The sequence below is a fragment of the Odocoileus virginianus genome, chromosome 13 (genome assembly GCF_023699985.2).
Source record: "Odocoileus virginianus isolate 20LAN1187 ecotype Illinois chromosome 13, Ovbor_1.2, whole genome shotgun sequence".
NCBI lineage: Eukaryota > Metazoa > Chordata > Mammalia > Artiodactyla > Cervidae > Odocoileus > Odocoileus virginianus.
In genome coordinates, this window is record NC_069686.1 from 23,849,799 (window position 1) to 23,921,887 (window position 72,089).

The 72,089-nt window shown below is 38.2% G+C and overlaps 1 protein-coding gene across 2 annotated transcripts; it reads left to right on the forward strand.

Moving 5' to 3' along the window:
- Nucleotides 1–2,703: 2,703 nt before the first annotated feature.
- On the forward strand, nucleotides 2,704–54,980 carry GALNT3 (polypeptide N-acetylgalactosaminyltransferase 3). 2 transcript variants are annotated; one of them, XM_020891725.2, is made up of 12 exons: nucleotides 2,704–2,964; nucleotides 20,846–20,908; nucleotides 30,300–30,923; nucleotides 34,823–34,995; nucleotides 39,716–39,865; nucleotides 41,687–41,921; nucleotides 42,396–42,513; nucleotides 43,924–44,124; nucleotides 46,160–46,291; nucleotides 46,491–46,592; nucleotides 53,005–53,157; nucleotides 53,882–54,980. In XM_020891725.2, exons 3-12 carry the CDS (start codon nucleotides 30,409–30,411, stop codon nucleotides 54,002–54,004), a joined length of 1,902 nt encoding a protein of 633 aa, XP_020747384.2. In that variant the 5' UTR covers nucleotides 2,704–2,964; nucleotides 20,846–20,908; nucleotides 30,300–30,408; the 3' UTR covers nucleotides 54,005–54,980. The 2 variants fall into 2 exon arrangements, with proteins under 2 accessions (XP_020747384.2, XP_020747383.2); XM_020891724.2 differs by lacking the exon at nucleotides 20,846–20,908.
- The last annotated feature ends 17,109 nt before the right edge of the window (nucleotides 54,981–72,089 follow it).

Here is a 72,089-nt window from a genome sequence, read left to right on the forward strand (position 1 = left end):
CCCTAGCTTCTCTTTTGGCTCCCCTGGTGTCTTAGTCAGTAAAGAATCTGCCTGCAATGGAGGAGAATGGTTGGAGTACACGAGACAAGCGTTCGATCCCTGGGTCAGAAAGTTCCACTGGAGTAGGAAATGGCAACCCACTCCAGTATTCTTGCCTGAAAAATCCATGAACAGAGTAGCCTGGCAGTTACTATTTGACTTTTCTAGTATTGCTGTCAAAAAAGTTCAGTCCTTGGATTCCAGGTTGCTTTTCTATATTCATCTGCTCTATACTGTCCTGTTAGTGAAAATTCTTGCTTGTTGCTTGGTGGGATATCAAAAATCTGGTAGTCTTTGGCTTCTGCCTCATTTAGGGATGAGGAGTACAAGACAAGAAACATAGACTCCTTGGTTTAGGATTTCTTAGCTTATTAATTTCTGGGCTCAAATTTCTTGGCTTCATATTTCTCCCAAATTTCCCAAAGGCTAACACTCTAATATCTGCTTAAAAGCAAATAGCAAAGAAAGTAGCAGAATTTTTTAAAAAAGGAGCTAGCTGATGTGAAATTTAGGTAGTGGTTTTAGCCCTGGATCTAACAACAAATATGATCAAATTGATATGGTAATACACATAAGTAGCTCCTGAACTTCTATGGGAAGAGAGGGAGAGTTTAAAAAATTACAGGCAAGTACTGAACTGACTGACTGACTGACTGATATAAAAGGGGCTTTCCAGGTGGTGCTAGTGGTAAAGAACTTGCCTGCCAATTCAGGAGACATAAAGAAACAAGGGTTTGATCCCTGGGCAAGGAAGATTCGCTGAAAGAGGACACGGCCATCCACTCCAGTATTCTTGCCTGGAGAATCCTTTGGAAGGGGAGCCTGGCAGGCTACAGTCCATAGGGTCACTAAGAGTCACACATGGCTGAAGCAACTTAGCACACACACACACACACACACACACTGATATTAAAATGTCACAAACATATAATGGTTTCTTGATGCTTGCAAGGTAACAGTTCAGTTCAGTTGCTCAGTCGTGTCCGACTCTTTGCGATCCCATGGACTGCAGCACGCCAAGCCTCCCTGTCCATCACCAACTCCTGGAGTTTACTCAAACTCACGACCATTGAGTCAGTGATGCCATCCAACCATCTCATCCTCTGTCGTCCCCTTCTCCTCCTGCCTTCAATCTTTCCCAGCATCAGGGTCTTTTCCAATGAGTCAGTTCTTTGCATCAGGTGGCTAAAGTATTGGAGTTTCAACTTCAGGTAACCACAATATACAAAACAAACAACTAACTAAAGTTTTAAACCCGATTTATGAGTGTAATATAAAATAGTACTGTGTATGCTAACACCAATGTTACATTAACCAAGTCCTAAAACTGCACCTGTTGATACTGTACTAACCAGTATGTCTAAGCCTTTACTTTTCAGTTCAGTCACTCAGTCATGTCTGACTTTTTGTGAGTAAACCTTCACTTTAGTAAAGTGAACCTAGTAAAATAAAGTAAACCTTTACTTTAGGTCACACATAACACTAATATACCAATAAATAGGAACCATAAGAGTATGTGCCAAAATGCTGGAGGAAGGCCACAGGTGAACTTAATGGAAAAACCTGCCACCAGGTAATTAAGCATGCCACTAAAACATTTTCAGCTATTTTTCCCTTAATATCCCCATGTACATTCAAGATAGCGCTAAATAAATAAGTTCATAGGAAGGTAGAAAGGTCATTTTAAGTCCTGGTTTCGGGTGTGTCAATGCTTGTCAGAACAGCAGCAGGAAGACGAAACAGAAAGTTGTATCTATCATAGAAGGATTTAAACTTTTTCTTTTCTTTTGGTCTTGGGATGAACAGCAAACCCCACCAGTTCTCTAGTCTGCGTTCTCACTTCCCAGTAGATGTTGGGTTTAAGCAAAACTGCAGGAGCAGCAAGCCCTCTCTAGGAAACCTCAGCGTCTTTGCAAACAAGGACAGCGGGCTGTTCTCTACTCTCCCTGCTTTCCCTCTCATCTGGCAATCGCTTTGCCTTTCGATAGCAACCCAGGAAGGAGTGGCGCGCCCCAAATTCGCGAGGCTCTGCCAAATACCAGAAGCTCTTCTTTGGAAGACAGAGGCTCCTCCTTTGGACGTGAGGCGCCCCTACCAGAGCGCGCGCTTGCAGAAACGGAAACCACTAGCTGCGCTGAAGTGAGTCAAGTGATGAAATCAAGACTGCATGGGAAGGAAGCTCACCCAATAGCTTACGAACCTAAGTGGTGACAGACGTTGCTGAACTCTGCTCGTGGAAAGCCTACGAGCCAACCGTTGCTACTATCATGAGGTGGTCCTCGGAGGCACGGGGTACCCCGATCTCCGGACAGCGCACCCCTTCATTTTGGCAAAACGCAGAGGAAGAGAAGTGTGTCTGAAGGCTATCTAGATTCTCTAGTTCCCTAAGGAGTCAGACTGTGTTCTGGTTACAAGGTGACCCCTGACATCAGGTCAGCGCAGGACTCCCCAGGGTAGACGGGCTGAGACTCGCCCCGAGCGGAGAACCAGCCTCGCCTCTCGCGCGGCCAGAGGAGCCGCGCGGCGGCTGCGCGCGGCCAGGGACTGCGCCCTCGCCCCGCGCGCGGACCTCGGTCCTCACCTGGAGCGCTCAGGTAGGGCTTGGGCGGGGCGGGAGGCTGGCGCGCAGGCGCGGGGCGGGGGCCTCGCCCCTGCCGACGTCGCAGGCTGGAGCTCACCTGGGAGACTCCGAGAGGAAGCGGAGCCTCGGTTCGGCCTCTCCTGGCAACGCCGGAGGCCCAGCGGGAAGGCAGGAGGCGGCGGCGGAGGAGGAGCCGGACTCAGCGGCAACTGTAGCGACAGCAACCGGAGCCGTCGCCGCCGCCGCCGCCACCTGCACCTGGCGCCCGGCCCACGTCCAGCGCCCGCCGGGCCGCCACTTCCCGCCGCCCTGCCCTGCCGTGCCCTGCCCTGCCCACCGGCCAGGTGAGTTGGCGGGCCGGCGCTAGGGTCGCGGCTGGGGACCCGTTGCCCCTGGGCAGCATCGGAGATGGGGGGGGGGGGGGGGTCGGATCGACAGAGAAGCTCACGTGGCGGGGAGACCGGGACGGTCCCGGTGGCCGGTTGGAGATGGTCTCGAGAGCTGTGTTTCAGTTGCCCTTCGGGAGAGTCCGAAAGGGGTGCCCGAGGCCGGGGGAGGTGACGCCCCGGGGGTCACCCTGTCACCCGCGGTGCCCCCTGTAAGGAGGCTCCAGAAGATCGAGCCCCGGGCCGAAGTCCCGGGGGCCCGGAGCCTGTCCCTTTGAGGGTCGCGGACTGGGGGTGGGGTGGGGAGGTGTTAAGGGCAGGGAGCCGGGCGGCCGCGCTTCCTCTCGGGCTAACAGGTTGCAGGTCTCCTCCCGCCCCGTTGCGGGTGCCGGAGCGGCTAGCCCGCGGCGGGAAGAGCCGAACTAGGCAGACAACTTTCCCAGCCCGACCCCAGACAGTCCTAGCTGGAAACCGCGGCCGCCGAGCCATTCGAATGGTTTCCGAGTGGTTTGGAAGGCGCTCTGTGGTCGGGACGCGGACATCCTTCTCTCTCTGTCTGTTTGGTCTCTGCACTTTTCCGGGTGCGCTCCCTAAGCCAGGCTGCGCCCACTTTCCGGTTTGATCGAGAAGTTATTTTCTTCGAGTCAGGAGGAAATCCAACTGCCACTCACCGACCGCACACCATCTCGTTAAAGGACCTGTTGACTTAACAACCTGCATATCGCGGGTTTGGTCTGCCTGTGGCATATGACTCAAAGGTTCAAAAAAACTTTGTTTCAGGAACCTGCCACGTCTGAACCTGGGTGTGCCAGGCCCAAATTCCTTTTCCTGCCTAATTAGGCTTTTCTGAAGCCTAAGAAATGAGGGTAAAACCGGTGCTTACCTTAGATTTTTATTTTCTTTTCTTTCAAAGTCCATCAAAGCACTTCCTTCCCTCTCAAAAACTCATCCAAACACCTCATTTTAAAATTGATCAAATAACTATTTCTGTTTTAAGAACTCCATGGAGTTACCAATTTTTTCTGGTTTTCAAAATACCTTATCAACTGAACAGTGAACATAATTTTCCATAGAAGTTATGCTGCAATATTGAAGACATTTTAATTCAAATTGTATTATTAAAAAATCAAAGTCGCTGCCTTTATTTGAGAATTTCTGGTTGTGGGGAAATCTGTTGCTTTTTTTTACTGTGCAAATTTTTCTTTAAATTTGTGGCTAAACTATGTAAGGTTAAAATCATGCCCTACAAATGAATTTCTTTAAATTTAACTTTTAATGTCTGTAGTCTAGCATATGTATTGGTTGAAACATTCTGAACAGTTTGTACCAAGCATCTTTCTTTTTGCATTGCTTTAACTAGCATTTTTACATAGAAATTTTAATAATAAACTGTCTCACTGTCTAGATTTTTTTAGTTCTATCTTTGCTAATTTTTTAAACATAGTTTAAATTGAACACTTAACATAAAATGCCTTAGGAAACACAAATGGTTTTTTTAAGGCACTTAAAGTTAAAAATTCAATCACAGCACAATAGGAGATTATTATTAATGATAGCTTTAACCAGTGTGTTTTGCTTTTCATAAAAGAGCCTCACCTTCCCTCTTAATCTTCTCACCATACAGAGAAATGTGTGTGCTCAATACTGTTTAAAAATTAGATATGGGTATTGCTCTCTCTGAGGGGCTTCACAGGTGGGTCAGTGGTAAAGAATCTATCTGCCAGTGCAGATGAGAGTTTGATCCCTGGGTGGGAAAGATCCCCTGGAGAAGGAAATGGCAACCCATTCAGGTATTCTTGCCTGGGAATCCCAAGGATAGAGGAGCCTGGCAGACTACAGTCTGCAGGGTCATAGACAGGACTGAGCAACTGAGCACACACACATTGCTCTCTGAGTGTATGTTATTAATTTAATCTTATTGATTATTGGGCCAGATGTTGTTAGATTATCTTTACTCTTAATTCTAGAGAGACATGTAACATATCTGCATTATCTAGAGTAACAGTGTGTCTCATTTAAACTATCTGTAAAATAGAAAAAATAATACCTCCCTAGATTAAGATAATGAGGACTTAAGTCAGGAATCCCTCTAGCCCTACCCTTCTTAGGATCCCCTTCTCACTTTGGATATCCGGCCAACCCAGCCATTTTGTAATGAACTGAAGCTGAGAAGAGATTCTAACTTCAGTTCACCTAGCAAATTAATAGTATACATGGCCTTATTTGAGTGACTTGACTCGAGATCCATGTTATCTTTTCTTTTCACTACCCACCTTCTCATTTATCTTAAGATGTTTATCTTTCTGTCTTTCATATAGTTTGTAAGTCCTTTGTAATTACAGAACAGTCAATTGTTCTTTGTCCAGCTCTGATTTACTCTAATTTCTACTGTCCAGATGATGCCTGACTCCAGGGAGACTGAGTGAGGCTGTCAATCTTTTCTGTCACTGTGAGCACATGTGTATTGATGATGACATTGAGATTTTTTAATCCTTCCTTCGTATTTCAGAGCCACATTTAATTTTTTGAGTCAACTTGGCCAACATAATTTAGTCTTCTGATCTTTTATTATATTGGCTTAAAATGTATTTTACTTTAAGCCAATAAAACATCAGTGTTTTTAAAACTTTTTTTTTTGGACTGCAGTCCTCAGAATTGCATTCTATTCTTCAATACAATAGGCTGAAGTATGTGTGTATATAAATGAAGCAAGGTTTACAAGGCAGTACTTAACCTTACAGCTGGATGTTCTCTATTATTTACTTTAAAAAATATTGGTCTTAAAACATGCGTTGATTTTATGGGCACAGATGGGCTGGAACCTACAATAAAAATAGTGATGTCCTATTGAATTTACCTTTTTTTAAGGCTGATTTTTCTAGCAGTTTGTGTCTCTCTTATGCACACACATTCACGGGGAAGAAAATCAAACTGTACTTTTAAAAATGTATGAAATTATACTGTAATCCTTATGAAACATTTATTGGATGTCTAGAGGCTCTAGGACCTGGTGCTAGACCAAATCTCTCAAACATTAGGAACTGCATGAAACCTTATTGTACATCATTGTATCTTAAATAGGTTCTCAGTATATTGTGGTATGTTTGGGGACAGGAAAAACTGGAAAAGTTTTTCTGAAGGGATTTCGGTGGTAACTATTATCAAATGAAAGTTTGAGAGAGAAAAAGAATTCTGTCCCGCTCTAAGTACTAACATTTATGGCTGAGTTATATGCTGGGTAGAGTCTGAAAAAAATTATTATAGTAAACTGGCAAGTTTATTCTTTGGTTTGTAGTTTGTTAACATATATTTTCCTTTTACTATGAAACAAATATAAGACATATTGTAGAAATCATACCTTTTTCCCACCCCCCGCAAAGACTAGATTGGGAAATTGAGAAATTTGATTGGATCCCTAAAGGACCTGTAGGGATGTAGGCTTGGAAGCTCTAATTGGATGATTAAGCCTTCCATAGAAGCTTTTAATTTTAACCTGCCTTCAGATTCCTCGTAAAAGGAATCTTTCTCCGAAAGCAAATATTACTGTTTTAATATTTTAGAAATGATTAATGCCCAGATCATCTTCAGACATATTTAACTTTTTGGTCCATAGAATATAAAAATACATGTGTTATGCCAGATCTTTTATGACTGTAAAATCTTATTGAGAAAGAAATATTTTTAATCACCTATCTAATTATGCATCTAGTTAGGATCAGAATGATTAGTTTGATATAATTTGAATAATCAAAACACAATATGGGGCCAATAGCAGCAATGAATTCAAATCAGTGCCAGTAAAGACAAAAGACCAACATGCATTAACTTATGGCAAAGCAGAGACAAGTAGGACTCTGAATTCTGGGTCATTAGTGACTACTGGCAATTAGATGAAATCTCCTTCAGTCATTCTCTGGGTTGGCCTCATATTTTTGGCACTAAACAGAGATTATTTTCCCAAGCATACATTTTTCCCCTATAATTGTTTCAGTTTCAAACTGTCCAAACTAGTTTTTTCATCTCATCTATACCATTGCCTGCTGGACATCTTTAAGATGTCATAATTACCTGAGATTATACATGTGTAAACCAGAACCTTCATCCCATCAAAACAGCAGCAGCAACAACAAAAAAACAACCTCTTTTACTTCCTGTATCTTCTTTATGAGCACTTGTACATTTACTGTATCTTATCCACAATTCCAAAACCAAAAGAATCTCTGTTAAAAAATTTTTTTGGTTAACTCAATTCAATGCATTTGCCGTGAAACCTGAGTGAATTGTCAGGACGCCGTTTATCATCACTCTGCTTGGTGGATGTGTCTGGCTGAAGAAATAGTTTTATGCTTGATTGTGTGTGTGCTAAGTCACTTCAGTCCTGTCCGACTCTGTGCGACCCTGTGGACTGTAGCTCTCCAGGCTCCTCTGTCCATGGGATTCTCCAGGAAAGAATACTGGAGGGGGTTGACAGGCCCTTTTCCAGGGGATCTTCCTGACCCAGGGATTAAGCCCTGCTCTCTTACGTCTCCTGCTTTGGCAGGCAGATTCTTTACCACTCGCTCCACCTGGGAAGCCCCTCTGTATTTGACTACATGGTACCATTCCAAGTGCTGCTGGGGGGCACTCTGTTATATTGGGTATGTAAACCACATCTCCTTTCTAACATCCAAAATGTCTCAATTTTTGAAACATATTAGGCTCCTGGGATTTTGGCGAAGGGGTTATTGATCTGTATCACCATCCAGGTGTCATGCCAGAAATCCAAAGGACACTTTTTACTCTCATTTTAGCTTCTAGAACTATCAGAATACTGAATCTCTTTAAGGTTTTCCACCTTCTTTTTCACAAATTCCTCTCCTTCTTCTATTGCTCTAGTTCAGGGTCTCATCATCTTTTGTCTTGGGTACCACAGTCACCTGCCACCTGATATCTCAATGGATAGTGTTAAGCTCAAATCCATCCTCAGAAGAACCCTGAGGTGCTAATCTCTTTAAAATTATAAACCTGAACTTCTCTGTCCTCTGCTTCAAGGCAGGTAATGACTTTTCATAGCTCATAGAGAATCTATGGCCCTTAAAATGGCCCCACCAAACATGACCCTCATTTAACTTTGGATTTTACTCAGAATTGTTTATTTCAGCAACAGATGTCATCGGCTTTGTTTGTTTTTGTTGTTCTCTGCACTGCTCAGAGCACCTTCCCTCTAATGTTTGCCTCTATAACTTTTTATGATTCTTAGGAGTCAGCTGAGGTCTCACCTCATTTAGGGTACTGCACACCCTGACCAACATATCTCCACATACACCTGAGCTGGGTGACTTTTATCATGTGACTTACATATGTGACATAATACAGTCTGCTGGCTCACCTGTGAACTCACACACACAGTTTTTATTAATAAATTATTTGCAAAACATGTAAAATTTCTCTTTCCACTTAAACTATTATGGAATAATAATCTTGGAGTAAAAATGGCACAGAAAGGAGAGAGAGGCATTGGGCAGGAAGTATATTTGCTTTTTTAAATAGACATTGCAGATTGGGAAGTAGGAAATATACTTAATTAGGCTATTTAATTTATTTTGCTATTATTTCCATCTGATTTCATTGAATTCAATGTTATTTTTGTGCGTTTTGGTTCTGTCCCAAGATCTGGGTTTTACCATTTAGAAGTGATAAGTTAATTTTGTGATTGAAATGCCTTGCAGCTTTTGTTTGCAAACATTCTACAAGTGAGTACATTTGTATTGGTGAGAAGTTTACGAGATCAGCTTTCACATAAAGAATATAATGTAATTAGACTAGACCAGCCATGAAATTAAAAGGAGTAAGCACTCCTTGGAAGGAAAGTTATGACCAACCTAGATAGCATATTAAAAAGCAGAGACATCACTTTGTCAACAAAGGTCCGTCTAGTCAAGGCTATGGTTTTTCCAGTGGTCATGTATGGATGTGAGAGTTGGACTATAAAGAAAGCTGAGTGCAGAAGAATTGATGCTTTTGAACTGTGGTGTTGGAGAAGACTCTTGAGAGTCCCTTGGACTGCAAGGAGATCCAGCCAGTCCATCCTAAAGGAGATCAGTCCTGTGTGTTCACTGGAAGGACTGATGTTGAAGCTGAAACTCCAATACTTTGGCCACCTGATGCGAAGAGCTGACTCATTGGAAAAGACCCTGATTTGGGCAAAGATTGAAGGCAGGAGGGGAAGGAGATGACAGAGGATGAGATGATTGGATGGCATCACCGACTGGATGGACATGGGTTTGGGTGGACTCCGCGAGTTGGTGACGGACAGGGAGGCCTGGCGTGCTACAGTTCATGGGGTTGCAAAGAGTCGGACACGACTGAGAGACTGAGCCGAACTGAGGAAAAAAAAAAAAAGATGAAAGATTCCTTCCTGGAAGTCTCCCTTCACCAAGTTCTGTCAGTTTTACCTCTTAAATAAATATTTCTCAAATCCATCTGCTTTTCTCTATCCCCAGCACTAGCATCTCTTGCCTGAACTTTTGCAGTGTCTTCCCTGTTGCCTCTCTGAACTTCTTTCTAGTTGCTCCTTCTCAGGGCACCTAGAGGGATCTTCCCAGAATATTGGTCTTCTTACCCTGCTGCTTAAAGCCTTTCATTGCCTCAGGATAAGTCAATCTCCTTAAGATGGCCTAAAGGCCTGGCTTGCTTTAGTTCCTGCCCAGAGCACATCTCTGTCATCATCACTCTCTGCTCAGGCTCTCATTTCGGTTTAGTCACTCAGTCATGTCTGACTCTTTGTGACCCCATGGACTGCAACACGTCAGGCCTCCCTGTTCATCAACAACTCCCAGAGCTTGCTCAAACTCATGTCCATTGAGTCGGTGATGCCGTCCAACCATCTCATCCTCTGTCATCCTCTTCTCCCATATTCTCCCATGCTTTCTGTCATAAGGGTGGTGTCATCTGCATATCTGAGGTTATTGATATTTCTCCCAGAAAACTTGATTCCAACTTTAGCTTTATCCAGCCCAGCATTTCGCATGATGTACTCTGCATATAAGTTAAATAAACAGGGTGACGATATGCAGCCTTGACATACTCCTTTCCCAATTTTGAACCAGTCCATTGTTCTTTGTCTGGTTCTAACTGTTGCTTCTTGACCTGCATACAGGTTTCTTAGGAGGCAGGTAAGGTGGTCTGGTATTTCCAATTCTTTAAGAATTTTCCACAGATTGTTGTGATCCACACAGTCAAAGGCTTTGGCTTAGCCAATAACGCAGAAGTAGATGTGTTTCTGGAACTCTCTTGTTTTTTTGATGATCCAAAGGATGTTGACAATTTGATCTCTGGTTCGTCTGCCTTTTCTAAATCCAGCTTGAAAATCTGGAAGTTCGTGGTTGATGTACTGTTGAAGCCTGGCTTGGAGAATTTTGAGCGTTACTTTGCTAGCATGTGAGATGAGTGCAATTGTGCGGTAGTTTGAGCATTCTTTGGGATTTGAACTGACCTTTTCCAGTCCTGTGGCCACTGCTGAGTTTTCCAAATTTGCTGGCATATTGAGTGCAGCATTTTAACAGCATCATCTTTGAGGATCTGAAATAGCTCAACTGGAATTCCTTCATTGCCACTAGCTTTTTTTCTTAGTGATGCTTCCTAAGGCCCACTTGACTTCACATTCCAGGATGTCTGGCTCTAGGTGAGTGATCACATCACCATGATTATCTGGGTCGTGAAGATCTTTTTTGTATAGTTCTTCTGTGTATTCTTGCCACCTCTTCTTAATATCTTCTTCTTCTGCTAGATCCATACCATTTCTGTCCTTTATTGTGTGTGTCCTTTATTGTTCTAGCTCTACTAGCCTTTTTTCTTTTTCTTTTTTGCCAGGTTCCTCCTGCCTTTAGGTCTTTGTGTCATTCTTTCTGCCTGGAACTCTCCTTCCCCTTTCAGCCTATCTAGCTAAAACTTACCTTCCGATTCCAATTTAAGCTCTTACTGTAACTGGAATTTTTCATGGGTCTTTTTCCCCACCTCCAGCTATGGATTAAAGTGAAGACTGAAGCCCAAAGAGGTAAAGTCCTACTTAATACCTCGGAATATTACCTTAAATAAAATTAGTTTCCTCACAATAGGAGCAGACTTTAGTATGTGACTCGTATGTTTAAAAAATAGATTTTAGTTATTACTGCCTTTATATTTTTACCAAATAACAGTAGTTAATATTTATTGTCTTAATAAGTTTTAGTCCTCAGTTTAGTCCTCAGTTACTATTTTATTTTATTTTAAAATAGTTATTTTACGTAACTATTGAACAGTTATGTGCCGGGCATATTTTAGGAACTTACATGAATTAATTGTTTAATTTTCAAAGCTGCTCTATGAAGTGCATGTTTTTCCCCCCCTAATTTAGAGAGAGGAAAATTGAAGAGTAAATAATTTGCCTCTATCTACAAGGCTAGTGAAATGTCAGAGCCAAGATTCAAATCTAAGTAGTCTCATTCCAAATCCTATACTTCCCCTCACTTATATGTAAATAAGACTAAGTAGGATTATTAAAAATTCTGCAATAGCAACAGAAATCCTCTCAACCCTCATCTCCCCCAATCCTGCTACGAAAAGGCAATCACACTTTCACCTCTTATAGATGTTTCTTCCCATTTTTACCTTTTGAAATGATATGCTTATACTGCTATTTCTTAATGTATTATTTGACATTACCTACTGACTGCCCATATGGTAGATACATATTAAGCTTTTTCACACACATACTCATTGTGCTCCCTACCTTGATTTCCCAATAGATGTCACAATATAGTCTCACATTTTGTTGGCATTTTAGTATGTACTTGTTATTGTGAAATCTTGCTCACCACTGAGCCAAGCAAGTCTATTATGAACATGCTTCCTTACTTGTAGAATTTTTAAAAATCTTTTGAGTTAATCATAAACTCACTTAAGAAAAAAGAATGTGCTTAGTTTTTCCATATATGATTTTCTGTATAATCCAACACTGTCTCAGTAATTTTTTTTTCACCTAATCAAATCTATCAAATTCATGGGTCCCTTCCTAGAGCTCTCTGTCGTCTTGTTTCTGTTTGGACTGTTGCTTTCTAGTCCTGTTCCATAGCAATTGTTTGGGATTTTTCTTTGCTGACAATTCTGACAGAGTTTGTATTTATTAGATACCATGACTTCTGTTGTTTTTGTGCCCCCTAATTTGGATGGAACATCCCCAACATCCAGTAGCCCTTTTCCTTTCACTGTGTCCTCTAATACCCAGTTTTCCTCTCTGGAGGCAACTAATACTTTTCCTTTTTTAAAAAAAAAAAATAAAAACAATATGTGTATATTTTCTCTGTTTTTGAAATGCAAATAAATTTAGCTTTTTTTTTTTTCCCATTTAACTATATTGTGGAACTAACATCATATCAGCATATAAAGTTGCTTCTTTGTTTTTAACTTTGCTTACTATTCCATCATATGACTCTATCATTGTTTATTTATCTAGTTCCCTTTTGGTAGAGTTGTAGGCTGTTTGAACCTTTTGATATTAAAAAGAATGCTTTACCCTGGAGAAGAAAATGGCGACCCACTCCAGTATTCTTGCCTGGAAAATCCAATGGACAGAGGAGCCTGGTGGGCTACAGTTCATGGGGTCGCAAAGAGTCAGACATGACTTAGCAACTAAACAACAACAACAAACATGGAAGCTGTTCTCTCTTCTTTTTACTTTTATATGTTTTAGAATTTTCCATAATAGAAACTTTAATAGGAATTAAAAAAAAGAATGCTTTAATGTAAAAGCTTTACAGGTTGTCATTTCACTTGAGTACTAACTAATGCGTGGGATAAATTTCTAGAAGTTATTCTCATACTTGGTTGATACTTTGATGGAGACGGGTAGTATGAGACCTTACATGTTTGATGATTCTGCATCAAATGGGATAAGAATAAAGGGTAAAAGAATAAGTGGGTAATACTGGTAATAAGTGGGCCCTTCTGGAGAACAATTAATAGGGCAGAGAGGGTTTCTAATGCAAATTGTTTTCTTTGAGCTTTTGACCATGACATTTGTTTTTTCAGCTATGACCCATCTTTCTGAACTTTGTCGTCACTTCCTTTAGTGTTCATGTCTTCTTGCTCCATTATTTTAGCTCCAGGTCTATCCCTGAAGTAATCCAGAGCAGAGATTATGTTGTTATTTTTCAGTCACTTAGTCGTGTCCAACTTTTTTGTGACCCCCATGGACTGTAGCCTGCCGGTTCCTCTGTCCATGGGATTTCCCAGGCAAGAATACTGGAGTGGATTGTCATTTCCTTCCCCAGAGGATCTTCCTGACCCAGGGATTGAATCTGCATCTCCTGCATTGCAGGCAGATTCTTTACCACTGAACCACCAGGGAAGCCTAAGCATGTCATTAAGTGGTCTTTTTCAGCGAGTCAAGAAGCTATCTTGAACACACTTCACAGCTTAACAGCCTTCCCAGCCTCCATGCTGATTTATTTGTTGAGTTCAGCTAACTCTTATTTCCAAATCATATCCTGAGCTTCCACACCTCTTCTGCTGTCACCAGAATTACTTTTACTCGTCTCCTAATTGCCTTCAGCCTCCTTCTCTGGCTTTCCCAACCATCTCCCCTCAGGGGGGGAAAAAGTCTGTATTCATCACAGCTTCAAGAGCAATCATTTTAAATTTCAGTTCTAATTCGTTCATCACCCTGCTTACACCTCTTCCCTTTGCCTGAAGGTTTACATGTTAATACAGATCGCACAGAATTAGGTACCCATCCCTTCTTTACACGGACTTCCCTGGCGGCTCAGACGGTAAAAGCATCTGCCTACAATGCGGGAGACCCGGGTTCGATCCCCGAGTCGGGAAGATCCCCTGGAGAAGGAAATGGCAGTCGTTCTCTACATGGAGCTTGGCATTCCACTTGTGTTTCATAGGCCTCAGTGTGTGATACCGTCCTGACAAAAATTACCCTACTTGAGGTCATCTGTTGAAAGAAGAATTAACGTTTAGGCTGACATTGTTTTATTTCCAACTGAAACGTACATTAAAAGGGTTTTTTTCATACTTTAACCATAGGATGCAGAAATTTCAAATGGTAACTGAATCAGTGGAGGGATATCGTGTGCTTCAAATTAGGCACGTGTCTGGCCTAATCTTAAAGGAAGACATTGCTTTTATGCATAATCAAAACAAATAATGTTATGGATTTATGGAGAATTTATTTTGTTCTTTTATATCTGGGGATGTGTTAGCTAATGGAAATGGGGTAAGTAAGGGAAATATATAAATGCTGAGGTGGAAGATTTTTTTTAATTTCTAGACTAAGGGGTTGGCAAACTACAGCCCTTGGGCCAAATTCAGTCTACCACCTGTTTTTGTAGAGAAAATTTTATTAGAACCAGGTATGCCCTTTTATTTATATATTGTCTATAGCTGCTTTTGCACCGCAAAAATAGAGTTGAGGAGTTACAATACAGGCGATACGGCCCACAGTGCAAAAAATATTTACTGTTTTGCCCTTTCCAGAGAGTTTGCTGACACTTTCTAGAGAGGAATGGAAGTTGAAAGCTTGAGAGCAAGTATTTACTAAATGAGTTGTGCATAAACCTGTAGGAAGATGAATGCAAAGGGATAAAGGTTTGAGCAAGCAATCTTCACTTCTCCCCTATTTCTTAATACTCTGAGGCCTCAGAAGGAGAGTGAGTGGACAGGTATATATCTGCAACTTGTGAGTTTTGGACCCAAAATGGAATGTTTGATTGGATTTATTGTATGCAACTTGCACACCCATCTTCCAATGGTATTCCATGACAAGGCCCCATGCACACTTCCTTCACTAAGATATTGTGAAAAAAACAATGAAGGAGCCACTGCATTGTTGAAAAAAATCTATAGTTGCTATCTTTAGTAACCCATCGAGATTGGCTCCCTGATTTCAGTGGAGATAGTGGAATCCTATAGCAGCAGGAACCAAGTGGCAGCATTTCACCACCAAGGATGAATCAGCTTACCTGTGCAATAAAGGAAAGTAGGGACATAGGTATAATCAGAAGGCATTGGCCCCTCAGATGGGGCCAAAACCTCAAATGGTTTTGTGGGTGAAGTCATCAACAGACTTCTGGCATTTTGTGTATTTCACAGAAGAAGCTCTAGATCTGGTAGCAAAAAGCTTTAGTGGCCGCAGTTGAGAGTCATGACCTTTCATCCAGTTTCCAAACCTAAGTTGAGAGTGATTTGATTGAAATGGCGGCCTGTTCCCCTCTAGGAAGAACACTGTGTCACTGCCTCAAGCATATACCATAAACCTTCCTCTAAGTCTTCCCCAAAGGAACCTGTAGCCATTTGTTAAACTGCATTTTGAGGAAAAGGAAATAATCATACCTTTCACCCTTCATTCCTGAGGACTGAAAATATCCTTGTGGTCCACCAGTCAAAATGGGGACTTAGAATGGCCATGGAATAGATGGAGTCTTAGCTCAAGCCTGATTCACAGTGTGCTCAGATGGTCAGAAGATCCACTCTGTGGATCTTATTTCCCCAGTTTCTCAAAGTATAATCAGAATAGATATATGAGATAACTATATTAGCTTTCTAAATCACGGATCCAGGACCACTGTGGTAGGGGACCTAAGTGGAAGACCTTAGAACTTCTCCTTTGTAAGACAGTAGATCAGAAGCAATGCCATATCCCAGAGGAAATTGTTGAGATTAATGCCACCATCAAAGATTTGAAATAAGACTAGTGATATTTGTCACATCTCCATTTACTGTACTTATTTGGCCTGTGCAAAAGTTGGGTAGATCTTAGAGAATGACTGGACTACCATAAATCTAATCATTGGCTGATTCCACATGTACAGCTGACCTTTGGACAATATGCAGGTAGGGGCACCAACCCTCCAAACAGTTAAAAATCTGAATATAATTTATAGTCAGCCCTCCAACTGTGTAGTTTCTCTGTATTGGCAGATCTGCATCCGCAGATTCAAAAAAACCTCAGATTGCATAATGCTATAGTATTTACTATTGAAAACATACATGTGTAAGTGGACTCATTCATTTCAAACCCATGTTGTCCAAGGAGCAGCTGTAGTTGCTGACCCAGATGTAGTATCTTTACTTGATCAAATCAGCACAGCTGCTGGCTTTTGGTGCATACCTACTGATATGATGACTTCACCAGGACTACCAAAAGCAGTTTGCTTTTGTTTAGCAGGGCCAACCATGTATTATCACAGTTTTACCTCAGGGTCAGGTTAGTCCTTCTGTGCTAGAAATCTTAATCATCCCAACATTCCACAAAACATCACACTGGTCTACTCTTGATGCTATTTTGTTGATTGTATCCAATGAGCGGGAAGTACTTGGTACTTTAGATGTCTTAGTAAAGTATATGAGAACCAGAGGGTAATATTGATAATTCAGCCCCACAAAAATTCAAGAGCACTTAAGTAACATTTCTGTATATTCAGTGGTCACTGTGCCCAAAAGGCCCTTCTGGATTTTGAGACAACATGTACTACATTTGAATATGCCACTTCAGCCTGTCTACAGAGTAACCTATAATGCTGCTAGTTTTGAAAGACGATCAGAGCAAGAAAAGTCTGTGCAGCAAGTTTAGGACCCATGCATACTGTGCTCCCAATCTGGCTGTGTGACCTAGCAGAGTCAATGATTTTCTGAGTGTCTACAGGAAATGGAGAGGCTGTACAGAGCCTCTGACAAGCACCAAGAGCAGAATCACAGCACAGATTTCTGAGATACTGAAGTAAACCCCTGACTTCTTAAGCTAACTCTTCACCCTTTGACACACAGCCTTTGGAACCCTTTTTGGTGTGCTGCCAGGTAGATCCTGAATACATGAACGTAGGGTGTCAGTTTATCGTATGGACCAGACTTCTCATCATTAACTGAGTGTTATCTGAGCTACCTTGCCATGAAGTTGGCCATTTGCAGCAACAATCTGTCATCAAGTGGAAATGGTATTGTCAGGGAGAGGGAAATGTCCTCTTCTGCTCCTCCCGAGTCCCTGTGACTGGACTAATTATAAAATTGACACAAGAGACTAACAGTAATAAAAGAAAAAATTTAATTCATGCACACAGAGTTCTCATAGAAGATGGAACCTAAGAAGTGGCCAGAGTAGGCCTCTTTTATACTTTTTACACAAAGAAGCAATAAAATTTGTGAGGAATTGACAGGACAAAGAAACTTAGGCTTTGAGTGCTCGATTAGTAAAGAATCTAAACAATTTGGGCTGTAGTAGTAAATTAAAGAAGTAACAAAGTGTGTGTGTATGTTTAATGCAGGTTTCTTGGCCCCAGATTCCGTGTCTCTGGCAATAGAGTGTCCTCTACCTACAGATGGAGAGCATGCACCCATTCACATGAGAGTTATTTCCTGCTTTCTGGGATACAGGAGAGTCGAAGGGATCAAACCTGGGTCTCCTGCATTGCAGGCAGGTTCTTTACCATCTGAGCTACCAGGGAAGCCTGGATGTTTCATAAGTAACTTTAATCCAAAATAATATGTCACTGAGGCGTATTTGGTGGGGAGGCCTAGCCCTCAGCCCCAGTAGTATGTAAGGGACAGAGCTTGCACAAATTTGGGAAGTACAAGTAAACTGTGTGAGCAAATGACTCGGACTCTTCTGATAGCAGCTCCTATTGTGTATCACTTAAGCCTGGGTTACAGAGCAGTCTGCAGAATATGCACGTACCGTTCAAGAGCTGATACCCAGCAGGAGAGTTCCAGAAGAACATCTACTTCTGCTTTATTGGCTATGCTAAAGCCTTTGACTGTGTGGATCACAACAAACTGTGGAAAATTCTTAAAGAGTTGGGAATACCAGACCAGTTTACCTGCCTCCTAAGAAACCTGTATGCAGGTCAAGAAGCAACAGTTAGAACCGGACATGGAAAAGTGGACTGGTTTAAAATTGGGAAAGGAGTATGTCAAGGCTGTATATTGTCACCCTGCTTATTTAACTTATATGCAGAGTACATCATGCAAAATGCTAAGCTGGATAAAGCTAAAGTTGGAATCAAGTTTTCTGGGAGAAATATCAATAACCTCAGATATGCAGATGATACCACCCTTATGACAGAAAGCCAAGAAGGACTAAGAGACCCTTGATGAAGGTGAAAGAGAGAATAAAAAAGCTGCTTAAAACTCAACATTCAAAAACTAAGATCATGGCATCCAGGCCCATCACTTCATGGCAAATAGATGGGGAAACAATGGAAACAGTGAGAGGCTTTATTTTCTTAGGCTCCAAAATCACTGCAGATGGTGACTGCAGCCATAAAATTAAAAGACGCTTGCTCCTTGAAAGAAAAGCTATGACAAACCTAGACAGCATATTAAAAAGCAGAGACGTTACTTGCCAACAAAGGTCCATCTAGTCAAAGGTCCAGTAGTCATGTATGGTTGTGAGAGTTGGACCATAAAGAAGGCTGAGCGCTGAAGAATTGATGCTTTTGAACTGTGGTGTTGGAGAAGACTCTTGAAAGTCCCTTGGACTTCAAAGAGATCCAACCAGTCCATCCTAAAGGAAATCAGTCCTGACTATTCATTGGAAGGACTGATTCTGAAGTGGAAGCTCAAATACTTTGGCCACCTCATGTGATGAGCTGACTCATTAGAAAAGACCTTGATGCTGGGAAAGACTGAGAGCAAGAAGAGAAGGAGGTGGGAGAGGATGAGATGGTTGGATGGCATCATAGATTGAATGGTCATGAGTTTGAGCAAACTGGGAGATAGTGAAGGACAGAGAAGTCTGGCATGCTGCAGTCCATGGGGGTCACAGAGTCAGACACAACTGAGCAACTAAACAACAAATTCAAGAGTGGATAGCTATAGCACTACAATCCTCCTCATTGTAAAGGGCAGTGGAGAAGGAAAATTCTCCCAGTAGGCAGAATTTTGAATAGTAGATGTGATTTGTATAGTGTATCTGAAATGAGAGATGCCAGCAGTAAAGATATGGGCCATAGGCAGTTGCTCATGGTTCGACTGTATGTTCAGGGACTTAGTAGAAACAAGATTGGAAGATTGGTGACAAGGAATTTTGAGGGAGTGGTATAAGGAGGGACTTTTCAAAAAGGGGAGATCCTGAAGAAATTCATGTCCCATCTGAATGTCCACCATAGAGCATCTATTTCTCTTAGTAGTCAGATGGACAGAATTATACACTCTATGGGTGTCAGTTAGCCTTTCTCCTGTCTCCCCTAGTGCATATGCAGAGGGCCCATGAAGAGTAGCCACAGTGGCAGAAACGGAGGCTATGTGGGCACAACATGGACTTCTTTCTAAGGTTGACTGGCTAGTACTACCGCTGAGTTCTTAGTCAATGAGAAATCAACATTGAGTACCTAGGGGCACCAGCCAGCCACTGGGTGACAGGTTGATTATATCTGACTTTCCATCATTGAGGGAGCAGAGATTTATCCTCATTAAAATAGACAAATATTCAGGATATGGATTTGCTTTATCTGCGAGCATGAACAGCACAGAATGCCTGAAGACAGAGTTCACTCAGAATGAATAGTGGAAGAAGGAAGCCGTGGATATCAGTTATGGTCTCATGGCCAATGAGATAAATGAGGATTGTAGTAGCTTTGCACATTTTTCTGTTGCCTTTTCTATGTATGTGTGTATTCATATCTGCTACCAGTTTTCTTCTTTCCTTCCTATTTTTTTTTTTAGTGTTACACTAGAAGTTGTTAGAAGTTAAGGTTATAATTTAGTCTTCAGGTGACAGAATGTTAGGTGGGACTGTAACAGAATTGGAGAAGTAATTCAGATAGTCGTAACAGTGGATACAATGGCTGTTGACACTCTGTGTCTCCTCATTTTGAGGTTTCCCCTTCACTCGTGAGAAGGGTGCATCTTGTTTGGTGGAATACAGTTATTTTGCTATTGTGCTATACTTTTCAATAGCCCTACCATGTGCACACTGGGAATCTACAAGAGAGCTGGCTGTTCACCTTTCATCTCAGGCACTAGCTCGGAGCTACACTGGCCCAAGGTGCGCGTGAAAGTACACTAGACTCCTGCCGAGGACAGCTTTTCAGCTCCATTGGCAGCCAGAAGTTTTCCTGAGCACCTAGAAATTCCGGGGTTTGATACCTCGGTAAGAATGGCTTCTTTCAGGACCCCAGAGGGAGTGTCTCCACTAAGGCAACCCATGACTCTTTCACTATTAGGGAGCCAGTGCTCTCCCATCTCCATTAAGATCTCTGGATCTCAGCCCTTGTGATGGGATAGTTCTTGGGCCTTCAGCTCAACTTAGGGGTAGTGGTTGCCCCTTATATCTATCATATCTGTGTTCTTTACAATTCTTGTTAACTCCTACTAGCCAATTCCCTATCACTCCAGTTCTCTCTTAATAATAGATTAAACTTTCCTTGTTCAAATCAGTATGTACTTTCTGTCTCCTTGCTAATCCCAAAGCCATCAACTGTGGTGGTTTACTAGCTAAGCCGTGTCCCACTCCTGCAACCACATGGACGGTAGCCCACCAGACTCCTCTGTCCATGGGATTTCCCAGGCAAGAATAATGGAGTGAGTTGCCATTTCCTTCTCCAGGGGATCTTCCTGCCCCAGGGATCGAACCTGGGTCACCAGCATTGCAGGCAGATTCTTTACTGAATGAGCTATGAGGGAAGCCATCAACTTTGTTGATGGCTAAACGGATCTTTCAAAATGCACTGTTTCTGCCTGGGGGAAAATCAGTTAAGTGGATAATCTGTGGAACTCCTGGAATCACTCCAGTAGGGGGCATAAATTCTTCTACTCTCTATTTTGCCATAAATAATCAACCTAGTGTATCTTTCATATGTTATGTGAAATTCATTCATAGGTGCAGATGTGGCAGGAGGTAGTGTTTGAGCCTCCCTTCCTACTTACATGGTTACCCCCATGGGTAAGTGTAACTCCATAATTACTTTTTTGTTCCAAACTATAAAGATAGGTTGGCTGGTCCACAAATCAAGATCTACAACCTTTCACCTAAGATACGTTAATGGAGATGTTTATCTGACCAGATATGGTTTAGAAGTTGGATGTCTGACCATGCTCTTTTCCATATTAAAGCCTGTGCTTCTCAGTCACTGGAAGTCAAACCTATCACTAGGCTTTTGTCTCAACCTGAAGATACCTTAGTTCAGAAGTCATCCTGCTCTATGACAAAAGTCATCCTACTTTGTGACAGTTTCATGCACTTTGTTGTCTACTGGTGGCATTTTCCAGTCACTCAGAACAATTTTACGTGGTCTTTAGCTGGGATCTTGGAGTTTGTCTGCTGTGTGTGGCTGTCTCAATGTAGTTTGCTTTGTATTACTGTCTGTCACTTGTCATACATCCGGAAGTTACTTCCTGCTCAGAATTGTTGACAAGGATGTGAATGTGGACTTAAACATAATCAGAACTAAGAAACTGTAAATAGCAAATCACCATGAAATTTGATTCCACCAATAAAGACAAACAGAAATGACTTCCTACCTCTCCTCTATTCACTAACATTTTCAACAGCAGATGACAGGCACCTAAAATTTCTGCCCAAGACTTAAGTGAAAGTCGCTCAGTCCTGTCCTACTCTTTGCAACCCCATGGACTATATAGTCCATGGAATTCTCCAGGCCAGGATACTGGAGTGGGTAGCTGTTCCCTTCTCCAGGGGATCTCACCAACCCAGGGACTGAACCCAGGTCTCCCGCATTGCAGGCTGATTCTTTACCAACTGATCCACAAGGGATGCCCAAGAATTGGAGTGGGTATCCTATCCCTTCTCCAGCAGATCTTCCCAACCCAGGAATAGAACCAGGGTCTCCTACATTTGCCAACTAAGCTATCAGGGCTTAAGGGTATATTATCAGGGCAAGTTTTGTGTTTAAATTCAATGAGGAAACCCAGATATAATGCGTGGAAAAGCTCCAGTGAGTATTAATTCACAATAGTCTACTTTTGCTAATCTACAATCTAGGCTATGATTTGAAGGTGAAGTTTTGAAATTTCTTGCTTTGTGTAGTTATTCTTAACTCTTTATAGCATGTTTTAACTCAAGTTGTAAGCAAGTTTCATATACCAATTAGGCTTTGTGCCAACTAAGTTCAACTGGAACCAGACCTTGAATCCCTAAAATTGTAAAGGTTTATTGTGACAAATACAGAAACAAGATATAGAAAGAAACACTGTCTACTTATTTTATTAAATGTTACTCTTATGTGCAGTCATGAAGTTCTGCATTCCACTGCTTTAGAAGATTGTTTTAGTTGAAATTTTAAAATTAAACTAACAACTAATATTCTTTCAATTTGTGCTTTTTCACCTGGATGGACAATGACTATAATGACTGTAATTATGGATCTTATTTTGATATTTTCCCATCTGAATCTGCATTTAAACAATATCCCCAGATGATTTATTGTCACGTTATAGTTTAAGAAGCCATGGTCTAAATACTTGGAAGCATGGCTTTGTAGTTAGATTATTTTAACTTATGAGATGATGGAAGCATATTTTTACTCTTGAGAACAATTCATTGATTTTAACCCAGTCTCACAGACTGTTAGAATTGTAAATATTATTTTAACCTTTCAAAGTATCATTTATAGGTATCTTTATTTATTATTAATAGCTTTTTGTAATGGCTACATATATACTAAGATATAGATTAATTTTTTGAGACCAGAAGTTCTCTGAATTTTAATTTTTTTCTACCTTTAGACATTTATAAGGATTTAGAATTTAGAAAATCTGAATTTTAATTACTTTTTTCTAGTTTTGAAAAACTATTTTATGGTATTCCTTTCTCTTCTGTGAATGTGATCTTTTATAATTAGCAAATGACCATTTGGATAGGTATGTTTAAAGATTTCAGAAAGAGAACAAGAACAAAGCCTTTGTCTGCTAATCATTTCTAATGTGCAGATATCCTGAGCTTGCTGTTGTGCTGAGTTTCTGTTTTTTTTTTTTTAATTCTCAAACTTAATAATCCAATTGGAAGTTGGTTCTAGGAGAGATTTGTTTTGGTTCATTGGCTGTTTTTACACTGGTCTTCAGGGTTGGCAAGTAGTATGGTCTAACAACATAGTATTATTCCCTGGAATAGGAATTAAGACCACCCCCCCCCCAGTTTCATCTTACTCATTAATTAATTAGGATTATGTCTTTTATTGTTCACAGTCTCAGTTTTTCTGTCTTTATTATGGGAATAAAATACTATTTTAGAAATGATTTTACAGCATCATAATTTGGAATATAACCTCAATGCCCCATTTATATCAGCAATTAATCCCTTAGCCTTTTCAGGAAACTTTGGGTTATTCTTGCTTTGGATTTATTCCTATCTCTCTGTGTCAAAATAACTTGCTTAATTTATATCAAGAGTCTATTTTGAAAACCTGTCTTTGGAGTATTAGAAATTAATAATATGGTTGTCTTTGGTTAGGTGCAGTCCCTTCCTTATCAGGTGCTAGTTTTGCCCAAAGTCTTGTTACCTAAATGAGTGATTCTTAACCTTTGCTGCCTTTTAGAATTATCTGGAGAGTTTAAAATAACAAAACAGGGCCTAGGCTCCACCACTAGAACAGTAAAAAATTACATACTTTAAATATGTACAACATATTGTACATCATGTACATTTCAATAGAGCTATAAAAAAGTTCTTAAAAGTATCTTTTTAATAATACTCAGTGATCCAAACAGCTGGAGTTCCTCTCAATAAAAGCCACACTGTTGAAAATAAATGAATAAATAAATAATAAAAATAAGTAAAATAAAATCAGACTCTGTAGAGATGGGGCCTAAGGCACTGCAGTTTTAAAGAGCTTTCTGCTCACGTGTGTCCAGAGTTGAAGATCAGTGATATAGATGCTTCATGTTGAGTGTAATTTATCATTAATGGAAGCATGATACTGTACATTAGCAGTAAAGAAGAGCACAGTATACACAGTCCTGAGGGAACTATGTTGGAATCTTCAGCTGATCAGCAATCGATAAAAAAAAAAAATCTATCCCCTTAGAAATAATCTGAAAAAGAAAACCATCATCTTTCTACTTTAGTAGACTCCACCACTAAGCAGTCTCAGTTTCTTAACCCTCTGTTGTTAGAATCTACAGTCTCATCCTCCTCAATCTTTATTAACAAAAATATGCTTTGAAAATAGTTTTTTCTTTAAAACTTCATTTGTCCAGAAAACTTCACTTGAGTTGATAAGAGACTATTTGTAGTTTCCCCTGATAGGGTTTCCCCTTATTTCCTTACATTTATAACATCAATTCTTGACCCCAGTGGCCTTATTTCAGACAATTCAATGAAAATCTCAGGCTTTTACATCAGTTGGGGAAATGCTGCTTAAATGACCTTGGCCAAGCCATTTAATCTATTTGACTCCCAATGTTTGTCAGTGAAATGAAAGTAGGTACACTTGTGTAGTAAGTGTCAAAGTATGTGGGACTTAGCATTTAACAAAAGCTAACTATTTCTATTATTTATGATAACAAATGAAATCTTGGTCTACTTTCATCCCTTTTCTAGTCAACGAACACTTATTGGGTACCCATTATGTCACCAATATTGGGTAAGTGTCAAAAAAACAACCATGAGTAAAGGAGTAAATTCATGTCCTTTATGTGCTTTTCTCGACTCTCCTATTAGAGATATCCTATACTAAATCGTAACTGCGTGACTCCCTTAGGTAGATGAACATATGGACTGGAGAGAAGATTACTGCACTGTTAAAGTTTATAGTTTATCCTTGAAAAAGAACTCACTTCCAATGGCCTCCTTAATTCTATCCTTTTTTCTAATTCCTCACCCTATCCACAGATATAAACTTCTGGCGTAAAATGTTTTAGAAAAACCATCACTATTATAGAAAGATCTAGTTATGTCATCTCCCTCTACTCTCTACTTTCCCAGGACTCTTTCTTGTTCTGCATTGTGTTAAAACATTCTAAGGAATGAGACCAGCTCATTACTTCTCAAATTCCTAATCGAGCCTACTCTGGCTGTGGAAGAAATCTAGGATCACTATGTAGCACTAGAGAAAGGCATTTTTGGTGATTATTTCAGACAGAAAGGAGGATGAACATAGGTTAATTTACATCTGTTGTCAAACATGAACACAATGCCAGAAAACATGTTTATGAGTAGGATGGGGAATTAGAAGGACAGAACTCATGAGGCCATTAGAAGAGAGAAGGGTGATCAGGTTGTATTTTGTAGGTTGGAGACCATTATCCTGTGAAAACTCAGTATTTTTTCTAACGTTATCTCCCTGGAACTTCTTAGATCATTGTTGCCCTGTTAGTTTGAATGTGTCCTAGATCCTAAGCCCAAAGATGTTAGGGGCATGACTATCACTCGCCTGTTGGATTCTCTGCAAAAAGTTCATTTCTGGTTTTGCGCTGAAGTCTGTTAGACCAGGTCTCGTGACGTTTACTTTTAAAGATCAACCACTGTCAAACGATTAACATCTCTGAAGGGTAGTATGCAGATTGTATCCACTTGATGTGGACACATTATCTGTCAGTCTGTTCTCCCTTGTTTCTCCTTTTTTCATATTCCTTTGCTCTTTCCTTCCAGTTTCTCCTTTTCCTCCCCCAACCCTTCAGTTCTGTTCAGTCGCTCAGTTGTGTCCAACTCTTTGCAACTCCATGAACTGCAGACCGCCAGGCCTCCCTGTCCATCACCAACTCCCAGAGTATACTCAAACTCATGTCCAACCATCTCATCCTCTGTCATCCCCTTCTCCTCCTGCCCTCAATCTTTCCCAGCGTCAGGGTCTTTTCCAGTGAGTCAGCTCTTCGCATCAGGTGGCCCAAGTATTGGAGTTTCAGCTTCAACATCAGTTCTTCCAATGACCACCCAGGAATGATCTCCTTTAGGATGGACTAGTTGGATCTCCTTGCAGTCCAAGGGACTCTCAAGAGTCTTCTCCAACACCACAGTTCAAAAGCATCAATTCTTCAACACTCAGCTTTCTTTATAGTCCAACCTAACATCCATACATGACCACTGGAAAAACCATAGCCTTGACTAGATGGACCTTTGTTGACAAAGTAATGTCTCTGCTTTTTAACATGCTATCTAGATCGGTCATAACTTTCCTTCCAAGGAGTAAGTGTCTTTTAATTTCATGGCTGCAGTCACCATCTGCAGTGATTTTGGAGCCCAGAAAAATAGTCAGCCACTGTTTCCATTGTTTTCCCCAACCCTTAAATGTAGCTTTTTCTCCCTTCTTTACTTCATTGTAGGTGAACTCTTTTGTACCCCAAGACTGTCAAACTTTCATCTCTAGCACAGAGCTTTCCCTAATTTTCAGTCCTGTGTATCTTTTTCCCTGGAGAAGGAAATTGCAACCCACTCCAGTATTCTTGACTGGAGAATCCCATGGTCAGGGGAGCCTGGCAGGCTACAGTCCACGGGGTCCCAAAGTAGGACATGACTTAGCAACTAAACCACCACCACCATATATCTTTTTACTCATGAGAACTCACCTTGGAAATCCTACCAGCATATCAAATTTGTCATGGCCAAAATGGAACATCTCATCTCCAATCTATCTTTCTTCCTATATTTCCTGCTTTTGTTATAGGCATCACTTTACCCATCCACCTCTTCTTTTTCCCTTTCATTCACAAAGTTCTATTTGATCTCAAGTCGTTGAGTCTCTTAAGTTAACCCTCTTCATTCTTCCTGTTCCCCTCAACGATTTGGTACACATTACATTTGCTGGTGCTGAGGAACTTGTGATTCTTCAAAAATATAAATATGATTATGGTCCTTCCTTAAAGTCATTCAGTACTTTCCATTCCATTCATTCAGGACAAAATTTGTAGAGTCCAAATGTACTGTGTGAGCTGCTCTTTAACTGACCTTCTGGCCTTACTTTCTGCCCTTTCCTCCTTGTGGCTTCACTTCTGCTGTACTCAAGGACTGACCACATCTTTTCTTTCTCTTAGGCCTTTGCATCTGCCATTCCCTCTCTCTCCTCTCTCTTTTGTCCACCAGCCTAAACATTGCTTATGACTGGGTGATATCTCTGGGAAATTCTCCCTAACATTTCTCCTTATCTTCCATGTGCTTTCATAGTCTCCATCATATCACACTGCTTCATTGCCTGTTGAAGTGCCATCATTCTTATTGGCCTCTGCTCCTTGAAGCTTACCTTTAAAGTATCTTTCCTTTCATAGCCATAGCCTAGCACAACATTTGATAGAGTAAAAATGACATAACTACAATTGGCTGGTTCTGAAACTCCTTATATCTTAAAGTGATGTTAAAAGCTTAAGAGATCATTTTAATTTTTACATGATACTGTTGAAGCAACCAAGCTGAGAAATACTGAAATCTCAGTTTTATGGGCAATAAACATCATAACTGAGGTATCTTTTGGAACCAAAGTGTCCATTCTATACTGAAAACATATAGAGCAGTCCAGTTGGAAACAGTATGTCAAACTAAGTTTGCAGGTTCTGCCTATTCTGTTTATCCAGCTTAAAATTTCTTGTTGAAGACCAGAAAATCCACCTTAGAACTTGGTTTTCTTATTTCTTATTTTAAATCTAGTGATAACTTTGGAAAAGAATTTAATTAAAGTGCTAGCTTTTACTTCTATAAATGACATTTTCCTTAAAATATGTTTGGGGTTAGGGAGCACAGGCATTTTCCTTGCCCCATTTGCCCCTGCTAATTACTTGACTGACTATAATGGTGCCTGGTGTATAATCATGTACTGAACCCTTCACATTAACATTTTTTTAAGCATTGTGAAGAAAGTCCATCTTCACTGTGATTCAGGCTGTAGTCAATATCTTCTTTTACATTTTGTTTCTTCTGCTTCTGGTGGCCTGTATTAGGATTTGATAAACATATTGCTTTGTTCTTCGGATCATCTACAAGCAGGATTTTATCACACCAAAGACTGGTTTTATAACTCAGTGATCTCTATCGCCTCTTTAGAGACACTTCAAATGAAGCTTACTGTCTTTTTTTTTTTTTTTTTTGGCTATTAGATTTTGTGTTTGTGTGATCTGTGAAAAATAGCCATTTTATAACATTATCTTAATTTTCCAGTCTTTACTGATTATGTTAAATTCACAAGTACTCTCAGGTGCACAAATTTGGGAGGATGCCGGTTTACTTGGTGATGAAGCTGCTTTATCATTTTTTTTTCATTTATTTTTATTAGTTGGAGGCTAATTACTTTACAGCATTGCAGTGGTTTTTGTCATACATTGAAATGAATTAGCCATGGATTTACATGTATTCCCCATCCCGGTCCCCCCTCCCATCTCCCTCTCCACCCAATCCCTCTGGGTCTTCCCAGTGCACCAGGCCCGAACACTTGTCTCATGCACCCAACCTGGACTGGTGTTCTGTTTCACCCTAGATAATATACATGTTTCGATGCTGTTCTTTCGAAACATCCCACCCTCGCCTTCTCCCACAGAGTCTAAAAGTCTGTTCTATACATCTGTGTCTCTTTTTTTGTTTTGCATATAGGGTTATTGTTACCATCTTTCTAAATCCCATATATATGTGTTAGTATACTGTAATGGTCTTTATCTTTCTGGCTTACTTCACTCTGTATAATGGGCTCCAGTTTCATCCATCTCATTAGAACTGATTCAAATGAATTCTTTTTAATGGCTGAGTAATATTCCATGGTGTATATGTACCACAGCTTCCTCATCCATTCGTCTGCTGATGGGCATCTAGGTTGCTTCCATGTCCTGGCTATTATAAACAGTGCTGTGATGAACATTGGGGTGCACGTGTCTCTTTCAGATCTGGTTTCCTCGGTGTGTATGCCCAGAAGTGGGATTGCTGGGTCATATGGCAGTTCTATTTCCAGCTTTTTAAGAAATCTCCACACTGTTTTCCATAGTGGCTGTACTAATTTGCATTCCCACCAACAGTGTAAGAGGGTTCCCTTTTCTCCACACCCTCTCCAGCATTTATTGCTTGTATACTTTTGGATAGCAGCCATCCTGACTGGCATGTAATGGTACCTCATTGTGGTTTTGATTTCCATTTCTCTGATAATGAGTGATGTTGAGCATCTTTTCATGTGTTTTTTAGCCATCTGTACGTCTTCCTTGGAGAAATGTCTGTTTAGTTCTTTGGCCCATTTTTTGATTGGGTCATTTATTTTTCTGGAGTTGAGCTGGAGGAGTTGCTTGTATATTTTTGAGATTACTCCTTTGTCTGTTGCTTTCTTTGCTATTATTTTCTCCCAATCTGAGGGCTGTCTTTTCACCTTGCTTATAGTTTCCTTTGTTGCGCAAAAGCTTTTAAGTTTCATTAGGTCCCATTTGTTTATTTTTGCTTTTGTTTCTAATATTCTGGGATGTGGGTCATAGAGGATCCTGCTGTGATTTATGTCGGAGAGTGTTTTGCCTATGTTCTCCTCTAGGAGTTTGATAGTTTCTGGGCTTACGTTAAGATCTTTAATCCATTTTGAGTTTATTTTTGTGTATGGTGTTAGAAAGTGTTCTAGTTTCATTCTTTTACAGGTGGTTGACCAATTTTCCCAGCACCACTTGTTAAAGAGGTTGTCTTTTTTCCATTGTATATCCTTGCCTCCTTTGTCGAAGATAAGGTGACCATAGGTTCGTGGATTAATCTCTGGGCTTTCTATTCTGTTCCATTGATCTATATTTCTGTCTTTGTGCCAGTACCATACTGTCTTGATGACTGTGGCTTTGTAGTATAGTCTGAAGTCAGGCAGGTTGATTCCTCCAGTTCCATTCTTCTTTCTCAAGATTACTTTGGCTATTTGAGGTTTTTTGTATTTCCATACAAATTGTGAAATTATTTGTCATTTTAATTGATTTAGTTGAAGTTCACAGATTGTTGGTGAACTTCTTAAAAACCACTATTTTAGGTGTGTATCTGACAGTACCTGCCAATGTACTTTTGTTTTCTTTTGGATTACCCCTTTCTTTACAATCAGTTTAATGAAGTCCTTTGGCCTCTCGGTTATTGAACTAAAATTCTTTTTAAATTCAAAATATATTTATAAAACCTATGCATATTATATGGTAGATAGTAGCCAGAGTTAACAAATAATGTATTTTTTACTGGAGAGAAATCTCTAATATTTTATAACCCCAATAAATTATAGTTAACGATAGCAATTTTCTCCCAAAAGTGTAATTTTTTGAGGTCAAAATATCTTTGACTGTTATTAACCATAAGAGTATGTTGTTTACAGCTTATATTCAGTTGTTGTCTGAGTAAATGAAGTGAACCATGCCTATAAGAATGAATAGCTACTAATACCATCTACCATTTCTGTTTACAGGTATTACAATTTAAGGAAACCTTCTTGCCAGCAAATCTATGATAAAAAATATACATAACAGAGGAAACTGTAACTATTATTTGTCAAGTGACACACTTTTAATGTCAGAATGGCTCACCTAAAACGATTAGTAAAATTACATCTTAAAAGACATTACCATAAAAAATTCTGGAAGCTTGGTGCAGTAGTTTTTTTCTTTATAATATTTTTGATTTTAATGCAAAGAGAAGTAAGTGTTCAGTTTTCCAAAGAGGAATCAAGGATGGAAAGAAACATGAAAAACAAAAACAAGATGTTTGATTTAATGATAGAAGCTGTAAACAATATTAAAGATGCAATGCCAAAAATGCAAATAGGAGCACCTGTCAGGCAAAACATTGATGCTGGTGAGAGACCCTGTTTGCAAGGATATTATACAGCAGCAGAATTGAAACCTGTTCTTGACCGCCCACCTCAGGATTCTAATGCACCTGGTGCTTCTGGTAAAGCGTTCAAAACAACCAATTTAAGTGCTGAAGAGCAGAAGGAAAAAGAACGTGGTGAAGCAAAACACTGTTTTAACGCTTTCGCAAGTGACAGGATTTCTTTACACCGAGATCTTGGACCAGACACTCGACCTCCTGAGTATGTTGAAGCATATTAATTGTTTAGTGTTTATCTCATGGGTTTGCCTGGAAGGGGCGTTAGTTAAGGTGATACTTGTTCTTTAGCCTCTTTGAAGCAAAGAATCAGCAAATGCCAATTGTTTAATCTGTTTCAGTGATTTTTTTGCTTATTATTATTGAGGGTGTATTTCTGTATCTATGATTGGTGAGGCATTGCATACATGAAAAATTACCATCTTAGAAATTAGGAAACAGAAGTCTAGATCTGACCTCTATAGAAACACAAGGAAATCCTTTATTCTTAAAAGCTTTAGTTTTCTCATCTATTAAGCAGGAAATATGGGGTGGATTTTATGGGAAATGTGGGAGGTGGAAGAGTTATTTCTGTTCTTCTCTGTGTTGCTATAGAATAGAAATATTAAAAATGTGCCAAGATTTTGGAGCTATTAGATAATGATACTTTATGAGCGAAGTCACAGACTCTGTGGCTACTTTTAGTGCTATAATTATATTTCAGAATGCCCTGTGTTTTGTAACCTTTCTTTTAAGAGTCGATATTGTCATAATTACTAATTCAACTGCAATTCTTTCTCTGGGGTATTGTTGAACAAGTTCTTGTATTTATTGAGTTTTCTCCCTTTAGCTTCTGAAAGGCCAGAATTGCTTTTTATTGTTACTTTGTTTACATGTTTATCTCAAATATACAGTATTTTGCTTAACATTCCCCCAGCCCAGATTCTTCTGTGCTGACTCTTTGTTCTTCGTTAACTGTTTTGTTATCTTTGAGGTAGTATTCAAATACTCTATTTGAACTGAAATAGTGAAAACAAATTTTAGCACTTTCAGGCAATCTGTAGATTTGTTAAAAGTGCAAGAGAGACAAACTGTAAACAGTACTTGCATATTTTGCTTTCTAGTTATAAGAGAATTAAACTTATAAGTGTGGCTGAAGAAATGTACTTTGGTAGACTTAGGTCTATTGCTTTCTTCATATTTCTCTGGATCTGTTATGAATACCTGGTCCAACTATGAGTCCCTCAATACTGAAGCTGTGTAAATTAGATTTCTGTTGCTCTATGCTAATGTATATGATTCAAGGTTAAATTGCTCATCATTTTAAATGAATGTGTGAAAAAACAAATGAGTGGAAAATATTCTAGCTGTTCTAACATGGGACCATATAGTTCCTTTTTTATGCTGATAGGTTAAAGTGCACTATGGCACTTTACTGATTTTGAAAGAAGTGTTGATTGAAAAGTAATTCCCATCACAAATCAAGAAGCATGCTTCTTGTTCTTTGACATGACAAAGTGAGCTTGAGATAAGCCTTTTCCCCAATATAGCTTTGAGAATCTATAGTAATATTTGATAATGTTAATCAGTAAGTAAGTGCAAAATAGCTACACACACAAAGAAACTTTTTTTGGACAGGAATGCCTACTTAGAACTGTGAAGAGTTGAAGATTTAATATTTCCATACTTTTAACTTATATCAGCAAGAAAAACATTTTCTGAAGAATTGCTAATCTTTTACATGTTCATTAGAAATATGGATCTAGTTTTCTCCCAAAGCCAGATGGTCTTGTGACTTATAACTTAAGCACATTTCTATATGCCAACTTTTTCAAATGGTTTGACTGGGAATCTGTAATTACTTTGGCAAGTTATTTTAATTTCACTACTTTAAATGACATGTGAAACAACTTTTAAAGCATAAATTGAGCATGCTAATTGTTTCAAAATAAATGAGGTTTATGAAATCACATTGTGAAATTTTATTATCACTTGCATTAATGACACTTTTACTTGATATTAGTACTTATCAGTTAGGCAAATAAACCCTAGTTTAAACTGAAAGTCTTATGAGAATAAAAAGATAACATTTCACTAGTGTGAATTTTTGTGAAGTTTTCCTACTTTAAATCTTCAAAAACTTTTTATATTTTTTAACTAATACTATATCAGTTCAGTTCAGTAGCTCAGTCATGTCCGACTCTTTGCGACCCCATGAACCGCAGCACGCCAGGCCTCCCTGTTCATCACCAATCCCAGTTAGTCACATGGCAAATAAATATACAGAAATTTTTTTCTAATATCAAAGCTTCCTACCCCAAATGCTTATAAGAAAACAAATAAGGTTTTCTCTTTTCTTAAAAAAATATAGTATGAAGTTTTTCATAATTTTTACTTATTCTTTGTTGCTTTAGAAAACTTTATGTATTAAAAATACAAACTTACATTTCTTATTTGTTTCTGTGTACTTTTAACTCGAGGATAGATAAATTGGTTGTTTGTGTTTGGACTTTATTTTAATGCGTAGATGAGTAGTTTATCCAAAATTCACTTTAGATTAGATTTCTGTTGCTCTAGAACAAGTCGTTTGTTTTCATCTACCAGTGCGAATGAATACGATTATTTTCCTCTGTCTATACACATATGTCACACTTTAAAATCACGACAGTCTCAGAGAGCAAAATCACTTTCATGCAGAACCTTCCTCCTCTTTTCCTCTCAGTGGTATTGACACCCTCTCGATATTTTACCCCTAATCTAATTCCTTCATCACTACAAATATTTCAACCTAAAGATCTCTCAGAAAAAGATCTGAAACACAGTCATACTGATGTATGGCTATAAAAGTAGTAATTAGTGAGAGTCTGTAGTATATCTCTTTGAGGGTGGCTGCTTTCTCAGGCCTCTAGTAGCATTGGGCGGGCTCTGGTTTCCCCATCGGCCCTGGCAGAGCAACGGAAGTGTGCTGGGCTCTTATCTCCACGAGTGATCATGATTTACTTCCCTGTCTTTGGATTTGACCAGCACTGTTTGATCGTTCACACACTATAGAGGTTTTTGACTGTGTGGGAAGATTTCATAATCTGTTTTCTAAAAGTGTACAATCATTTATGGTTATCAAAGATCCACTTATTTTATCTTTACCATAAACCACACATATTTTATGTCCCAGGTTCACTCTGTCTGATTTTACTGTGTTTTGAGGGCTCTCCTATATGTATTTCATTTGATCCCCACCTCATCTCATCTGGGGAGGGACTGTGATCATCTCTAGTCTCAAAGGCTGGAGATTTTTGTACAGACGCACCCACATCCCAGTGGGTTCATATCAAGATTATTTTCCTTGAGGGTGACATTGCTATAAAAATGAATTCAAGATCTATTTATAACTAATGTTTTTTAGCAAATGAGTAGTATCACTAATCAGTCATAAACCACCTAGGGTCTTTCTCCTTACTGGAGCAAAATCTTTAACACAGCAAGTCATGTGACACATGGTAGGTACTTAACACGTTTTTGCTTCTGATGATCGTTATAAGAAAATAGGCTTTGTAGAAAGCGAATTTTTTTTCCCTTTGGCTCAGGTACAGGTTAAGGAAATTGATTAAACTTAGAAAATATTACATACTTAGCAAATATATAATTTAAGATAATCTCTACAAAGATGAATATTAATTTAACACAGCTGCAGTGTTAAAAATTGCAGATATTAAGAGAACGGCATCATTTCTACAAAGAAAGAAAAAAGAACTTGGTTTTTAAATTTGAGCAGTTGCACTTATTTGCCATTTTACAGTTTGTCTCACTTGTAGGTTATTTTTCTTATTTAAAATATTATTTATATTTAAAGTTATATTGTTGAGAAAGCTTACAATAGCATGTTTTAATCCATGACATGTGATCAATATCAGTGGACATGATCTCTAGGTGAGTGGTCTATTTGTAAAACTTTCATTTCGATCTGTTCGCCTTTGTATAGCATTAAGATCATCTTACATAGAAATAAACTATGCACCAGCATTTCTCCTGTGTTAAAGGTTAAAATAATGATAATTTTAACAATGGTGTAACTGTGAAATAATGTAATAAAATTCATTATCATTCTTCTACTTTGATTGTTTCTAGATGTATTGAACAAAAATTTAAGCGCTGTCCCCCCCTGCCTACCACCAGTGTCATTATAGTTTTTCATAATGAAGCGTGGTCCACGCTGCTTAGAACTGTGCACAGTGTGCTATATTCTTCACCTGCCATACTGCTGAAGGAGATCATTTTGGTGGATGATGCTAGTGTAGATGGTAAGAAAGTACATGCAAAGTAGATTATTTCCTGAGTAAATCCATGTGGTGTTGTCCAGAGTCTATTTGGTTGTATTTACTCTCCATATGCCACCTCAGAGCCTGAATATAGTGTCTTGGATGTTGTGTATGATGGGTAGAAGGAGAATCCAAGGATGTCCATGTTCAGATATTTTGGAGTTTATAAATGTGAAACGCCATTATTTATAATTTTGTAGTCCTCAGTATGAGATTTTTTTCTTTTAAAGACATGATTAGGAGCACATACTTGTGCCTTGAGTTAGGCTGCCTTGTTTTGAATCCCATTTCTGGTCCTAACAAGCTATGCAACTTGGGCAAGTTACATAACCCCCTTATACTCAGTTTTTCTGTCTGTAAAATGGGGGAAATGTCATATTTCATCAAATTTATTGTAAGATACATTGTTAGTTTACATATCATTAGAAAAAAGACCCTTACAGTCAGTTAAACTAACATGCTGTTGATTATAAAAAGTATATAATTGTATGGTTTAGAATTGAAGAAATATATAAGTAGTATACAACTCCTAGGGTTTTTTAAAGATTAGATGAATTAATATAAATAATATAAAAGAGTAGTTAAAAATTACTGATGAGTTACCATATCCTGTTTTATTTTTGGCTCTTTTAAATATTCTAATACCACTTGCAAAATAACTAAAATCGTTAATGAATTTTCACTTCAGTTTACAAGTCAATAGTCAGTTGCTAAGTTACACATTTCCAGTTGGAGTCACAGGATAATTGGACAAATACTCTAATTTGCTGAATTTTCAAACATTACAAATATATTTTAGGTATCAAACAGGTATAGATTATTTCAATGAATGCAAAATTTATTCCTGAATGAGCCTGAGTTTGGAACTAGATTTCTTAAACTCAAATTCCAGCTTTCTGGAAACACTAGTGAGCAGTTTCCTTATCTGTAAAATGATGATGACATTCTTCCTTCAAATTCAAGCACCATCTATCATTAGGTAAGTCATTACTTTATGTGGCTTACCCTGGTGGCGCAGATGGAAAAGAATCTGCCTGCAATTCAGGAGACCTGGGTTTGACCCCTGGGTTGGGAAGATCCCCTAGAGAAAGGAATGGTTACCCACCCACTCCAGTATTCTTGCCTGGAGAATTCAATGGACAGAGGAGCCTGGTGGGTCCATGGTGTTGAAGAGTTGGACAGGACTGAGCCACTACCACTTTCACTTTTTTTCCCATTACTATAGACCATGAGGGGGAAAAAAGTTGCCTATTATGTCATATGTCATCAATTAATTATAAGCTATATCCAGATTTTAGACATGATAGTGAATAAAGCACAAAATTATTAACTTGGTTTATTTAAATATTTCTACACACAATTCTAGACATCCCTATGGTTTCAAAATACAATAGCCCAAGTGAATAGAGGTTGTATTATTGAGCTAAATGAACATCCAGATGGAAGAGGATTGCTCATCATCAGAGATCTTTGACTTAGCTATAAAACCTATCCACCAAATAGAGAAGTTTATTGTTCAAGTTCCCTGAAGTTCCCTGGATTCAAGTTATATTACATACAGATTTCTGATTTGAATCTCTAATCCTTTGAGCTAGGTTGCATCACCATCCAATTGTAATCAGTTGATTTATTTATTGCTTGATTTGTTCTGTATTTTTCTAATTCTTTGTATTTATTTGGACCAAAGTCCATGGATTTTTAACTGATATCTGATTAAGTTCTGCAGACTTCTTGTGTGTTTTATGTAAAAAACAGAAAAATCCAGAACTTTATTTTAGAAATCTTTTGCTTTGGTTTCTTGAACTCTTTTTTCAGATAATTTTTGTTTTGTTGATTTTTGAAGAAGTGGGACAACAGGGACACAGTAAGGGTACATCTAGTAAGCCTTCAGTTGAAAGTAACGTATATTATTTAATAGCACAAGATTAATAGAATGAAAGAAAATCAGAATGAATGATATTATCCATTTATAATCTTTGTTTCAACCATTTTAATCTTTTCTTTCCTAATCACTGTCTAAATAAATATATAATGTTTATATAATTATACCCATGAAAGAAATCCAGTTTTGAAATCTGACATTTTCACATCACGTTGTTATTAGCCTTTTTCCGTTACCTTCAAAACTTGCTTTTAATGACAGTAATGAACCAGATACATTTTGCTTAACCATACAATTTGTTTACCCCTTAGTCTTACTATAACATGATATCCTCGTGCTTATGTTATTTTCCTTTTTTTGAATTATATCTTTTTTTTTCTTTTTTTTTTCCATTTATTTTTATTAGTTGGATGCTAATTACTTTACATCATTACAGAAATTATATCTTTAGATTAGTCTGGAATGGCAGGGCTGTTTGGTTAAAGTGTCTGAATATTTTTTTTTTAATTCTTTATAGCAATCAACAATAGATTTGGAAAAGTTTTCTTGACAAAGGGCTATCTTTGCATAGTAGTGTAATTGTCTTATTGAATTCAGTCAGAGAGCTATCCAAGGAGAACCCACTGTGGAAAATGTATCCCCAGTTACTGTAAAGGAGCTTGTGAAGTAGAAACCATAGTCCCTGACTTCAGTTTGCTTGATGGAAAAGCATGAATATGTAGGTTATCAATTAATAGATAACTAAAATCCAGTGATACCAAACAAAATATAATGAACATTTCCAGAGCATAGACCATATGCTAGTTTTGTTGTTGTTTAGTTGCTAAGTTGTGTCCAACACTTTGTGATCCATGGGCTATAGCCCACCAGGCTTCTCTCTGTTCATAGGATTTCCCAGGCAAGAATACTGAAGTGGATTGCCATTTCCTTCTCTAGGCAATCTTCCTGACCCAGGGATAAAACCCAGGTCTCCTTCATTGTAGGTGGATTCTTTACTATCTGAGCCACCAGGAAAGCCCAATGTGCTAGTTAGCCCCTGTCTTAAATATTTTATTTGTATAACTAATCTTTCATTGTATCCTCCCAACAATCCCCTATGAGGGTAAATCCTATTATTCTCATTTTATAGTTAAAGAAAGCGAGGTACAGAAAGGTAAAATAACTTGCCCAAGGTCACATAGCTAAAAGTAATGGTGCTATAAATCAGACCCAGGAAATTTGACTTCATGGTTTTGTGTTTTTAAATTCATAAAATTAGGAGTGTGGATGGGGTTAAATTTTAAAAGCAGGTAAGAATTTACAGGAAATTCAGAAGTTGTGGGTGAATAAAATTTCTTAACTTGTGAACAGTGAGAGGGTTTATTGAAGTAATCTGTTGTGACTCCATTTAAAAAAATCGATTCCCGTAAAGATATTTGAAATGTTTCTATTTTATGTTTCTGCTTTGTGAATCTATCATCAAAGCAGAAATACCTATGGTTATATTTTTTTTAAGACAACTTACAGTCCTACTTGTCTTTCAGAGAATTAATTTTGAGGTGCTTTCTGCTGCTGTTGCTGCTAAGTCACTTCAGTCGTGGCCGACTCTATGTGACCCCATAGACGGCAGCAAACCAGGCTCCGCCAGGCGTTAAAAAAGTTAATCTGTTACTCTGAGACAGTAATATTTAGATAACACTTACTTTTCCCAAAATGTTATTCCTGGACTCTTACCTCCTTCATGAATGTTTAAGCTTTAAATAAGCAACTATCCTTTCTGCACTACAAGAGCATTTAAAAATATACATAATTACAGATAAAGTCAAAGTCACCTCCAGTTGCTTCTGAAATCTGACAGAAGCAAACATTTACCCAGGATGCTTGCTGGCATTCTCAATATTCCCAGGTCTTTTTGAGTCTGTGTGATGGCCCAAGAAGGCCACGTGAAGAACTACATGATATATTCAACGAATAATCAAGAATTTAATGTGAAAAAACAGGTGTAAGATGTTGTTTAAAAATATGGACAACACTTGAGTGACTTGACTGATGTTTGTTTCTTTTACCTATTATTTTAACTCTTGCACAGTATGTATGTCATCCAAATAGGAATATTGAGTATGTAAACTTACACACCCATAACTCAGATTTTCCCTGCTTATAACCTTATTACTGATTTGCATGCCCTTTTCTTCCTTCATATTTTTATTGGAAAAAGTCTGTGTCAGGAGACTCTAGAGCTTTCAAAATTTTCTTGCTCACTCTTTGTAGAATTATTCCCAAACTACTGTAGCCATGCACTTTTCTACTTGTATTTTTCTCAAGATTTTGGTCTTAAAGTTATTTTGACCACTGGGTAAATATCAAAGAATTTTTTTGAGACTTTGAAAATTTCTATAAATTTCCAGATTTAAATACCAATTTTAAAAATTTAAAAATTTTTAAAAAGAGAATCAAATATATTTTTGGCCAAATTCAGTTTCTTTCTTTCCTTTGTCTCTTTTCTCTGGCCTCTAAATGAGTGTTCTTAACTCCTGGGGTCTATTCCATTTGAAGTCTCTCACTCCCCCCAAACACATTTTATTTATTGATATGACACAGACAGGATGACTATATGTTATAATGGCATGCATTATAATCATCCAAAAGTTAAGATTTGTATATGTAATTTTTTCAGTAGAGTTAAGGATATAATATTTTTAATCTTAAGGGGTGGACATGTACAACTGTTAAGAGTACATATATGGAGGAATCATTGCCTTGTGCTTTCTTTGTTAGCTTTCATGTTACATATGAAATAAACTTCAAAATGAGTTAATCTTGATTTTTTTTCTCTTACAGAGTACTTGCATGATAAACTAGAGGAATATATAAAACAATTTTCTATTGTAAAAATAGTCAGACAAAAAGAGAGAAAAGGTCTGATCACTGCAAGGTTGCTAGGAGCAACAGTAGCAACAGCTGAAACGCTCACATTTTTAGATGCTCACTGTAAGTATGTATAGAGAAACACAGTTGTAACATTTTCCCTCTCCCTCCCTCTAATTCAAAAGGTAAGGAAACCTTTTCTTTAAATGTCTAATAGCATTTTCTTTAACTTTGCTTCCAACTGATGATTATAGCAATGATAGTGCAAGCAGATTATAGCTCTGGGTAGGAAATTCCTTTCACTTATTCAATGATTTTACCTCCTTTGTATTTGAGGTTCTTTATGTCCTCCAGTGACCAGCTTCCCCAGTGAGTTACCCATGCCTGGGACAGTTTTTCAGATGCTTGTTTTGTATTTTTTTAAAAAAAGTGTTTTTCCTTATTATTCTTGATTATTGCACTTTAAAGTGAGTGAAAGTTTTGTTTGTGTGTGTGGTCAACCCTATCATTAAACTTTGTCCCAGTCCTCACACTTTTACTTTTTATATTTCAGTTCTTTTCTTTCCCCTTCAAAGATTCATAGTCCTTCTTGTGCCAAATGAGAGGTGTCCCTTCATAGCTTCTGGCGTCTTTCCCATGAATGTTGTTAGTTTTTGTTTGTTTTCATTGCTGCTGGTTTTTTTCTTTGTATTCTAATTTTTTCTCCAGTGTCCAGACAAAGATGCCACCAAAAAAGAAAACTACAGGCCAATATCACTGATGAACATAGATGCAAAAATCCTTAACAAAATTCTAGCAAACAGAATCCAACAACATATTAAAAAAATCATACACCATGACCAAGTGGGCTTTATTCCAGTGTCAATGATTGTAAATACAGTACTTGAAGACTATTTTTAAAGTCAATGTTTAATGTTCACCATAGGTATTACCCAAACGTCAGGTAGTCCCTCAAGCTCCAAGCTTCCTGAGTTTTACTCTTTGTATGAGTGTTTAGGTTTGAATTGGCCAGCCCTCACATGCTGCTTGACCAAGCAAATGGTTTTGAGCATATGCTAATTGTTATAGTAGGGCTTTTGGATTTGCTTGAGTCTCTTTAGAGCTTTTACTTCCGGTATTCTCTCAATACCAGGCATTTAAGGAAAGTCTAAAGGTGTTTTCAAGAGAGGTGTTTTCAAAAGGAAATGGCCCCTTCTCCAGTATTCCTTCTCCTGTTCCAAAATTACAGAAATATCAGACTGGGCATTCTTCCCCTCCAGGCAGATCTGTCTGAGGGTCCTCCTGGGCCATGACTGCCGATGGCTGGATGATGCAAAGTCCCGAGTAGGACTGCGCGTGCCACATCTCCTGAAGTCTGTGTGTGATGTGAGACGGCCTGGCCTGGAATCCGACCTTTTGTGCCACTCCTTCATCCCCTTTCGTTACTGCTGAGTTGGTTTCAAGGGTTCTTTTCCAATTGCTAAAATCAGAATATTCTGATTCCTTTACTTATTTTCTCCTACGACCTTGTCAGAGAAATGAAGATTTCAGTTTCTATGCCTTACTCAGGGAGACGAGTTTAAGTAAATCAGAATATTTTTGGAGCTAGGTGGTAGCAAAAAGTCACCCTTGATTCATAGTCCATTTTAAAGAGAAATACACAGTGTGAAACTTAAATATATCAGTATCATTTTACTTCCATTTTAAGGTTAAAAAAATGTCACTCCCTCCCCGCCAAAGTCACTCCTTAGCTATGCTTAATCTTGCCTTATTTTTTTTCATCCTACCTTTATCTCATGACAAGAAACCTTTAAGAAATCTCCCTTATGTAAATGTTCAAAATAATAATAATGACTTAGATATTCTCATTTCTCTGCAAACTCTCTTCCAAAATACAAAAGAAAAAAGAAAAAAAAAAAACCTGGAGTGTTTTTCTTGAATTAATTAAAGTTGTATTCTTTCCAGGTGAGTGTTTCTACGGTTGGTTAGAGCCTTTGTTGGCCAGAATAGCTGAGAACTACACTGCTGTCGTGAGCCCAGATATTGCATCCATAGATCTGAACACGTTTGAATTCAACAAACCTTCTCCTTATGGAAGTAACCATAACCGTGGGAATTTTGACTGGAGCCTTTCATTTGGCTGGGAAACACTTCCTGATCATGAGAAGCAAAGAAGGAAGGATGAGACTTACCCAATCAAGTAAGAGGATTGCTCTCAAGGTCTTATGTATAGTCAGTTGTTTGAATGTCTGTGCATTCTTTGTTTTTTACAGTAATTTCCACCAAGGTGATTCATGCTAACAAGAATAAAGAATATTCTGTATGGAAGGAATAAAAAGTACTTTATTTATGGACTTGCTTATACACGATGTTACCTAGTAGGAAGTAGAATTGAGTGAGCTCTTACTATGTCTTCCTTATAATCATTACTTAAGAATCTTTAAGCTTAGTTCAAAGACAAAATAATTTTGCTCTGCTAGGGAAGGATACTTACCATAGTTCCTCTCCATCCCCCAGAACTTGACTTTGAAGATAGCATTTTTAGTTTCTATTAATCTGTATAAAGCCTTGAGATTGTAATCTCTATTTGTAAATTTGATTTAGTTGCTCTTAAAATAGTTCTTTTCTTCTTATTTGGTTGTATAACAAAGTTTGACAATGGATTATTTTTCAGAACACCCACTTTTGCAGGAGGCCTTTTTTCCATATCAAAAGACTATTTTGAATATATTGGAACTTATGATGAAGAAATGGAAATTTGGGGAGGTGAAAATATAGAAATGTCTTTCAGAGTAAGTTTATAAATATAGCTCACATACTAAACAATGAAACATATATTTCTAGTTGGCTGATACAGATTATCATAGATGTATGTAGTCTTTACTTTTTGTGCTTTCTTAATGTTAGAAATTTTAGAATCAATATATTTTCTTTTAAAATGTAGCTTAATATATTTATTCATTGCTGCCAGTGTAACAAGAGGAATCAGTTAAATGCTTGTGTCCAGGCACTAACCCCAATTAATGCACTTGTAGCTACTGAATTCTAGCCAAGATAAATATAATTAAATCTAGTGCTTCAGGAAATTGGTTGACTATCAAGGGAGTCAGAATGGAAAAACATTTACATATAATTTTAAAGAACATTGAATTTAACTCTTTGGATTAAATGAGCTTTTTTTCTATACCTATTAAAAGTTAATATGAGAAATAAAGCTTTTAGATCTCTACATGTATGTATTTGATATCATGAGTTCAGTTTCTTCAATAGCTTTGTTATTCATTTCTCATCACTTAGGCTGGAATGTAGTAGAAAAAGAACTGAACTAACAGTTGGAAGTTTTAAGTTTTGGCTCTGGTTTGATTATATAATGGCAATGATTATCTTAGCCAAGTTTTAGTGGCTTAAGGGCAGGGGTCTTGTTTTATTCATTTGAGTATTCCCAGCCCCCAGCACACATTGGATCTCAAGCACAGTTGAACTGAACACATCACTAAGCTTTCTCACTTGCTTAAAAGAGAGAATGTGATCACTGCCCTAATATTAGCACATACATGACGTTTAGATTTTTCATTTATGGCAGAACAGATTGTCAAGACATCTAAGTGAGTAGGTACTGATTTAGCGATTTGCCATTTTATTTAGAGTTAAAGCAAATAAGTTTTTTTGACCCTCTTAAATGGCATGATATTTTTTAATATATATAATGACAAAGTTTAATAGGTTGTGCTTGGGAATAATGACTGTCTGGAATTGTTTTCTTGATCACAAAATTGAATGTACACGAGGTAGAGTTTGGCCCCACTTACTTCCAAATCTGCTGTGGAAGTCAAATGCAGAAGAGCCTTTGGTCTTCTGTGGATACTAGAGAATTTGCGTATTTTTTGACCAAAAAAAAAAAAAAAAGAAATTTCAGAATTTATTTTTATGAGCAATCTGAAATCACTATTTTGTTAAGGTAATTTCTGAAAATATGTTTACTTTTTTTGTCGCTAGTGTCTGTACCACCTAATGATAGTTCTTTAAGAACTTAGGTTGAATTGGCAGGGAACAGAGAAAGCTGTAAAGAGAGAGAACAGAGAAAGCTGTTTGTAAAGCTGTAATAAATCTCTTGTTTTTATTAGTATCTTAAAGGTGAACTTAAAAGCAACACTGATTTTCCTAAAATACTGTAAATTTAAACAAATATCATTAATTATCAGGTATGGCAATGTGGTGGGCAGTTGGAGATTATGCCTTGCTCTGTTGTTGGACATGTTTTTCGCAGCAAAAGCCCTCATACCTTCCCAAAAGGCACTCAGGTGATTGCTCGCAACCAAGTTCGCCTTGCAGAAGTCTGGATGGATGAATACAAGGAAATATTTTATAGGAGAAACACAGATGCAGCAAAAATTGTTAAACAAGTAAGTTAGAACTAAACAATTGCAGTAAAAATCCACAGCAAGTTCACATGTTCTTGGACTTGTTTGAATCAACTCAAGTATAAAATGTTTTTTAAAAAATTATTTTTGAAGCTGATCTTTTTAACTCAAAAATATATAATTTACTGATGCCAGTTTTCTCTCTCTACTCTCTCTCTTTTTTTTTTTAAAGTCAAGTAAACTGCATTTAAAACCTGAGGCAATATATAGCAGAAATCAATGCAATATTGTAAAGCAATTTCTTCCAATTAAAAATAATTTTTTTAATTGAGGCATTCTGCTTGATTTTACTTTTTTTTAACATGAAGGGTATTTAGTTTTTGTGACTGCTTTGGTTCAATATTTTACTTAATGAAAATAAGATTAAGTGGAACTGCTTTCAACTGGTTTTAGGTGATGTGATTAACTCCTGAATCAAGGTGCTAAGTGGCATTTTGAATTAGAGAGAGACAGTGTCAGATGTGTCAGAATGAACCAAGATATCAAACTTTTTTGTTTCCAGTTCTGGCTCCGCTACTTTCTGGAAGGGTGACTTGGGCAAAGCCCCTTGAGACTGTAAAGTGGTCGTGGTACTTTATAGGGTGATTAGCAGGTTGGCCAGACATGGAATGTGTGCTCCACCACATTTCTTCTCTCCCCTTCCCTGTCTTGATGTAAAATACGTACCTGTCTCCCAAAACAGCTATGAAATAAGGAAATAAGTGCTAACAAGTGCATGGCAGTATGGTTGTTATTGACCGGTCCTAGATAAAAGCTCTGTAGAATCATCATGCCTAATGCATTTAGAATTGAGTCCCAACAGTTCCAATATTGGATGTGGTAACTAAACTAGACAGTTGAAGGACATGCTTTGGTAAATGGTATCCAGTTCTTTGTAAGAAGCCGTGCCGGTGTACAAGGAAGTATATATTGGGATTAAAGTGCATCAACACCTAGATCTGGTTACCTCATTTGTCTTTTTCTCTGGTCTCTGGTAACTCCTTATAACATGTCAGTACCAAGCAGAATCAGAGCCCTACTGGACTGGATTGCGAGCCCTTCACCCGGGGCCACCAACACAAGTGGGGCAGTTTGTATACTGTACAGGGTGCTTGGCTAAGCAGGCGAGTGGATACTACATACAGCTTATGATTTCTTGTCACCCGAAAAGTGGCAAGTGACCCAGAAAACCAGTTTTTACCTAGGGCAAATAGACCTACATGATAAAATATATAAGCTGCCCAGAAGTCTTTTAGAGTTTCCTGCCTTTTGCTAAGACCCCTGGGTTCAAAACATTGAAGTTGGCACAGAAAATATTTTTGTTAGTTGAACTGATAAGCTTGAGTATTTACTTTTACACATATCTAGGTACTCATAATTTTTCTTTAAAATTTTGCCTATATCAAATACCTTTTCAATTTAGAAGTGCTTTAAAAAATATTTTCTTATTCCTTTTTAAATAAGATAGAGGGATATAAAATACAGTTGATTAAAAACTTGACTTTTTCTACTAAAACATTGTTATTGTTAGGATATCATTAGGAGATATTGTTAGGAGTAAACAACACCCTTAAAACTAGAAAAAAATATTCCCAAAGTATGAAAATTATTATTATCTTTGTGGTCTTGACTGGAGAAGAGATTACATTGTACACTGGTGCTGTTTCTCACACCTCACTTTATAGATCACTTCAGTGTATAAAACTAGGATACATTTTGAATGTCCCCACTACCATTTTTTGCTTTCAGCATTTCATTTAGGATCTCTGTACCATGAAAGAGGTTTGTGGCACAAAGGAAGAATAAAATAGCACAAGGTCAGCATTGCAGTGGTCCTTGATTCCCTTTGAAGCCAGAAGTGAGCAGACAGGCATACTTGTTGCCTGAATGAGTGGTGACTATAGTTAAATTGCATATTACATTTTGGCCCAGAATTTTTTTTAAAAGACCTAAATGTAAATACAAATAATAGCATTTGAAGTATTTTATCAGTGCTGTTTTAATTAAGCATTCCCCTTCACTTCTCATCTTCCTCCAGAAATCATTTGGTGATCTTTCAAAAAGGTTTGAAATAAAGCACCGCCTTCAGTGTAAAAATTTTACATGGTATCTGAACAATATTTATCCAGAAGTGTATGTGCCAGACCTTAATCCTGTTATATCTGGATATGTGAGTATTTCCCTGTTCCTTTTTACTTGGTATACTCTTTGCCACCAATATTTAAGAGGTTCAAGAAAAATTGCTATAATACTTTCTGGTTTATTGCTTTTGAGATTTTTACGTTAACACCACTTTCAGAAATTAGTTGAGAAAATATATAAACCACATAGATTTTTAAAAAATTTATAACTTGAAAATTTCCCTTTAGATTAAAAGTGTTGGTCAACCTCTATGTCTGGATGTTGGAGAGAATAACCAAGGAGGCAAACCTTTGATTCTGTATACGTGTCATGGACTTGGGGGAAATCAGGTGAGCACCACACGAAAAATCCTGGCTTTTCTTTAGTACCTGCAACCGCAAGTAAGTTCTTGCATGTCTTTCAGAACCCATAAATCAATTTCATGTTCAGGTAAACTGGTATGTGAAATACTTTTAGAGTAAGTTTGGCAATTAATATTGAAGTTGCAGAGTACTTTATTTTGATTTTCACTCTACCTCTGAAAACAGTTTGATGTTGCTTACCCATTCAGTAGAAAGGCAAATGAGAATATAATAGAATAATGATATCTGAAATAAAAAAAAAAAAAAACAGGATCTTCTGTGTGAACCTTTAAGGTTGCATGACTATTAGCATGGTGATTTTGCTAAATTACACATACAGGCTATGCTTAACTGGATTAGACAGCGAATAACATCATGTTCATACTGTACTTTTGTGGGCCACATATTATCTCAACAGATTTTTTTTTTTTAATGTATGTTCTTGATTCTCCTTGATTGGTGACATCTCTGCTTATTACTACCCTTTTACTGTTTTACTAGTTAAGACTAAAATGTCATATGTCACTATGGATAGAGAACATATTAAAATATTATTTCTAGGTTTTAGCTTCCTTTTCTTGTCTTTTACAAGTTAATTCCTGGGAGATTAGACTCTTTATCTCTGTTGTTAATTCAACAAATTCACTAAGTGACCCCTGCATACCAGGTACTCTGCTGGGTTCAAGCAATTTAGATTCCAGCTCCTTCAGGAAATCGCTGTTTCAAAACTGGCATGTACAGTCAGGATGGTCAGGTCTGGGATAAAGCTTTCAGAGTGCTCTGGGGGTATGGAGGAGGGCATCTGAATTAGGGTGTCCATACATTTGCCTGGGAAAGGTGACATTTGGGAACATATTTTGAAAGGTACACATAAGGGTTAGTGAAGTAGCTGGTGGGAGTAAGAATAGATTGTCCTAAGGAGAGGAGCTGGTATGTGTTTTGGGGGAGGGCAGGGTTGTAAGTGTTTTGGTATAGAGTCCAAGATGTGCATAGAGGATTTTCATGGTATTATTAATGAATACTCATGATGCCCTGTCTTAACAGGATGGGACTTTGATGATGTCAATTTGAAGAAGAAAGGGCCAGTTTATATCCTGGTCCATATACTTCCATGTTTTTTCTACTCAACCTCAGTTTAATCCAGCTCCAATGCTTACTCATCCAAACCAATCAATTTACTTACTGAAGGTAGATGATACTGATGCCCAAAAGCTATACGTAGTGAATAGGATCCATTGCTTGATGTTTAGATAAAGTTCTGAAATAGGATGGAGATACACACAGATATATACAGACTTACATGTATGTACATATGCATTGATGTATGGGTATACACATTCCTATTTTGAAATTTCCCTGCACACTATATTTTAAAAGAAAACCTAATTTTAAAAATAGTTGCCTTCTTTTGGAAATAACATGGGACTATCCAAGTAAGCTAGTGGATGTGATGGAATTCCAGTTGAGCTATTTCAAATCCTGAAAGATGATGCTGTGAAAGTGCTGCACTCAATATGCCAGCAAATTTGGAAAACTCAGCAGTGGCCACAGGACTGGAAAAGGTCCATTTTCATTCCAATCCCTGGCAGTCCCAAAGAATGCTCAAACTACTGCACAATTACACTCATCTCACATGCTAGTAAAGTAATGCTCAAAATTCTCCAAACCACGCTTTAGCAACACATGAACCGAGAACTTCCAAATGTTCAAGCTGGTTTTAGAAAAGGCAGAGGAACCAGAGATCAAGTTACAAATATCCACTGGATCATCGAAAAAGCAAGAAAGTTCCAGAAAAACATCTATTTCTGCTTTATTGACTACGCCAAAGCCTTCGACTGTGTGGATCACAATAAACTGTGGAAAATTCTGAAGGAGATGCGAATACCAGACCACCTGACCTGCCTCTTGAGAAACCTGTATGCAGGTCAGGAAGCAACAGTTAGAACTGGACATGGAACAACAGACTGGTTCCAAATAGGAAAAGGAGTACGTCAAGGCTGTATATTGTCACCCTGCTTGTTTAACTTATATGCAGAGTACATCATGAGAAACGCTGGTCTGGAAGAAGCACAAGCTGGAATCAAGATTGCTGGGAGAAATATCAATAACCTCAGATATGCAGATGACACCACCCTTATGGCAGAAAGTGAAGAGGAACTTTTTAGCCTCTTGATGAAATTGAAAGAGGAGAGTGAAAAAGTTGGCTTAAAGCTTAACATTCAGAAAAGTAAGATCATGGCATCTGGTCCCACCACCTCATGGGAAATAGATGGGGAGACAGTGGAAACAATGGCAGACTTTATTTTTTGGGGCTCCAAAATCACTGCAGATGGTGACTGAAGCCATGAAATTAAGATGCTTACTCCTTGGAAGGAAAGTTATGACAAACCTAGATAGCATATTAAAAAGCAGAGACATTACTTTGCCAACAAAGGTCCATCTGGTCAAGGCTACGGTTTTTCCAGTGGTCATGTATGGATGTGAGAGTTGGACTGTGAAGAAAGCTGAGCACCGAAAAATTGATGCTTTTGAACTGTGGTGTTGGAGAAGACTCTTGAGAGTCCCTTGGACTGCAGGGAGATCCAACCAGTCCATCCTAAAGTTAAGTCCTGAGTGTTCATTGGAAGGGCTGATGCTGAAGCAGAAACTCCAATACTTTGGCCACCCCATGCAAAGTGTTGACTCATTGGAAAAGACCCTGATGCTGGGAGGGATTGGGGGCAGGAGGAGAAGGGGACGACAGAGGATGAGATGGCTAGATGGCATCACTGACTCGATGGGCATGAGTTTGAGTAAACTCCGGGAGTTGGTGATGGACAGGGAGGCCTGGCGTGCTGCGATTCATGGGGTCGCAAAGAGTCGGACACGACTGAGCGACTGAACTGAACTGAACTGATCCAAGTAAAAATTAAGGTTTGGAGCAATGAGAAATATTTCCTCATTTGTAGAAATCTTACCATTAAATGTGTGTGTGCGTGCTCAGTCATGTCTGACTGTTTTGCGATCCCATGGACTGCAGCTGCCAGGCTCCTCTATCCATGGAATCTTCCAGGCAAGAATGGAAGTGGATTGCTATTTCCTTTTTTAGGGTACCTTCCCAATCTGCTCATGAACCCGTGTCTCTTGAGTCTCCTGCATTGGTAGGCAGGTTCTTTACCACTAAGTGTAAATATTTATAAATTTATTTCGGGCTTCCTATAGCATTACATCTATTTTACCATAAAAATTGAGGATATATTCTATACACTATTCTGTTTTTCTCCTATCATTGCCATAAAGACATTTTTATAGTTCTGTGTCTAAAATAATTTTTAAATTTTAAATAGCATGGGGGCATCTTTTAGAAATTTTGGAATGGTTAAATAGCACTTATTCTTTCAACAAGTATTTGTTTGACAGAGTCTATTATGTAACTCACACTCTTATAGTAGTGAAGAAGACCAAGTCTCTGTCTTGTGAAGCTTGTATTCTAAATGGAAAGGAAAAAATAAATATGTAATTTTAGGTATAAATAAAAATAGGGTAGGGAAATAATGTGTGTGTGGGGGTTAGTTATTTTCGGAGGTTCAGGAAGACCTCTTTGAGAAGGTGACCTTAGCCTGGAAGCCTGAAGGAGTTAGGAGAGGAACCATGTCCTAGGAGGAGAGCATCTTGGCGGAGGGACCCAAGGCCAGAGGCCCCGTGGCAGGTAAATGGAGCAGACACAAAGCCAGTGTGGCTGGAGTAGAGTGGTCCAGGAAAAGGTGGACAGTGAGGTCAGAGACATGGGTTAGGGGCCTGGTCATATAGCACTTCGCTGGCCACGTTAAGAACGTGGATTTAGCCCCAAGGGTGACAGAAGCCACCTGAGGATTTTGAGTGGAAGGATAATATTTTCTGGTTTATATCTTAAGAAGATAACTCTGGCTTCTATTGCCCTGACATGGCCATTGATTTTATTTTGATTTATGTCCTTTAAATGTTATTTTCATTCAAGCACTGCATTTAAACTATTTTAGGAATTGTAGTTCCTTGAGTGGTAGATGTTTCTGAGATATCATCTAACTCGGTCATTTCCTCAGGCTTCCTTCTACTCTCTTGACTAATGATATTTTTTTTGTAGCAGAAAACTCCATTGTAGTGGTATTTGAATATGCCAAGTGAAAAATAAGTATTTTGATTATGTGACTAAACTGACTAAATACTGGTGTAGTGCAGAGTGCAGTTTAATCCATTACCACTTTGTTACACAAGGCCTTGCTTCTTCCCCTTTCTCTTCCGGTGCATTTGTCCTGTTTCTAAGTGAAAGTCTCTCCAGTGTTCTCAGTTAGCTGATTACATACTCTTTAGCTGTCTAAGTATCTTCAACTATTTTCCATTCCTTATAACTTCCCTTTTAATGTTTTTTTAAAAAATATGAGTGAAGTAAAGTACTGGTCAGCCTTTTTCATCATCTTTGAGGTTCCTAAAGTTTATCTTTTTTTAAAGCACAGCCAGAATGTTGTTTTCATGATCTAAACCCATCTTCTTTCAATCTGAAGAAAGAAAGTCTTCTTTCTTTCAATCTGAAGAGCTTTCAGTCTCTATCTGAAGAGCTATCAGTTATAAAAATGACTGATATTATATTTGTGGAAGGAGATAAATTAAGCATGAGGCTAAGGCCAGGGGAACTCAAGATTAATTCAGCTAATGTTTGTGGAGTGCCTACTCTAATACACATAAAGGGTTTAGAACAGTCCCTGCCTAGCACATAATAAGGGCTCAATAAATATTAGTGCTAAGACTAATTACTTCACTATTGAAAATCAATTATGTTCACTCATTTTCTCTTTGGAATGTCAACATTATGAAATATTTGATTTATAATGGATGTCATTACTGGATACACTGCCTGACTGTGGTCTACAGTGAAGTCAGCTAGCTACACCCATAATTCTAATAGAGTGCTGTGGAAGTTGTCTCTGATGATTCTGGGAGCCCTGAGGCGAGTGTAAGTTTGTGTACAGGACAAGTACAGGGAAAACTAAAGAAGCAAGGTAATATTGGAGTTGACTTTTGAAGCATCAGAGGGAGTTAGCTAGGCAGAAAAGCATCCAGGAAGGTATTCCAGGGAGAGCACGTCTTGTGCAAAGTCTTGGGGTTGTGGATACACATGTCCTGCTTTGGTAGAATTGTGTGAAAGGAACAGAGTGCATAACTGGGACAGTGATTGGTGTAAGATTGAAAGAGGAAGATTTCACACACCAGTGAAGAAGGATGGGCTTTATCTCAGCAACAGTAGTGATTCACTTGAGCGGGAACATAAGGGATCCGATCTATGTTACAAAAGACAAACTGACAGCAGATTTGATTGTGTTGTAGGAGTTTTTATAGGATTGTACTACAGAAGTTGGAGGTACAGGTGGAGGTGTTGCAGTAGAGATTTTGATGACTGAACAAGAGAAGTGAGGGTGTGGAAGTAAGGATGGGTAGGATGGTAACGTCTGAGAGGAAGATTGAGAAAGACTACGGAGCTAATTAATTGGATATTTGGAAAGAGAGAAGCATTGACCATAGTAACAATAGCTAAAAATGGTTTGAATGCTTACCACATCCAGTTACTGGTCTAAATGTTTTACACAACTCATTTATAGTCATAACCCTATGTGTGTACTCGTGTGCTAAGTAGCTTTAGTCATGTCCAACTATTTATGACCCTATGAACTGTAGCTCGCCAGACTCCTCTGTCCGTGGGATTCTCCAGGCAAGAATACTGAAGTGGGCTGCCATGCCGTTTCCCGACCCAGAGATAGAACCATGTCTCTTACCTCTCCTGCATTGGCAGGTGGGTTCTTTGCCATTAGCGCCACCCAGGAGCTATTAAATTACCTTTTACAGGCAAGGGAACTGAGGCGTGAAAAACAGCCCCCCCCCCCCCCCCGTTTTTTTTTTTGGCCATGGTGTGAGGGTTGCAGGATCTTAATTCCCCAGCCAGGGACTTAATCTGGGCCACTGCAGTGAAAGTGCCTAACCCCTGGACCATCAGGGAATTCCCAAGAGTACCATGTTTAAATACTACTAGTTTAAATGAAAGTACTATTAATTGAGATGAATAAGAGGGAATGAACACTTGTGGGGAGAAAAAGGAACGATGGGCTTGCTAAAAGTTTCCAGGCTCTTTTCTATGGCATACCGGTTCTAGCCTCCATCCTACCTGATAGCATCCAGCTTCTGACATGGGGAGGAAGATAGTACCTTCTTAATTAAGTAACTATTGGTGATAGGCTGGAGAAAGGACATAATCTTTTCTGTTCCCCAAACTCAGTTTGTAATTATGATACCTATTGTTCAGTGAGTTGCTGATTTTTTTTTTTATTTGCTGGCAATTTTGCAACTGAGGATATAGGGTGGTTTGTCAATAACAGCATTCTTCCTTTCACAGTACTTTGAATATTCTGCCCAACATGAAATTCGACATAACATCCAGAAGGAATTATGTCTTCATGCTGCTCAAGGTGCTGTTCAGCTGAAGGCATGTGTCTACAAAGGTCACAAAACAGTTGCCGCTGGAGAACAGATATGGGAGATCCAGAAGGTACCTCAGTGCACTTAATTCACCCCTTTATATAATTATTCTGAGTAGCTCTATTGATTATCTGGGAAAATATATGAAACAGTACATTAATGTTATCCATCAGAATTTCTCTGTCTTTGTTAACTTTGTCATTATGTATCTCTACCCTGTGTTAAGAAAGAAAGTATCAATTTAAATACTCTTAGAGCAGAATGATTGTAAAGTATCTTAGAGCATGATTTATGCAGACAACTTTCTGTGGATTATTAATAATAGTTGTTCATATTTGTTTTTCTGGAGTTTCTTATAATGCTTCTTGTAACAGTCATACTTTTCTTACTTAAACTAATACTTTCCTTCCCTTTTGTACTTTTTCATGAATCTAGAATTGAGGGAATACGTGAAAGGTGTTTTTTTTTTTCCCCTTGTTTTTAAGCATATGTTTTAAAGCTTAGCTGGAAACTAGCAATTCTTACCTGCACATTGATTTTGTGTAATATTAGAACTTTTATATAGCACCTTCTTTGAATTGAACATTGGTGGCATAAATTGCATTGCCTACACCAAAAACCAACAAGATTTTACCAGACATAGTAGATCTTAGAAACATTAAAAGTTAAGAATGGTATATATTTATTCTGTTAAGTCTACCTTAAGCTTCCATGAGACCTTGAAATGTGTTTATATTTCTCAGTTAACTCTGAGTCTTGAAACTTAATGTCTGTTTTATTTCTTTTTATTCTAGGACCAACTTCTGTATAATCCATTCTTTAAAATGTGCCTTTCAGCAAGTGGAGAGCATCCAAGCTTAGTGTCATGCAATCCATCAGACTCACTCCAAAAATGGATTTTTAACCAAAATGATTAAGTGTTCCTTAAAATTAAGGAGTTGAAAAAGGAGATATTCTTTCTCATAAAACTGTGACTAGGCATACACTGTAGTTTTTGAAAATTATGCAAAAGCAGCTAATTGTAACTTATTCCAAGTGCATTTTTTTCTTATTTATATCTTAAAATGTCTATGTAGCACTGCTACAGAAATCCCTTAAGTTTCCATTTCAAAGCACAATAACTAGTAATACCAAAGACTATTTTGAAATGTCCAGATGTAGAGGAAGAGTAGTTTACAGTATGATGAAAATAATTTTTCCAGTAAAGTGATGTTTGTGTGCTTTGTACGCTTGAGAATATGCATAGCTACATTCACACACTCACAATTTAAGATATTTCTTCTAGTTTTTTGGGGAGGAGGGAGAAAGATTTGATACTGTATTTTTTTACATAGAAATGGATCAATGAAGGTCAAAAGTTGGCCTTTGTGTAAAACCAGGAAATTTTTTATAGACCTAGAATTTATTATATAAAAATGCAGGTAAACATATTTTTTTTTTGCATTTTGTTAACTTATCTGTCAAATGTTTCCTTAAACATGAAATTAAATAAGGAGAAGACTATTTTTAACACTTCAATTTCTTGGCAAATTTTAAAATATTTTTTAGTCTGAAGTCTACTTGATTTAAAACACTGAAGTCTTCTTTAAAAGACTTTTTAAAAAATAACTATACTGTGTGTTTTCCCAAAGAAATAAAAAAAAATCTCTAAGTTGCTCTATGTTAAAAAGGTGTCTTTTTCCTTTATGTTAGTCTTTTCTTCCTACCAAAATTCACTAATCTTGAATGTTTATGAAATTGAGTTTCAGATGCAGAATACTTGACTCATTTAAAGTTAAATTTTGTTTGTTACCGATTCAATTGTAGATTGTCTTTGCAATGAAATTTTTCACCAAAAACCTTATTTCTATCTATGGAAAATACAATAAAACCAATTTTTATCACTATTATAAAGGATTTGATTTCAGTTTATTTATTTTTTGGATAAAATATATAATTGATAATAGGGGAAGTGTGAATTTTGTATACTGAATTTCTAAGCATCAATTGCAGAGTCATCAGATATTCTTAAGGGAAAAAAACTTAATAATAGCAATGGCATAAAAATGAGAAATGGAGAAGATTCTGTGTTAGATATCTAGAAAAATTTTTACTAATTTCTGATAACTTTCCTTGAGTATATGATAACTATTTGGTGTGTGATGCTTATGTGGAAGACTTAACAATTTTTGGTAGTTTTATATATAGGTCCTTCTATTCTTATTGAAGAAGTAAAATATGATTGGCTTCATTTTTAAACCTGGCTTCAGTTGTGCATAGACTTCCCTGGTGGCTCAGACGGTAAAGCGTCTGTCTACAATGCAGGAGACCTGGGTTCGATCCCTGGGTCAGGAAGATTCCCTGGAGAAGGAAACGGCAACCCGCTCCAGTACTCTTGCTTAGAAAATCCCATGCACGGAGGAGCTTGGTGCTGGCTACTGTCCATGGGGTTGCAAAGAGTCGGGCACGACTGAGCGACTTCACTTTCTTTCTTTCAGTTGTGCATAAGAGAATATTTTAAAATTATTAGCCCGCTCTTCTCATTATACTTTGAACTTACATTAAAAAAAAACCCTGCACTCTTTATTACAATACCAACTTTTATTTCAATTCAACTGATAATTTATTGTGGGTTTAACTTTGTGCCAGAAGTTATGGTAGGCATATTGCCTTTAAGCCTAGGTCTTATGCAGCAGAAAGACAGATCATTTTGAAATAGCACAGTGCATGACATTATGATGTTATATGTTATGATGCAAATGACAGCTCACTTTTCATAGTGAATATTTCTTTACTTTAATAAATACTTTAATACTTTAAAAGTATTGAAGTATTACTTTACTTTAAAATATTACTTTATTTTACTTTAAAATATTTCTTTAATAAGTACTTTAATACTTTTAATACTTTAAAAAGTATGACTTTTTCTAATACGATATGTATTGTGACATATACACTAGAGCCGACACACACGCACTCTTGCTGTTTCTCAATCTGTTAACTCCAGAATAAACATCCAGGAGCACAGACTGCTCTTGGAGCTCATTGTATCTCACAAAACCAAACAAGTCCCCAAAGGGACTTGATAAATTATGAACTTAAGTAAAACACATTAAAAAAAACAAATCTGAGCTCCCTCTGTGTATCAGTCACATATCATCATGTTAAGACCCAACCAAAAATCTATTTAGGTTAATTTTAATATAATTTCATTAAATGCATTCAAAGGGAGAGTCCTTTCTACCTGATTTGGGAGCCTCAGGCTGTTGCTCAAGTGTCATATAATTCATTTCATTAGGAATTTGCCCTTAAGGGAGAGGATAGTATCTTTTAAAATCTAAATTTTGAAACAAGGCTAGCAGGAAATTATTTCTCGAGATTTCTTGTCATCTATCCGAGAGATTTGGATGCACTGAAGTGTGAAACTGTGGAACTTTTGCTCAGCATGAAGCTACCTTGGAAATGATGTAATGGCTGCAGAAGACCCAGTATGTTGCCTTTTTTCCAGAGGACTAAACTCGCTCAGTTCAATCTGATGGGTGTAAATTCATGACATGACCATACAATTAACCATAGTAGAAAATAGTGAAAGTGAAAGTGAAGTCGCTCAGTCGTGTCCGTCTCTTCGCCAACCCATGGACTGTAGCCTACCAGGCTTCTCCATTCATGGGATTTTCCAGGCAAGGGTACTGGAGCAGGTTGCCATTTCCTAATAAGCAGTACACTAAAATTGCCTATTACTACAACTGATGACAATGAAGTTTTAAGTTCCTACATTGACAGAGATGTGGCCTTACTCTTGATAGACAGTTAAGTTAAATACTATGTAAACCATCAAAATATAAGTACAAAAAGATAGGAGCTACAGTTTTTGAGACAAAGTTGAATGCTTTGCAGAAACTAGAAAAAGTCAAATTATTTTTTAAAAAAACACTGCCAAGTTATGTGTGGATAAGAATTATAAAAGAGAAAACAAAAATTAAATTGCATCACAATTGATCTAAAGAAAGCAAAACAAAATATCCTCAGATGATGCATTTTTAGTGTGGTTATGCAGAAAAGATGTTGCATAATTCTCATAAACTAATTCACATCCTTCTAATGTTTCTTGTATACCACTCTGTTAATTCCTGAATATAATTTTTCATTTATTTCTCTAAGAATATTAATAGATTTAACATTTTGTGTTTACATCTACTGTATTGACAGTTTCCTATGAGCTATATTTTCCCATATTGTTTTGCTTTCTGTGTTTCATAATGGCTACTTTCCTTAAATGTCTGATGCTTCTTTATTGTCTGTTTAACAGGGATCATTGAATACTTACTGGAAAATTCGCCAGTATGGGGAGGGCTTGTTGGCTTTAGTCTTTCCCATTAGATGGCCTTATTGGGGCTCCTGCACTGTGAAACAAAAAGACTGTTTAGATCCCAAGAGAAGCTGCTTCTGGTCACCTTCCTGGAGGGAATAGATGGAAATGTCATTGGGAGAAGAAGGCTGGGGCTATATTTTCAATGCAGGACTCCTGTCCTCAGCTGCGCTTTGAGTTCCCTGGTTCAGAGCCCCTCTCTGTTTTTCACCCTCTCCAGTAAGTGAATATCTAGGCTTCTGCTTGAGTCCAGGAGAGGATCTAGGGGTCTGACTGGCAGATAGACTTCTAGCTAGTCTTGCTCTTTCAACTCCACTTTCTCTAAACCTCACTTCTAGAGGCACCACATACCACCAGCTTCTTTATTAGTATTTCAGTGGTCTCACTGTACAAAATGGATTACTGGTCTGCTCTCTCTCCACTGCTAGCTTTGAATTAATCTTTCTCCATTCGGCTGACCCTTACTATGAACTGGCTTGCATTCCAAACTCCAAAATTTCAGCATCAAAACTCTTCTCTTTCTTTCTATGAATTTTCTCTGTCTTTTTAATGTCATTTTCAAGGGATTTTGGAAGGGACCAAAAGAGAATGAGGATCCAATCTGGTATTCTTAACGAAAAACTTCCATTCATTCTTCAGTGACCTCAGTCCATCTTCTGTCACTAACACCTTCCAAGCTGTCAAATCCAATATCCCCTTTTCCTGTCCTCACGTATCTCTGTAACACTTGAGATGATCGACTGAAACCTCATTTTTGACGTTTCTTGAAACTTTTTTGTCTCTGGGCTTCTCTGGCTCCACAAGCTTATATCTGTAGTCCCATTGCTTTTCTCTAAACCAGCATATCTTACATGGACTGAGATGATCTCTTAACTAATGTCCCTGACTTTTTGTCGTTCGGACGCAGTCTGTGCTCCTTTCTTGCCTCATCCATGACCAGGTTTCTCTGGCTCCTGGTGCTTCAGGCATGACAGCTGTCTCTTCTGTTTGTCTCAGGTCGAGCTTGATTTTGTCTCAGAGCCTGTGCTTTCATCTGGATGCTCTTCACAGCGATATCTTTTACATACTTCAAGTCTCAGATTAAATAACATGTTTTCAGAAGAGATTACCTTTATAAAGTAACTCAGTCATGACTGCATCACCCTGTTTTTCCATTGTTACATTTATAATTACCTGAAATTTACTGTCTTATTTTATGTGTGAACTTGTCATTTATCTCCACTAAGATGTCAGCTTCATGAGGGCAAGGTAAGAAACAATGAAATTGCATTACATTTTAGGGAATGCGTACATCTTCTATGTGAAACAACTCTGTATTTTTAAAGAATATTTTAAGCACAGAAGGGATGCCAGTTGGGGGAGGGCTATAAACATAAGAATGGAAGATGCAAAGGATTAATGGGCAAAAATAAAAAGAACAACAATCAAAAAAAGATTTTTTTGCTTGGGCCGATGAAAATAGATACAAAATTTTAAAAAATTTTTTGATAGGAAAATTATGGGTCTATATATCATTTCTTCCAAAGATGTTTTAGAGAGAACATAGATTTATTTATTTAAAAATAAAAGTACCAATTCTTATAGCAAATAGTAAATTTATGAAATTCATTAACTGAATAGTGTATATATGTGGAGATTTTAGTAGATATAAAACAAGCTCAACAAAATTGATAGTTGATAAATTCACAGTTGATAAGGAAAGGTAAGAAGATGTTTAGCATGTTGCCAAGCTTCTAGAGCGACACAAAATGATGACCGCATCTCACCAAACTTATTCCTTAAGTACATCAGTCACAGACACATACTTCTTTGAACGTTAGCTATGAGAGTATTTTTTTCTGTTTAACAATTTCCTAATTTCAAGATGTTCCTTTAGAATCTCAGCTATCCATTGTGTACATCATTATGCAGATGTCTTAATTTTTTTCCAGTGAATATTTTGAAAATGTCTTCCCTTTTAAAACAACATTGTGAAAAACATTTTTCTTTGAAAGTATGAAAGGAATCCAAGGTGTTTTTAAAAAGGTACTTTTAGTGACTTTTTTTAAAGAAGAAGAAATAATTTCTACTTATTTGTAAAATTTTTGTTATCTGGAAGGAGCATTATTTCATTATTCTGTATTAGAGTGCTTTTATTATTTTATTTTTCCATTGAAGTTCTTAACTCTGGATGATTTTGGTAGAAAACAAATTTGTTGAAAGGGTACTGAGTAGTTCACAGAATCATTTATAACACTGGAGAAAACTCTAGAAAAATGGGAAGGATAAAGCAAAGCATATAGCTTTGAAGCTAACATTATGCTGCAGAAGGTTGCTGGTGAGAATACTGTTTCTACTGTTACCAAACACCAAACGAATGGTTTGCCCCTCTTAGTCACCTGGCATTGGCATTGCCCACTGCTAACACTCACTACTAAATGACCCTCCTTCTACAGTTGTGAATGAATTCCCGAAGTTACTGCCATAGCTACTGCTGGGGTGAATTCCCATTACCAGTATCCAGGCTGGCTGTAGACTGACTGAGCCTGTTCATGTGCCCTCCCCTCAAGGCAATGGAATTTATGAAAGTGAGTATCTGGGTTTGGGGCTTCTGAAGCAGAAAGGTGAAATTTCACAGGAGTAGGAAGGGAGTCCAGATGTCAAGGAGCTGAAAGAAAAATGGCAAATCACTTTAGAACAAATCCTAGGATTTGTAAACTATAACATGATTTATTTCCTTGCTATCTTTTCATTTAAAGAGTAAGCAACATATATTTTGTATGAAAATGTTTTCACTTAATCATATTGTAAGCATTTTCTCACTGTCCTCTTTTCCTTGCCTATAAATTAGGTCAAGGATATTATATATTCTTTTTTATTTCCATGTTGTTAGAGTTAGATAATTTGTTTTCTACCAGCAGTAATTTTTAGTTTGTTTTATGAGGTTAATTTTTTATTGAGATACAATTTATATATAATAAAATTCAGGGGGCTTTTGTTGTTCATCATAACATTTTTGAGATTTCATCCATGAAACTTTATGTATCTGTAGGTTTGCCTTTTAATTACCAAGTAATATTCCATGTATGAATACACCACACTTTCTTTATCTGTCTTCCATTTATGGACATTTCAGTTGTTTTGACTTTTTGGCTGTTATGAACAAGAGTGCAATGAATATTCATGTACAAGTATTTCAATGAATGTATGGTTTTACTTCTTTTACATAGATACATAAGAATGGATTTATAGATTTGATGTACATTTAACTTTAAAAGATAATGTCAAGATACTGTTGTTTTTTTATTATTTTATTTATTTGGCCATGCTGTGTGGCTTGCAGGATCTTAGTTCCCTGAGCAAGAATTGAACCCAGGCCCACTGCAATGGAAGTGTAGAGTCCTAACCACTGGACCACCAGGGAAGTCCCCAAATAGTTGTTTTTTAAATGGTTGTAATAGTTTTTATTCCCACAGGCAGTATATGAGAGCTCTTAGTGGCTCTGAGTCCTCACTAGCATTTAGTATTTTTAACCTTTATGATTGTAGGCATTCTAATGAATGTGGAAGGGTATCTTATGGTTTCAATTTTTATTTCTCTCATGAAGAGTTATTTTGAACACCTTTTCATGTTCATGTTAGACAGTCATATATCTTTTTTGTAAAGTGTTTAAGTCTTTTGTACATGTTTATTGGATAGATTTCTTTATTATCGATTTGTGGAAGATCTTCATGTGTTATGAATAAAAATCCTTTGTTAGACATATGTATGGTAAATATTTTCCCCCAGTCTGAATTTGTTTGTTTTCTTAATGATATGTTTTAATGTACAGAACTTCTTTTTATTGAAGTGTAATTTATCACATTTTATGTTTAGTGTTCTGTATGTTCTAAGAAATCTTTATCTGCTCCAAAGGTGTAAAATTATATTTCCATTTCTTCTAGACACTTTATTGTCTCATCTTTTATTTTCGGTGAATAATTAATCTTGAAATGCTTTTTATATATGGAGTGATGTACAAATTTGAGATTTTTAAATTTAATTTTCATAAGGATATCTAGTTGTTCCAGTATCATCTGTGAACTTTCTTCCCCCAAAGAATTACACTCCTGTCCTTGTTGAGAAATCAGTGCACTCTGTTCATGTGTCTGTTTCTGGGCTCTCTAGTCTGTTTTATCTAGATCTACATGCCTTTCTTTATGGCCATACCACACTATTTTGCCCCTTCATGGATCACAGCCTTGTCATGGCCAAGGGGCTTGCGTAACTCAATGAAGCTATGAGCCATGCCATGCAGGGCTACCCAAGACAGACAGATTGTAGTGAAGAGTTCTGACAATACATAGTCCACTGGAGGAGGAAATGGCAACCCACTCCAGTATTCTTGCCTTGAGAGCCCCATGACAGTGTGAAAAGGCAAAAAGATATGACAACAGAAGGTGAGCCCCCAGATCAAAAGGTGTCTAACATGCTACTAGGGAAGAGCAGAGGGCAATTATTAATAGATCCGGAAAGAATGAAGCAGCTGGGCCAAAGTGGAAATGACGCTCAGTTGTCGATGTGTCACAAATGCTTAAGCCTTGTTGCTCGACAACAAGAGAGGCACAGCAGAGAAGCCCTCCTCACAATTAGAGAAAGCCCACACAGCAATGAAGACCCAGTATAGCCAAAAATAAATATGTTTTTTAAAAAAAGAACAATACTGCATAGGAACATGGAATGATAGGTCCATGAATCAAGGTAAATTGGACATGGTCAAGAAGGAGATGATCAGATTGAACATCAACATCTGAGAGAACTAAAATGGACAGGGAAGGGTGAATTTCAATCAGATGACCATTATATTTACTACTGTGGACAAGAATCCCTTAGAAGAAATGGAGTAGCCTTCACGGTCAACAAGAGTCCAAAATACAGTACTTGAGTGCAACCTCAAAAGTGAAAGAATGATCTCGGTTCATTTACAAGGCAAATGATTCAACATCAAATCATTCAACATCACAGTAATCCAACTCTATGCCCCAGCCACTGATACCGAAGAAGCTGAAGTAGACTGGTTCAATAAAGACCTACAACACTTGCTAGAAAGTGAAAGTCGCTCAGTCATGTCCAACTCTTTGCAACCCCATGGACTATACAGTCCATGGAATTCTCTAAGCCAGAATACTGGAGTGGGTAGCTTTTCCCTCCTCCAGGGGATCTTCCCAATTGATTGAACCCAGGTCTCCTGCATTGCAGGCGCAGCTGAGCCACAAGGGAAGCCCAAGAATACTGGAGTGGGTAGCCTATCCCTTCTCCAGAGGATCTTCCTGATCCAGGAATCGAACCGGGGTCTCCTGCATTGCAGGTGGACTCTTTGCCAATTGAGCTATCAGGGAAGCACTACACTTTCTAGAACTAACACCCAAAAAAGATATCCTTTACATCATAGAGGACTGGAATCCAAAAGTAGGAAGTCAAGAGATACCTGGAATAGTGGGCAATTTGGCCTTGGAGTACAAAATGAGCTAGTCAAGAGAACATGCTGATTATAGAAAACACCCTTTTCCAACAACCCAAGAGACAACTCTACACATGGACGTCACCAGATGGTTGATACTGAAATGAGATTGCAGCCGAAGATGGAGCACCTCTATTCAGTTAGCAGAAACAAGATCTGGAGCTCACTGTTGCTCAGTTCATCAGCTTCTTATTGCACAATTCAGCCTCAAATTGGAGAAAGCAGGCAAAACCACTATGCCATTCAAAGTGAAAAAAGTGAAAGTGAAAATCGCTCAGTCGTGTCTGACTCTTTGCCACCCTATGGGCTGCAGCCCACAAGGCTCCTCTGTCCATGGAATTCTCCAGGCCAGAGTACTGGAGTGGGTAACCCTTTCCTTCTCCAGTGGATCTTCCCAACCCAGGGATCAAACCTAGGTTTCCTTCATTGCAGACAGATTCTTTACCAACTAAGCCACAGGGAAGACCAGGAATACTGGAGTGGGTAGCCTATCCCTTCTCCAGCAGATCTTCCCGACCCAGCCATTCAGGTATGACCTAAATCAAATCCCTTGTGATTATACAGCGGAGGAGACATTAATAGATTAAAGGGATTAGATCTGGTAGACAGAGTGCCTAAAGACTATAGACAGAGGTTCGTAACACTGTACAGGAGGCGGTGATCAAAACCAGCCCCAAAATAAAGAAATGCAAATGGGCAAAGTGGTTGTCTGAGGAGACTTTACAAGTAGCAGAGGAATGAAGAGAAGCAAAAGGCAAGGGAAAAATGGAAAGATATACCCAACTGAATGCTGAGTTCCATAGAATAGCAAGGAGAGATAAGAAGGCCTTCTTAAAGGGAAAGAAATAGAGGAAAACAATAGAATGGAAAAGATTAGAGATTTCTTCAAGAACATTGGCGATATCAAGGGAACATTTCATGCAAGGATGAGCACAATAAAGAAAAGAAATGGTAAGGACCTAACAGAAGCAGAAGGAATTAAGAAGAGGTGGCAAGAAAACATAGAACCATACAAGAAAGATCTTAATGATCAGGATAACCACAATGGTATGGTTACTCACCTAAAACCACCCAGGACTGTGAAGTCAAGTGGGCCTTAGGAAGCATTACTATGAACAAAACTAGTGGAGGTGACAGAATCGCAGCTGAACTATTTAAAATTCTAAATGATGATGCTGTTAAAGTGTTGCACTCAATATGTCAGCAAACTTGGAAAACTGGAAAAAGTCAGTTTTCATTCCAATGCCAAAAGAAGGCAATGCCAAAAAATGTTCAAACTACCATACAGCTGCACTCATTTCACATGCTAGCAAGGTTACGCTCAAAATCCTTCAAGCTAGGCCTTGACAGTATATGAACCAAGGACTTTCAGATGTACAAGGTGAATTTGGAAAAGGCACAGGAACCAGAGATCAAATTGCCAACATTCATTGGATAATAGAGAAAGCAAAGGAATTCAAAGAAAACACCTTCTTCTGCTTCATGGACTACACAAAAGCCTTTGATTCTGGGAATCACAACAAACTATGGAAATTGCTTAAAGATAGGAATACCAGATCACCTTACCTGTCTCCTGAGAAACCTGTGTGCAGGTCAAGAAACAACAGTTAGAACTGGACATGGAATATGGACTTGTTCAAAATTGGGAATGGAGTATGACAAGGCTGTATATTGTCACCCTGCTTATTTAAATTCTGTGCAGGGTTCATCATGCAAAATGCCAGGCTGGATGAAGCACTAACTGAAATCAAGATTCCTGGAAGAAATTTCAACCACCTCAAATATGCTGATGATACCACTCTAATGGCAGCAAATGAAGAGGAACTAAAGAGCCTTTTGATGTAGGTGAAAGAGGAGAGTGGAAAAAGCTGGCTTAAAATTCAACATTCAAAAAACGAAGATCATGGCATCCAGTCCCATCACTTCATGGCAAAATAGATGAGGAAACAATGGAAACAGTGACAGAGTTTATTTTCTTGAGCTCCAAAATCACTGCAGGCAGTGACTGCAGCCATGAAATTAAAAGACTCTTGCTCCTTGGAAGAAAAGCTGTAACAAACATAGACAGCATATTAAGAAGCAGAGACATCACTTTGCCGACAAAGGTGTGTATAGTGAAAGCTATGGTTTTTCCAGTAATCGTATGTGGATATAAGATTTGGACCATAAAGAAGGCTGAGCGCCGAAGAATTGGTGCTTTCGAATTGTCCTGGAGAAGACTCTTGAGAGTCCCTTGGACTGCAAGGAGATCAACCCAGTCAATCCTAAATGAAATTAACCTTGAATATTCATTGGAAGGTCTGATGCTGAAACTCCAATACTTTGGCCACTGGATGTGAAGAGCCAACTCATTGGAAAAGACCCTGATGCTGGGAAAAATTGAGGGCAAGAAGATAAGGGGACAACAAAGGATGAGATGATTGGATGGCATTACTGACTCAGTGGACATGAGTTTGAGCAAACTCAGGGAGATTGGGGAGGTTGTGAAGGATAGGGAAGCCTGGTGTGCTGCATGTAGCTCATGGAGCCAAAGAAAATAAAGTCTGTCACTGTTTCCAATTTTTCCACATCTATTTGCCATGAAGTGATGGGACCAGATGCCATGATCTTAGTTTTTTGAATGTTGAGTTTTCAGCCATATTTTTCACTCTCCTCTTTCACCTTCATTAAGAAGGTCTTTAGTTCCTCTTCCTTTCTGCCATTGTGTCATCTGCATACCTGAGGTTATTGATATTTCTCCCAGCAATCTTGATTCCAGCTTGTGCTTCATTCAGCCTAGAATTTTGTATGTACTCTGCATACAAATGAAATAAGCAGGGTGACGGTAGACAGCCTCATCGTATTCCTTCCCCAATTTGGAACCAGTCTGTTGTTCCATGTCTGTTTCTGTTTCTTCTTGAACTGCATACGGTTTTCTCAGGAGGCAGGTAAGATGGTCTGGTATTCCCATGTCTTTAAGTATTTTCCACAGTTTGCTGTGATCCACACAATCAAGGGCTTTCATGTAGTCAATGAAGCAGAAGTAGATGTTTTTCTGGAATACTCTTGCTTTTCCTATGATCCAACGGATGTTGGCAGTTTGACCCCTGGTTCATCTGCCTTTTCTAAATCCAACTTGTACATCTGGAAGTTTTCGGTTGAAGTTATTCTCAGTGTTGGTGAGGGCTGAGAAAAAAGGACACTCAAAAGTTGCTGGGAGTGACATAATCTTCTGAATGGCAGTTCAGCTGTGTGTTAATGGCCTGAAAATCGTTCAAACACGTTGACTCAACAATTCTATTTCTAGAAATTTGTTGTAGAATAAAAAAAAAAGAGTTTTTTAACTTTTACTCTAAGAACATTCATTAGGATTTTATTTAGTGAAGGGTTAGAAAATTATAAATGCTTATTTGAAGAAGATTGTTGTGAATAAATTTTTGTATATCTGTATAATGAAATAGTATATTTATATATAAATTTATATATATCATGTAAAAAAATAATGAAAACTATTTGCACCTTTAAAATCATGGCTAGACCCTTCAAAATCCAATCTCTACCTTGTAAAAACACCCACTTTTCTGAGTTTTGGGTTTATTTTCTTCTGTTTATTATAATTCTCTACATATGTTTATAATTTCACTATACCATATATAGATACATATACAAACATTAAACATTACTGCTTTTGAAGTGAATTTATTTATATGGGAAGTATATTTAGGATATACTGGATTTTTAAAAGTCCAATTAAAAAACTGCATATTCAGAGTAATCTCATTTTTTGTGGAAAAAAATCTGGGAGGATATACAACATTGTTACTAGGTTAATTCTGGGTGGTGGGGTAATATGTGATAATCTAGATATCTTATTTTTACTAATTATTTTTTATAATTTTTATAATTATTTTATAGATTAGTTAAAATCAGTAAAGGTGCTTATTGCATAGAAAACTATCATTAGAAAGGATTATTTATTAGGTAGTGTCCACTGAGGAAACCAGAATTGAAAGAGACACATGTACCCCAATGCTGATTGTAGCACTGTTTACAATAGCCAGGACATGGAAGCAACCCAGATGTCCATCAGCAGATGAATGGATAAGAAAGCTGTGGTACATATACACAATGGAATATTACTCAGCTATTAAAAAGGATGCATTTGAATCAGTTCTAATGAGGTGGAGCCTATTATACAGAGTGAAGTAAGTCAGAAAGAAAAACACCAATACAGTATATTAACGCGTATACATGGAATTTAGAAAGATGGTGACGATGACCCTATATGCGAGACAGCAAAAGAGACACAGATGTAAAGAACAGTCTTTTGGACTCTGTGGGAGAAGGTGAGGGTGGGATGATTTGAGAGAATAGCATTGAAACATGTATATTATCATATGTGAAACAGATTGCCAGTCCAGGTTCGAAGCATGAGGCAGGGTGCTCAGGGCTGGAGCACTGGGATGACGCTGAGGGATGGGATGGGAGGGAGGTGGGAGGGGGGTTCAGGATGGGGACACATGTGCACCCATGGCTGATTCATGTCAATGTATAGCAAAAACCACCACAGTATTGTAAAGTAATTAGCCTCCAATTAAAATAAATGAATTTAAATAAATAAATAAAAGGTAGTGTCACCCTTAGTACATTTTTCACCTTCTAATTATTAAAGTAAAAACAACTACTGGTTGTCTTAGAAAAAGCACAAGATGATTAAATTATACTTTTATTTACTTAGTACAACACACTCACGTTTGGTTTAGGCACAAATGAAGGCAAGAATATTTTTGTGACACCTTTATTTCATTTGTATCACTGTGGAAAGGTCTCCTTACCCCTGTAAAAGACAGTAATGAAAGACCTGCATAAAATGTGAGAACGCGAAGAGAATTCACAGAAGCACTTTAACTAAAGAGAGACCCCCAATCTCCTATTCTTGATAAGGGTGGGGTAGTGAGACCATATATTCTGCCTTATATTTATTTATCAAGTCTTGGTTTCTGGTTTCAAAGAAATTGGTACACATCAGTAAGTTAGACATTAGGTGACTTATTAAAATGAGTAAGATATGATCTATTCCCTCAAGGAGTGTCCAGTTCAGCGAGGAAGTTGACACCTGATCAGATGATTAAAGTTAAGGTAGAAGTTGGGGATAGAGGTTAGCACAGAACAAAGGGAGGAAGAGGGGTGACCCTGTTCACAACGATGGGTGTGTGGGTGTCAGGGGAGTTTTGCTGGAAGATATTTCTGGGAGCTTTACTTTGAAGGGCCACCTAGAGTTAGCCAGATTGTCCTTCAGGTTTCCTCAGTACCCTGGCATTTACTCTTTGAATCGAGCATCTTTCACCCAGTCTTAAGAGCAGGAGGTGGGCACAGTGAACTTAGAAGCAGAGAGGGCAGAGCTCATGCCCCTCTTTTCCTGCCAGACCTCCTGGGCGCACACCCCACGTGCGCCAGCTTTGCAGTCCCTCCCTCCCAGGCACACCCCACGTGCGCCATCTTTGCAGTCCCTCCCTCCCAGTCTACTTTGCTCTGCTTCCTGATTAGTGAGCTTGGTAAGTTCACAGGGAAACGGAAGGCATACTATGACAGAGGTCCTCTTCAGCTCATTTTCTGCTGGCAGATACCCTCTAATCAGAAGCAACATTGATCTTTTTCTTACACAGATAGGCTTGTGATTGTTACTGAGTTTTTAAAGCCTAGAGTATATAGAGAGAAATCACATGTAGTGAAAAATCTAAAGAATAGCAAATCAGTGACTAACATCAAAATCAGCGTTTACTGAGAATGTGGAAGTAGGGGGCTGTGATTGGGAGGCAACACACCAGGACTGTCTAAGGTCCATTCCACCAATATTTCTTAAGGTGGGTACTCAGGTGTTCATTCTTCTTGAAAATGAAGGTTTCTATTTCATACATATTTCTTCTGTATTTATGAAGCATTTTACAATTAAAAGAAAAAATAAGTAAAGTAAAAAAGTAAAGAAGGAAGGCGAGTGAGTATGGTGAGGAGTTGAGGGTGGTGATGGAGGTGAAATACACATCATGAGGAGGTCCACTTTGTTTACTATTATTTTATTGTCCCTAAAATGGCCCTCTTGTCTCTCATCTGTCTTAAAGCATTAATGGTAAATACTTATCTGTATAAGAGGCTTTGCTAAGCAAAATGCTCGGTGAATTGGATGTGGAACTTAGAATACTTCAGAAGGGCCTACCGGATATGAAGGCTGTGGAGCCAAAGCATTGAACAAATGCAGCATAAAAGGATTTGCATTACGTTCCAACCACAGAGCAAGTGCATTTAATGGAGTTATAAGGGAACCATGGGAATTGTGTGTTTATATAAAGTAGAGTTCAAAGGGAGTTGCCAGGGTTTCAGTTGGGAAAGGCTTTGTGGAGGAGGCAGGATTGCTGGAGCCATTTAATAGAAGCAGGAGAGTTTGAACTGGAGGGAAGAAAATGTTTCAGGCTTTGAATTATTTGTGGTCCTGTTGCTATTTTGACTATTAGGGGAGCAGGAAGTGCCTGCATGGTGATCTCCCCAGGCCTGCAATGGATTGTCCAGGAATGCTCCACTGTGGCTTCCACTCCTCTCTGGCAGTCCTTTCCCCAAACCACAAAACCCAAATGAATGTGCTTTTCTTCTAAATAGGCATGGCTTTGAATATGAAACCAAAATTTTTGGTTTGAGAAGAGTCAACATTTTGATGGCATTTATATTTCTGGTGTTTATTTTTCAAGTGCAGCAGTAAAGATAAACTATCCTCCTCCATCTGTGCTTACATCTTTCTATAGTTAGCTGAAAAGTGGTGCTCATCATGTTTATCACCCATTTTTGTCTGCTTGGTGTTTACTTTTAGATCTGTTTCTCAACAATGGGAGCGGGTCCGCTCCTTGGCATTCAGATTCATGTTGTGATGGGAGAAGAGAAAATGTTACCAAAGGCCTTCTGAGTCAGTGTTCCGGAAGATGATCTCAGCATCCTCTCATCTAACTGTTTTCTGCTTCTTTCTTTATGCTCTTGTCCCTATTCATCATCCTTCCTCCTTCCCCATGTCCCCAAGGTCTTCTAGTTCTTCTACCCTCACTCTAGTTAAAGGCTTCATATTTAGGAAGACTGATCAAAGTTCCTCCAAGAGAACTCTTGAGATAATATATCACCCCCACCCTGTTGTTCATCACAGGAAATTTTGCCTACACCAACCAGAGGGTGAAGGACATACTTATATGTCCTTATAAAAAGTAGTTTAAATTACTGCTTCCCAGATGCTGCTAGTGGTAAAGAATCTGACTGCCAATGAAGGAGACTCAGGAGATTACGGTTTGATCCTTGGGTTGGGAAGATCACCTGGAGGAGGCAATGGTAACCCACTTCAGTATTCTTACCTGGAAAATTTCATGGATAGTGGAGCCTGGGAGTTTACAATTCATGGAGCCACAGAGTCAGACACGACTGAGCAGAGCACTGCTTACAATTGGCCCTGATAAAGGTTTCAGTTTGCTTATTTTTGATAGAAATTTTATCCACTCATGGTAGAGGTATGACGGAATAATTTTTGTATTCTCTATGTAGAAAATAACATTAAAATATCATCATAGAGCTAGAGCATGCAGCTAAAATATGCAAGAAAATTTAGAGGCATATTAATTAAAGTTTATTTATTGATTTTATGACATGATATTTGTCAGCTTTTTAAAATTTGTCTTATTTGCTGAGATTTAAATTCTCACTATTGGTATTGATCTTTGCACTCTATGTTCATAATTTTAAGTTTTATTTTCATAACAAGAAACTCCCAAATTGTAAAAGCTTCAGCCTCCACAATACTTGCATCTGCCCTTGATGCTCAAGGAAATGAACAATTGAAAAAGTGAAAGCTGAACAATAAACAGGTTAAGATTTAATAAGGAAATTTATTTCCATATCCACATAGGAAGATGAAACATCACTTCTCTTATGTTGTATTTATGATGTTTCTGATTCTGCTTTCTAACCCATCAAAAAATAAACAAAAAATTGGTTTCTGCTATTGTGTACAACCATCTTTCCAAATAGTCAAATTCATGTTACACTTACTCTTTAGAGCACCAGCCACCCTCCTAATTCTGAACTCTGCTTTTTGATTTACTGGAAACCAGTCCAGTGGGCATTGCCCTGTGTACCCATTTTGATATAGTGCTTCCACGAACTGATATTTAATGAATATTTAATAGAGTGTGTTCAGCTAAATTAGGTCAGCAGCTAAGGTGGTAGGGGAGCAGTATTTTTTTTTTTTTTAATGCTGGAGCAGCTTCAGATATCAAAGCGCATTGACAGAGTAAACAACAGGGATTGCCCTCTTCCCTCCCCTCCCGGCCTCCCCACCTTCACCAGAGGGCTCCGGGAGCTGCTTCAAATTCCTGAAACATCTAAGAGATGCTCAGCAGAAGCTTGGGTCTAATGCTGATGGGAACACACAGGGAGAGAGGAGTTATAACCTTTCAGCCTGAATGCTTCGGAGGGTGTGGGGACTCACCCCACAGAGTTAGCAGAGTGGATGCAAATTGTTGTAGAACACCGAAGGATATGTGGTGACTTGGCATTGGTTCTGAAACTTGCACTCAAACGGATCAGGAGGAAAAGTGAGAGATAAAGCAAAGATGATGAAAGTCCACACTGGGAAGACTAGATGAATGGTACGTGGAAATTTTCTGCGCCACTCTTGAAATGTTTTATACATCTGAAATTATGTGAAAATAAAAAGTTAGAAAATGACAGCTACAACAAACTGTTAGGTAGTTAGAACAGGAAAAAGGAGTCCAGAATGGCGGTGGCTAAAAGACCTGGAGGGGAGAAGCCCACGAAAATAGAACAAAGGAAGGTCCGAGGTCCAGCGTGAGAACCTCAGGTAAAACAAACAGCACTCCTGGCTGGCCCAATTCACATAGGACAGGCCCAGGGAGACAGAAACATAAAAAGAGGGGCCAAAGCTAGCTCGCTCGCTCTCTCCCACGCGCCGGGGCGCTCTTCTGTTCACGTGGCCTTGAAGATGGATTTTCCTGCTATTATCTAAATAAAATAGAGCTGTAACTCAGAGCTGTAACACTGATTTATCTAAGAGCTGTAACACGGCCTGTCCAAGACCTGAGAGCTGTGATACGCCGAGGGGGGCTTTAATGTCCGTTACCCCAAATCCTTGTTGTGAGGAGACAAAAAC

Bases quoted from the DNA above. Each gene is read 5' to 3' on its own strand.
- GALNT3 (XM_020891725.2), top strand. From the start codon at position 30,409: ATGGCTCACCTAAAACGATTAGTAAAATTACATCTTAAAAGACATTAC. The intron at 30,924-34,822 runs GTATGTTGAAGC...GATTGTTTCTAG, and splicing joins CCAGACACTCGACCTCCTGA to ATGTATTGAACAAAAATTTA. The intron at 46,593-53,004 runs GTGAGCACCACA...TTCCTTTCACAG, and splicing joins ATGGACTTGGGGGAAATCAG to TACTTTGAATATTCTGCCCA.